This window comes from Ylistrum balloti, unplaced genomic scaffold (genome assembly GCF_031769215.1).
Source record: "Ylistrum balloti isolate Yb309-2 unplaced genomic scaffold, AGI_CSIRO_Ybal_v1 Utg371892, whole genome shotgun sequence".
Taxonomy (NCBI): Eukaryota; Metazoa; Mollusca; class Bivalvia; order Pectinida; family Pectinidae; genus Ylistrum; species Ylistrum balloti.
The window spans coordinates 25,202-97,290 of NW_026782933.1; the positions used below are offsets into that span (position 1 = coordinate 25,202).

Consider the following 72,089-nt stretch of genomic DNA (forward strand, 5'->3'; position numbering starts at 1 on the left):
TTCGTTGCTGCGTCAAGTTTATTGTGTGACTGTCAACGTAGTTGTAGTATTAAATAGCATTGAGGACGATAAGATTCCCTTCTAAAATCCGAAATTCATGTGTAGAAATTGTGATATGCCAAAGAAATATAACGACACTTTCCCAGTAGTTTTCTCATATCGTCTTCATGTATTCACCTTCTAGTATAAGCCGACACTCAATGAAATTGCATATTTCTATTTCAATTACAGTATGTTAATATATATCAAACGTACATCGCATTATAGTCAGCTAAGATCTACATTTCATTGTCATATGCCATTTAAACCGGAACATATAAAGGTAAGTTTTGAATATCAAGCAATAAACTTATTAAGTCTCTGTTCCGGTAATTTACGCATGCGCGACCCAAGGAATTGCGGGTGGTTTGACGGACGTGACAATGGGCCGTGTTCATTCCATTTTCAGAGCGTAAAACACAGATTACGCTTAATGGGCTGAAGACCAACAAGCAACGCTGACCGCCTGGCACACAGCTTAAAACTGAAGGTGTGATGAAGGTGATGGCAACAGTCTCTGAACATGCCGTTATGAAGAAGACATATACTTACCTGGTACAGTGATGGTGATTGACACCTACACTGGAGTTACAAATTCGTTTGATTAGTTGTTATCAAAATACATTAGCCTGAATGTGAATTATCCATAGTTCTGAGTTTCTTGTGAGGTTCTGTGTGATAATCGTATTTGGCGCCATAAACTACTTTACTGCCTGGATCGACAGGAGTTTTGTGTTGGAACTGTACGTGTGCCAGTTTACGGGGGAATAAGTGGGCATTGAATGTTCTAGTCCTTGCTACAAAGACTGTAGATTGATTTGTGCAGAGTATTGTGTAAAGGTATAGAAAATACGAATTTAATTGTAGATTTCTAGATATTTTCAGGGTATGAATCGTGGTAGTGGATGTAATTTGAGAGAGAGAGAGAGAGTGATAGCATTGTTTATGTAAAATGGTGTGAATGAATTGTATATATTGTAAGTAGTTGTTGGGTTCTGTATTGAAGAGTGTTTACAACGCCGATCGGTTCTCGTTACAATTCATACCAACCATGTTCATACTTTGATCATATAACCGTATTAGAAACTGTGAAATAAGTTGGAAATCATGATATCAAAACCTGACATACTGAATTTCTAATGGCATGATTCGTTTTTCTGTCTCTATTTGATCACTTATGTTTTACCATACCTCGTCCTTTACCCTCTTATTTGTGATTGGACGTCGCTTAACAGTAGAAGCAAACTCTGAAAAGTGGAATCTGAAACGTTTTATGGAATAGCCCAGCTTCTAATTATACTATAGCTATGAATATTTTTTATTTGCGCATACATATTATGATAACGGCAAATGTTTTCAATACACTATTATATGTGCATGTTGTTCGTAAGAGGCTGCTATATGTTCCTGAAAGCATCCTATCTATATTGTGAGACTGACTGAGGCATTACATCAACGACAATATATGCAATTAGGAGAAACCATACCACACCCCCCCCCCCCCCCCCCCCACCCTACCTGCAAGTGTTAACTCATATTTAAATATTATTTCAATATATATCGAGAATCGAAACATGTTTCAAGCTCCTTCAGTCTTTGGCCAGTAGGTACCTGGTGTCTGTTTGTTGAAAGTGTCTTCCAAATACATGGGAATCATTTACATATACACGGGAGTGCAAAAATGATGAGACTACTTATGGTTAAAAAAAAGACGTTAGATAATAGTATTTGACTGATCGGTTCAAAGACAAGCAAAAAATAATTACCAAAAAAAAATGGACTGCACTCATATATACTCAACAAAAAAAGAAAGGTTAACATGTTTCCTTGGCGAATACCTGTAAATTAGTGAAACCAGGCTTGTTGTGTTAAATGGCAATTTAACCGGCATTCGATATCGGGACGAAACTTTAAGACCAGTGGTTCTGCCATTCTTAAGACGCCATGGCGTTGGCGCTATTTTTCAACAGGATAACGCACCAGCGCACACCAGTCGCGTCAGCAGAACTTTCTTGCAGCAAAATAACGTACAGGTGTTAGATTGGCCATCTAAATCACCTGATTTGTCACCGATTGAGTTGTCTGGAATGTTCTTGGGCGACGCGTGAGAGAACGTCAAAATCAGCCGTCAAACTTGCAGGAGCTGGCCCAAGCCTTGATCGCTGAATAGAACAACATATATTCGCAAACAGTGGCCATACCCCCTACTAATGGTGTTACCTTTGAAATTGACCCCAAAGTTCTTTACAGTCGAATAAAATCAACTGAACGCAAAGTTTTATAATGAACCATGACTGCAGTTTTATCAGAATTGATCAATTACTTTATTCGTTCATGATTTGTAAGGATTTATGAAGGGGTTAATTAATTAATCACTGAATAAAGTAGTGTTACATTTCTTTTTTTGTTTAGTACACATAGCAGCAAGGGACTTAATTTTCATTCATAACATTTTAAGCGATTTATTCGTATTAATCATGGTGTTTTGATGTATAATTCATTATATAAAGTCCGACAAAAATTGTTTTCACACATACATTTGGCAATTAGGTTTACCAGGTGTAAAAACAATAACGAAGAATTATGAGTCTATTCCACACTGTATCTAAATTATGACATTTCTATACAAAACTTTGAATATTTCTCTGTTGCCTTCTAAGCTTTCACATTTAGACCTATATCACCATAAACGTCGTCTGAAGTTCCAGTTCAGTTGATGGTTTGGCCCAGATTTGTCTGACTCTAAATTTGCGGAGCATTGAAAAGATATGCAATGTATTCTAATTGATCACAATTATTCTTATCATGATTTTAAGCTAGATACATCCGGCATTTGATACACGATGTCTGCGAGGAAGTACTTTGACCACTGTTTAAGGGAACATATCAAATATTTTTGATCACTGTATGTTTCATAATCCTCATTTAATATGCCAATGTACCTTACAAATGATGAATGGTGTCGGTCATTTTAACATAACTCAAACTATCTCCCTTGGTACTATGCTTTGTCAAGGCATTTATGTATTTATCTATTAGTTTATCTTTAAATACTATTCGTTATCCATACAACTGACGAAATAACAACAACGGATATACCGAAATATCGATAACACCAAAATCCAGCATCTTAAGTAAAAACTAGGATATTGATACACTCGGCAGATTGGTCCAACCTCTATGTATGTCTTGTTTCCTTTAGTTTTAGTCTACAGTACTAATTACCCTCATTAAGTGTTTCCGGACGTTGTGTAAACGTAGGTTAAAATTCTGTTTGTCACATCATTCTTGAAAATATTTCTCACTAGTATTAAAGGAATGTTGAAGTAGTCCAGCGTAACCTTTTTTTAATTATTTCATTATATTTTGCTGTATTGTGATATTTCTGTATTTGTACACATTTCGCTAATATTGTCTTTTAATTTGGTGTGACGTGGTAAAAGATATGTCAGTTAAGTATTCTCAAATATGTTTTTTTGCAATTGATTCAAGTTTAATTTCCATTGAAATGATATCTGTTTTTATATATTTTTACAATTTTATTTCAGTTTCTGCCAATTACTAAATAGACCAATTCAATGATATCGAAGAAAATTTTACAACAAAAACATTTTTTGAGATTTGATTTAAATACATGTTCTTAAATTCAATCAGCTCTGTCCATCCATTATTCTTAACTTAATTACAGTAACAAGCCTAATGTGGTATTCATGTATGTGTAACCAATAGCGATACATTAAAATAAATTGCTTATTTCAGTTGAATGCCAAGTACTCCCTGTCTCTATATCTTACCTCTTGAAAACTTGAAAAACAGCGTTACAAGTCCCTTCCCTCGGACTAATGTTAGTATGTAGTGGTTAGATCGTTGCTTGAAATATAATCAACATAACATTTCTGGTTGTTCCATCTTGAATCATTTCTAGACATTCGACTGAATTACTTGACCGCTTATATCAATTGCATTTTGGTTATTAACTCCACACATATTGCGTATATCTACACACTATTCTAACTTTGTTAAATAGATATATATGTTAATATTCATGTTATCCTGTCAAAGAGTTTATAACTGTACTACAGGTAAAAATTGACTTTTACGCCATCGACCAATCCACGAAGCAATCAGTGTCACTCCATTTTTAGGTTATTAATCATCTTCTCAGGCTCGTGTGTTCTCACTTTACATTATGAACATCACCAAAAACGATACAATTAAAATTATATTATTAAGTTGTGTTCTGATTTATCGCAAACAACCGGAGAAATGTATCTAAAGAAATTATGTAAGTAGGGATCAAGGCTCTTGGAATTTGGTTACAGCTGTAGGATACTTTGAAATTTCTTCAAAACTCACATCTAGCACTGACCAAAGATCAAGGTTTTTGTGAAATGAAAACAATATGATTAAATTCACGTGGCAAGTGAACTGTTATAGTGTATTGTTATAACAAACGCTGAAAAGTCTTAGATTATACTTAAAAGTCAAAACATAATGATTGATCATTTAAAACTAATTACTAAATACTAGATGTTTCTAAATCCGTACGGTATCTTAAGATTTTTGATCAGAATGTGACGTTTAAAATGGATTATTAAAACGGTGTTATATCTTCATATTTTAGAATGTCAGATATTTTTTTAGATATTATAAGTTGTACATTAATACTCTCTCATATTGTTGAAGGTGCTAGTTGTAAATCAAGATGAAAGAGGTATAACACACTTTGGTTCTTTTATTTCTATTCAGAATCATTAAGGCATCAAATAAATGTCATACATAAAATATTTCATCTAGATAAACATGCGTCTGTTCTTTACAGAAATGTTAGTAAACAGTGCTACCAATATGTTTTGGTTGTCCCGTATCGAATCCTTTCTAGATATTCGACTGCATAATTTGGCCACATAACATATGCCAATTGCTTTCTGATAATCCATCCCACACATACTACATACATCTATTATCTGTTGTGACTTTGAATAATGCTTTATATAGTTATGAATGTTGTCAATTGTTACAAGTTATATCTATAATAAGTATAAAAGTATATATCCTGTCACCTTGATCAATCCAGTGAGCAATTCCATTGTAAGGTATTGATTCCCCTTCTCAGTCTTGTATGTTCAAATTGTACATAATGTATATCCCTTATACCTGAGCCACTCTAACACATATAAGTAAAACCCGGGAGCTTCAATAAGATCAATTATATGTTACCTTCATCAAATCACATATACTGAGCCCCATAAAAAGTACATTTTTAGTTATGATATATTGTATACTACTTTTAATATCAATGGTATATATTGTGAGTGCAAAAGATAAAATGACGTGCTTTTTGTTCACTCTCTACATTGTTCACATCGACACATGAGCAATGCTAAAAATCATGAATTCTGCTTGTGCAATCACGGTTGTTGCTAATACAGGTTGAGACATGGCCTTAATAAAGTAGCCCGTCCCAAACAATTGTTGGACGTTTGCTGGACGCTTCCAGTATACGGGTTTTGTTTTTGTTGACTGTATCAATGTTCAATGGCGGACATTGTTATTATTGTAATTTTCTTTTCATGGGGTACCTTCATTAAATAGACAATAGAGATTAATTTGTTTAAATGCAATTTTAACAACCTGTTGACTAAATCAATAAATAACCAAAAAAACGCATTTTAGGTCGGACCCATTATATGTTAAGACAATGAGAGATCCCAGAGGGATTTTGGCGCCAAGCATTGTCCTATCTTTATATCCTCTGTGTTTTTGCTCATAATGATTTGGAAATATAAATAAATGTTGAAAGTTCTATCAATGACTTGTCCACATTTCATTTCATTTTCTTATTGTGTTTGGTACTTAACAATTATTAACAAAAATACAATAAATCTCGAAGTTGTCACCTAAACATCAACAGTAAAATATGTGTAATGACAATAAAAAATTGTTCCCTTCGACTTTCCCTCATTTTACTGTCGTTATGTTACATTTGTGTTTGAAGCCCAATGCAGCTGTTCTATGTAGAAAGCACTAACACTAAAAACGACAGAAAAAAGACCCAACATTTGAATTGTATTACTGTATAATAAGAAATGCTCAGATGATTTGTATATAATTGAAAAAAAAAGGAATTAAAGAAATTTAGGCTATCATATTCAACATGCAGTTAATAACACATGTAGATTAAAAGATATTTTGAGAGTTACTAATAATGATTATAAAAAATGTAACTGGAATATATGATAACGATGAATATTTGAAATTCACTTTGTGTAAGGCTTGCATTCTTCGATCTTCGAAACTTCAATAGTTTGAAATCTTTACCTTCTGCATTCAATGATCGGGACTATTCAAGACTTACATTGAATTGCAGAACATTTAATTTCAATAATGGCATTATAAGCTTATGATTCCAGTTAATGATAATTAGTGGCGTTCCTTAACACCTTGATCAGATACATAATTGGAATTATTGACATCTTGGATCAACACGGTAATGCTTATCATTTATCTCACATTAGGTATACACTGAACTGGAGAACAATCATGCAATCGAGGAAACTGTTATTTTTTGGTAATTCCACGCATTTCCCGCTCATACAGGATGTAACTCTTACATTACAGAAACATCATAACCGTATGACAGTTAACTTTACTAATAAATGTTAATTCTTATCGCCCGGTGTCGGGCATGCAAGAAACGCAGCTGGATGTATCCGACGATCCTGCCGCGGTCCTCATGCGATCACGCCGTGATATTCAACTTACCTCTACTGTGGAAGAGTATGTCGTGATATTGGTATGTTTGTACGATGGACATTGCCATTACACGTCTCGTTATTTAAGGAAAAGATGCCACCAATTTATCTGAAACATGATTTGAGCAAAGGACACACTTCCCATATGTATCGTATAAATATGCAATTTAAATGATTACCGAAACATGATTATCTAATTTTTCTTCTTCTTTTGGAATGTTGCATACAGAAAATGTGTGTCTGTTTGTAGGGAAGTGTCAAGTTGATGATTAAGCTTACAGCCATAACAAACATACCTGTCACGCAAATCGTAAAGTGTAGATTTAAAATCAGTGTCGAGGAAAGTATACGTGTATTTTCTGTTCATTCATTTAACGAGACGTGTAATGGCAATGTCCATCGTACAAACACTCTGAAAGTGATAAAGGCATATATTTCAAAGTATCTTGAAATTCATATTCCAAATAACGGACGAGGTTTCACGATATTTAGGAACTTTTGTTTCCTAAACCCACAACTGCTATCTACATGCGAGCGTCTTTGAAATAGCCTTTATACTTCGAAAGGGATGGGTATCATGATGTTGAGTCAAAATTATGATAAGTTGAGGTGATAGCATTATAAAGGCATACGTTAGTGTACATGCTATCAGTGAACACCGTTTAAGAATGCCCTAAACTGAAGCGACGGCCTAAACCTAAACAATGTTCTTGATCAAATTGATACTCTTATATGTTATATCGTTAACTGCTCTACATTATTCTTCACAAAAGTGAAAGGAGAATGGACAGAGCAAGAAAACCATGTTTGCTTTTAAATACTGACATACATGATATGCAGTATATATATATATATTATATATATTACTTTTTAAACCGATGTGTGACTAGATATTCAATATAAAAACCTTGATTTTGATGAAAATATATATCCCAGGTTGCCAGTAAATGACAAATCTTTAACATTTTGAGGTAATGATTATTATTAATAATTTACTTGAAAATAACCGCTTTACACACTTTTGCCATCAATCCTACAATCTGCAGTCGGCATTTAGAATCTCCATGTCGTTTTTTTTAATAATCACTCTTAAATGCCTACAAACAAGGTTTGAAACTTTACACATGTCTTGTGAGTACACCTGAAACCATTGTGATGGCTTTCTGGTAATCGAAGCCGATCTAATTATAGTTAGGTATTGTTATGTTGTTGTGATTGATGTAGCGAACTAAATTACCTGTTAGCCTTATCAGTATTTATTTGTTTAGTAGGCTTTAGTAAATTGGCTAATCATTCGGGAATTGCGAAAAAAAGTTGTTTGTATTAGGTTTATTACATTCCAGGAATAGACATGTACATGGTTCATGGTTTCAGTTACATCACATTTTTTCATTATGCTAATAATGTTTGATTCTCCGTTGCCCTAATCTGATAATCAGGTCATTATGACTTATAACCATATCATTTGTTCAGTGGTTCTGATATGACTGTTCGTAGGTTGTTACCTATTAGAGCATTCCCCTATCAATGTTTCTTCTATTAGTATATTCATGATTGAACATATGTTCTAGAAATATATACAATGGATTTGGTCGCGATGCAGTGTTTTATTTAACATGATTGTTTGCTTTTTTCAAGGTATACTTACAGTTGTTGGTATATATACCAAGGTAATTTGGATGCACTGTATTCTGAATAAACACAGAGACTATAGAACAAGTGATTGTCGGCCTTTTGATGTTTCTGGTTCGTACCTGCTGTAAGGATGGACTCATCACAATATTTTTGTATCCAAGAGTCTTTGTGTTAAACAGTTAAATGTATTGTTATCAATTCAAAAGTGTAAGCTGGATGTTTTATCTGTCCATATAACTGGTATTAAACAGTTTTCTGATGAGTAAATGCTTCGGTCTACATTACTGAGTTACTGAGTGCCTGTAACCAATAGTATGGTGTTTGATATCAACCTTCAATGACCATTTACGTGATAAAACGTAGTCCACTCTTGTAAAATAACCTAAGATAGGTAGTCAAGTCTTATATATATGGAATATATCACATGTTTATACATATTACGGGTTTATTTATTATGGGACCAATGGTTCGTTCTAAAGAATGCAATTCCTGTAAATAGAAAACACAACAAAATAAAACCCGTGGTAGATATAAAGCGTTTAGTGTATCAATATTACACGATATTCACTTGTGTCTGTATTAATTTGACAACGTAATGCGACACCAATTGGTTGACATAAAACAAATCACAGCACAGTATCGGCAGTATGTTCGGCGGTACATAAGCATCGAACAAAGACTTATTCTTGTAGTAATTTGCTTCTTCATGCAAAAGTAACCGACCAGTTTCTTAATTATGCTATGTTATTTAACAATTATAAAATTCAAATTTTGCGCCTGTGATCTGTTATTTTTAGCCAGTGCGCGATGGTAAATACAAGAAATATGCTTACATTAACTAGATTGCCAGTGCGATCTCCGCCTTTTCCAACATTTCCGCTTTACAGCTAGGGAAATTGGGAAGGTCGGAGGGAAATACTTTTCAAATCGCTCTGCGTCAGTGGTCCGTTATATTGATATTTTCATAAGGAAGTATAGATTCTTAACTTGTATCTAATTAAAGGTAAGTTTCATTTGACAATTTCCTTTGCTACTTTTTCTTACACCGCCGACTTCATTGTCGCATTTAAATACACAATATAGTAGTGTATATCCTGAACTTTAACCATGTCAGTAACAGGTGTGTGATATGCAAGTGTTCGCAATTCAATTATGTTTTAGGAGTTCTTAAGTTTCATTGACTATGATAATACTATATTTACTTTATTGTTATACTATTATCTTAAATTGCTTTATGCTTGTACATATTCTAAACATGTAACACTGATTATATGAATTTCTTTTTACCAGAATTTAGATTTCAGCAATTTTTTTTTTTTTTTTTTTTTGCTTTATTAATGACTGATTGCTGATTTAGCCCACGCATTTAAAGATAAGTAGTCGTCAGTTGATGTACATTCAAATCAAAGGTTTAAGAGGAATGCATATGGATTGGTATGATAGGGTTTATGGCCGTCATAATAATTTCATTGCAAAGTAATCTATTTCCTTGCGTGATGAGAAAGTTGAAATAGTTTATGTCCGTTCGTATTCATGGATACAAACAATTGTGATATCGAAAATAGCGGTCGGTTGGCTGAAGTAGACCTGATATATGACCAATATTTTGTAAATATAGAGGGCGTATGGCAAAAAAGAATGAATCTAAATATTATTTTATTTGAAACTTGGGTTATATTTGGTTGCTAGGTTCAATTAATGTAAATGTGTTTCTGCGTATGTAGCAATATTGTAGGGAAATGGTGTGTAAAAATGGTGAAATCAAGCAATGACATTGCGTGATTCATTTTTTTCACTATGAAAATATGGCCGTTTTTTTAATCTCCTTATCCCGGGTTTAGCCCTTTATACAATTGAAACAATTGTTTATCAGCCAACTTTACTTTTCGGTGGACTGAAATTTTCTTGTGTTCCTGAAAGAAGAAAAGTGGATTTTGAAATGCAATGAAATGGCTAAAGAGGTGGAATTTTATGACACTTTCACTGCGTAGATTTTTTGGCTGTATAAACTCATGCCTGATGAGTGAAATATTTAGTCTTAGGTATGTTATTTACAAAAACAAACACTAATTTACAATCAATGTTGCAATAATCATATCGAGACTCAGTGCCATGCATAATTCTTCGTTGATGTATACAACTGCATAGATATTTTTACTTTAATGCATAAAGAAAGATACAAAAATATTCTATCTACACACGTCGACCTCATGATAACACTTCTTTTTTGTTCACTACAAATATAAGAATATGGTGAGCGTTTTCCTCAGGCTGGTTAATACAAAAAGTGGATACAACGGTGAAAATTTTATGACAAGCACAGATCACAAGCTAAATGGTGACGATTCATAGATACATGAATTCATTTTATACAAAGTGCTCTTTTAAAATGTCAAACGTTTAAACTACACTTTTTTTTTTTAAAAATCGTTTAATGTGTTATCTCATTTATTTTACTCAGACCTGAAAAATTCAATGTTAATTTTATTTGCCTAGAAAACCAGACATTCATGTATTTCTTCTGTCACCCGATCATAACTATTTATTGAAATAATTTGTATATTTTCTATGCCAAAACAACTCGTGTTGGTCCAATTTCAAATGCTCTCTATCAATAAAGCTCGGTATATTACATAATTACGTACATAAAAACACAACACTAAAGAAGTTCCTTTCTAGTCTAGAATATGAGTTGTCTCTTCAAACTGACAGATTTAGTAATATATTTAGCGTTGTACTCATCTTCCATCGTCATGATATATCTATATATATGATAGAACAAATAATTATTAAAGCCTTATGACGTTTAAATCCATACAGAATCAGAGACAAATAAAGATCAAACAAGTGTTACAAAATTCTAAAATGCTAAAAGAACAATTCTTGACATGATTGAGTGATTCCTTGTAAAATATAATTGATGTCATATTTTTAATTGTTTGTCTTGTGTGATGGCTAGTGAAATACATTGTAGAAGACATGACCTCAGGATTTGATAAAGATATAGAGCATTCTTAAATATCTAAGGATATTTCTCGAGGTGTTAATCTTGTATGAAGATATAAATGCTAGCTAGAAAATCAGTTTGAAAACATAAATCGATGTTTACTTGTATAACTTACTCAGAATTTGTGGTAGGCATTGTTTTCATATACATACTTAAATAGTGATCATATCAAGGTTTCCCAAAATTTAGACTGTTTAAACATACATTCGGAGGAGTTTACTTGGTTACTACAAACAACACACAATCGTCCTTTATTTATCTTCATTTTGAATGACAACATACAATTCACCTCTCTGTTTTTTGTTGTTTTTTTATTCATTTGAGTTACATTGTAGTAACCAACGCGAATTTCGTTTATCTTTGTTTATACAGATTATGCTTTCATTACATCTTTCTGATAGAAACTTTGTTTCAGAATTTTACAATTTTACTGTATTCGTTATACACAAATTCTGACAAACTTCAAAAATATGTTGAATTATAGAATATGTACCATCAGCAATGACATCATTTAAGAAGCAATATTTTTTTCACAATTCTTACTTAAACCGAAAAGCAACAAGTTGATAACGGACAATTTCCAATGCAGTTCTCTACGCTTTATATGTGCTGTAAATGAATTGCCGAATTGTGTCAAACACGGACGGAAAGATGTAGATTTTTCTTAAGACTGGTGAATCAACACCATAGATTAGAAAACGTAAGTTACACATACATTTTTAAGTTGTAAATGGTATGCATAGTTCCGTGTCAGTTATACATATATTATTTGTGACCAACGTTTGTATAATGTACATTAAACATTTTAAATAATGACTAACTCCCTACATGTCAAAAGGCTGTTGACATAATTTTCCAAATACCATCCGCAGATGTAAATAATTGCGCGCAGAATAGATAACGTTTAAGCATGACCAATGTCCAGGGATACATTTTGCCATCCATAATCAATCATCATCAAATGGTTTACTCGTCAAATGACCCTTCCTTCGTCGGCATTCGACCGTCCCTACCTTTTAAGATAATTATTGATACTGTTATTTTTTAGGAAGAAAATGAATGCTAATTTAATGCGCATATTCCATTTTATGTTTGATTGGAAAAAAAAACACTTTCATTTTGTTAACGAACGCTATTTTCAGGGATGTAATGGGTGGAAAATTCCTTTGTTTCATATGTAACTTCATATTCGACCCTAGTCGTTCCATTTTAAAACTGATTTGTAAAATGAAATGTTTTTATCTGTATTTCTGGTGTACGTTGGATACACTTATTGTCTAGTTATGCATTGTACCTTTTAAGATTGATTAAAACAACTGGCAAACAGCAATAGTTTTTTTTTCTGTAGACGTGATTGTTGGAATATTCTCAAATTCTCTATGTAGTTTGATCCTCTGTGTTACATTGTGACAGTTGTAGACCGATTCAGAACGATTAATGACTGAAAGGCGGACATCTTGAATTTGATACTAAACGATTGTTATCTGTACTTTTTCGAAAACTTCTGAAGAAAATCTATATCTAGTTTCATGCAAGCATTTACCTTGGTCCATAGTCATGCCATTTTGTTACTGGACATAAATGTGTGACAGAAGACCATCTTGGATTTGACAGTTAAACATGTCCGAAGAGGAATTTTCGAAAACCAGCAGAGGAGAAAAGAGGAGAGAAAAAGAAAAAAAGTCTTTAAAACATACTTTATATATGGATTATTTACGGAATAGTGTGAATGTGAATGATTATAAGTTATAGATGAAATATAATCAGACAAAATTATAGAAGTTGACATGTATGAGTTATCTTAACATTCTTTTATAAAGGCAAACGATGATAAGGCCATTTCGTTATATTACTTCAAGTAGGAATATGTCATGTTTTCGAAATTTTAACGGCAGACAACTCGGATATTGTACCTTCTGGAACAAAAATGATTTCCATGTACATGTACACTGTATATAAACATGCTTTTATAAAACTACAAAATACCGCCATTTTCAAATTATCTCAATCAAAACTCAGTAATGATGAAAAGGTGACGAAAATTGTGTAAAATGGAAACAGATATGCAGAATTCGTTTGCGATGGAGGGGAAGGCGTGATACTTATTATACGAATTATCTGTCACTGAATGTTGATAATATAGAATAAGATGAGTATAGAATCAATTGAACTTTTCAGTGATATAAAAATTTTAAAAGATGGATATCGTTTATAATACAATATTTTCTTCATATTGACAACAGATATACTACCAAGATTTGGGGTATATACAATCACAATCCATTATGAAACTGCTTTTGAAGAAAGGACTAAAACCCGAGGTGAGTACGCCAATCTACTTTCATTAATGTCTACGAATCTGTTTATGAAAATATCGCTGATTATGCTTCAGGAAAATGTAATGTTGTCCGGTATCATTACAGAATACATGCCTTAAGGGTATCGTGACTTACTGTTCTCTTGAAAACCCGTAATATACATTTCTAGGAACATCACAAATACGCCCATTGCACACTTACTTACCTTTCAGGGTTATTCGACCATTGTACACTTACTCATATGTCATGGTTCTACGTCAATTGTATACTTACTCACCTTCCATGGTTATACGACCATTATACACTGAATCACCTTTCATGGCTATCCGTCCATTGTACACTTACTAACCTTTCATGGATAAACATCCATTATACACTTAATCCCCTTTTGTAGACTATAGGACCATTGTACACTTACTCACCTTTCATGGTTATATGACCATTAAACTCTTATTAACCATTCATGGTTGTACGTCCATTGTACTCTCACTAACCGTTCATGATTATACGGCCCCTGTACATTTACTTTTGAAACGTAAAGTTACATTTATTTAATGTAGAATTAAACGTTTATGTTGATGTTTTTAAATCTTATACTTGTGGTATAATTCCAGTCTAGTAGAGGTTGTGGAGTTTTCTCCCCTCACCTAATATTTGTATTCATACACACTGGCAATGTTAATATGGTCAAATTCATGGGTAAATGAAACAGATCACATATAGTAGTTTCATTGAGTCTGATTTGTTTTATAGAAATTGAAATATAGTGGTAACAAACCTGTGGGAGATAATCAATCAGTTGCTGATGATTAAGTCAATAATACAAATGAAATTATGCCATATATTAGTTTTATTGAAGTCGACTTTGAAAATACATCAATGCCTCCAAGACACGCACAGGATATACCTAAGTTACTTGCGGGGTGAAAATGACCCCTACCTAAATATGGTGTCTTTATCATGAATTTTTGATAATTTCTTTTAGAATGTACATTTTACTCTAAACAAAACAAAATCACTATTTTTTCCTGCATGGATATTTTGTTCCTTCTCAAACACTTGGAATGTTTTGTCCAACTAACCAGACTTAATAATTTTCATTTTTTTTTTTTTTTTTTTTTCCTTTGTCATCTGGGAATATTATGTGATGATGTTATTTCTACATTTCTTCTGCTGATCTCTAGGCAGGAATCCACCAGTTACCAGAATCCTACAGGTAGACGTCAACGGTATGAGTCTGACAATGTGACTCTTTCGTTCTCTCATTTTGTATGCCTGGAAGTATGTAGTCATTCAGTGAATGATTGTTTGTAACTGCTTACTTATTACACCCTCGCAATCGTTTGAGTGTAACAAATACCTTCATTATGTAATACTCTGCACATCTATTACAAGTAAAAACCACTCAACCATGAGCATGGTCCGCTTTTTACAACGTAATGATTTTTATTCATAAAAAAACTTACCTTGCATTTCCGTTGTAAATCTGTAGTGTAACCGTAGCATTAGAGTATCATTACCGTAGCACCTACCATAAAATTATGAATTAGTTTTTATTTTCGCAATTGTGATCGATTTACCTGTTATTTCGATTTTATAGTGAAAGTAACACTTGGTGAAGATAAGCATGTTGATTGAAGGACAAAAATAACGATTGACGGATGCTTCCCTATGTAAAATATACATATAATACAACATTGACAAGTTTGTCTTTTACCAATTCTTGAAGTGATCATGTTTTGATTGAATGAGCTTGTGGTACTGATAAGAAGCGCAGTTCTTTCTAAGATATCCTGTTGCACAGGCATATTAATGCAAAATCCATAAGTTTCAAAACAATTACTTTATTTGGTTCGGGTCGCTTCAAATTGCGTATCCAATATACTCGACGAACACAAAACATCCTTCATAATAATCTTTAAATGTTTTTACAACGTGTATCATTTTATGATTTACTTTTATTTTTGAGTCGCAATTTCTATCAAAAGTAGAAAAATATCAATTACAATCGTTCTTTCGGTACTTGACATTCACTGAGAAATTGTCCCTGGGGAATTGGAACAAAGCTAAACCAGGATTCAATAAATCTTACAATGTCCGTTCTATGACAACACCAGAAAAAATGTGATGAGAAGTTGTAATAACTAGAATAATAATAAAAAAGCAAAAAGTGAACATGGATTGATTTTTAATCGATCGACCAATAAGAAATAATTTTCTCGGAAATGCGAATTGAAAGTCTGCTCTTAACAAAAACTGGTTAAATAATTACACTATTAGGAAAATTCTAATCATAAAAAAATACCTTCGTAATTCAATAGCTTGTTTGCGGACAAGACTCATGTTAACAAAAATCCATATGACCTTATTTTCCCCATCTCGTTTTATCGCCTGCCATAGATACTGCTTATATATCTTATAATGATATATTATATTCATATAAAACTTGACTTTTTAGTTTCTTCACGAAAATTTTTAAATGTAGTTACATGTATTATTGATGCCATCCATTTTGTAGAAAATCCTAATCTAATGAGGCAAGAAATCAGGTTTTGTATCACCTATATGTATATCAGAGTAATAACATTTTTTCATCAGTTAAGGGTCGATAAGACAACCAGGGAATTCACATGCTGTATCATTGGTTGATTAGGTTTATCTTAGGCTGTAAATTGCATCATTGCATGCTGTTTGTCATGAAGAATTGCGTCTTGAAATCACTAGTATTGAGTAAGGAAATCATTATGTGACAATGTATTACAAATATCCTAATTATATTTCAAAAATAAGAGCTAATAAATACATATGCGACTTTAAAATAGCATGTTTGGACTTTCCCCTTTATGTATGTCACTTAATAAATCATACTGTCATGCGTATTGTACCATCACCAGGGCAACCATGAATTATTTATAAACAATGCAGGTTTCATGTCATATACTATAGATTGAAGTATCCTAATTCAAACATTAATGTTATGTGGCGTTTTTATTTCGTACTTCTTTTTTATTATATTTTTTAACAACATTGATTCCTATGGAATGTCATGGTATTATGCATTTTGATACTTTACAGATGTTGCCAAAAAGACATAGAACATCACTACTTGCTGAAGTGGCTACGGAAGGTAATATTGAACCACAAGGACGCTTTAACTCGATTTTATATACTGATATTCTGCAATCTAAAACAAGTCACCAAGTTAAATGTAGACTGTTGCTGATCAAATTGAAGTTAAGTTTATAAAGAAAATCGTATAACTGGAAACATAATAGATATATGGCGTTAAAAGCTACACATGGAATATCATGTTACTACAGAATATATCTTAATTTCCATCACTGCTCTTTTCAACAAGTTTCAGTGTCCTGAAACAAACAATACCAACTTAAATTGATGTGTGTTTAGGTCATTTGGTGCGAAGGATTATTTAGCTCGCATCATGACTTTGTCTGCCTTTCGACCATTTTTTAAAATAAACTTCTGCTTCTAAACATCCAAGTTAGATATCCAAGAATATGCAAAATCGGAACTATTGGATAGTTGCTATTTGAAAACGCTGTAGTAAGATACGTTATGTAGAATGCTAATCAGTGTGATGGATATGTCACCACGTTTAGGAAGACAATCCACTAATAGAGATATGACGTTTCCTCAGATGTAAACAATAATTGCACCAGGAAATTTGAAAGGATGAAATAGTTGCTTACCGGTATTCGTTGTATAGAATTTAGCTTATGATTTCGTGGTGATGGCAGTACATGTATGTTGTTTTAATCAATATAGAAAAAACAATCATTTCAGAAAAAAGGGAGCAAGAACAATTTATAAAGGGACTGGAGGAACAAATGGAACGCCCATGCAATATAACACTGACAGTTGTTGGTCACCAAGGAGTCGGAAAGTCATGCTTGGTGAAACAACTTCAACGGGAAAGTATCCCAGCGGGCAGACCGGGCTCAACGGATACTGCTGAGTTTTATGCACACTACATGGGCTTCAACCCGAATACTGGATACAGGCAGAAATTGGACCAAAACGGTGAGATTGAATGTGGACGCCGGAGATTAAACAGGATCATTCATAGATATCAAAGGGGATTGGAAGATGGTGAAGCGCGAGGGATAGAAAGTAAACAAGACCGACATGATAATAAACAAACCACTGACCCTTCATCTACGGCCACGCCTGAGCCATCAGCTGCGTCGGCGTCTGTGCCTTCACCAGCGAAAATGTCAGGTAAATCACCATGTAACTCTCATTGCGAATGAAAAAGTTGTATTTTGAAACATATTGATAAATGTCTTGAATTTTTTTTTTTAATTAATGGGACAAGAACAAAATCCTGCATAAAGGTACGTGGAGTTATTTATGAAATAATGTAATATGACATAGATAATAATAATAGATTTTATTATTTAACTTCTTTTTTTTCCGTTTTGAAAGTCCTGTTGAAATTCTACGTGTTTTTACAGGCATGACACATAATGAAATGTCGAACAAGCAGGAAAATTGAATATGAAATATGCATAAACTTGTATATAACTGACGGCCTATCCAAATCGCCCTGCGTAATGAAACAAATAGATCAAGATCAATGCACAGTGGCTACAATCATTCACAAATGAAAATATTATTTTATAAATACTTATTCAGTTACAAGCAGTTGCAAGTGGTTGCAGTGATGTAATGATATACATTAACACTATACAGGTTGGGACGTTTTTACTTCGACTTTGTTACAGTTTGAACTCATGGTGTAAAGTTAATGAGCCTTACTTTCCTTTGATATTAAGATTACACAATAACGGAAGAATAACATTGTTACCACTTACTTTGGAAAAATACGATTTGCAAAATTAAACGTGTATTTATGTGACGTAGTATAAGAACAAAGTATCAAACAGCTGAAACTGGTCCGTAATATCTCTACCAAACCACTTCACTTTCAAAAACATTAGTTCGTATTTTTTTCATAGTGAGTCGTAACGTAGCAATTGCATGAACTATATCAAACAATCGAGCTTTTTACTCACACTATAGTAAATAACATATTCCAGTACACACATGAAACCCTTCTAAAATGACTTATAGTAATTTATATAGGAGTGAGTTATGTTTGATAAAATAATTGATGTTAAAAACCAGTATGTAATTTATAATACAGTCTATGATATCGCAGCGGCGTGTTTGCTTGATACAAAATGTTTTGATAATGTTAAAAAAGTGTATGGACACGATCATTTAAAGTTATCAACTTTCCTTCAAGTTTGATTAATATTGATCATAAAGCATTTTCCAAAAAATCAGACCAAAGCTATTTTAAACCACCTATATCTCCTTATTATTTACTTTAATTTTGTAAACGTTAAGAAGAAGACTATCCTTAGTTACTGACTGTGTTCATGAGCGTGTTATTATCTATATATTTGTGTAAGCATTAAAAAAAAGAATACATATAATTGTCAATACACATAGTACATGTCGACACCTGCCAACAATATTCATGATACTAACGAATAGGTAAGGGATTTTAAATTAAACCTGTTGCATTTATCAATAGAGTTATATCCCCTGATTAACCGACAACTGGTACCTTAAGTCATTAAGTGACTATACATCTACTCGGAATGTATTCAATCTGAGATAATGGATTCTTGAATACTGTTAAAAAAAAAAACAAAAAAACATAATTCTTGGACTGATGTCAGGTCAGTTAAATTTGAATGAAAATCATAACGTTTCAATGTATCCACTGAACCATCCAGTGGTTTATGTGTGTCAGTAGATGACAACGAAACTTATTTCGCGAAGCGCCAATTGCCGGAATAAGCAGATTGTTACTTATATGTATAAGACGCCTTCGAACCAAATACGATCAACTCAGTTTCTATGTGTACTTTATGAAATATTGATAAGAAAACAAAATATATGTGTCTCATCGGATGCTTATATATTTCTACATGCTACTGACTTGAAAATGCTGTGTTAATGCAGTGTTATCATAACGCCGATTAATCAGTACCATATATTTAGCTCCGTATCTATCTTGTAGAGTTTCAAACTCGGAATCCCAGTCTTTCTCTGGAACAGAAAGCGGTTATAGAGGAGGTAATGCGCCCAGAGGAAAAGGAAACAGGGGAAGTGAAGGGATTCGTCACCATATATGATTTCGGCGGTGAGAAGGTGTTCTACAACACCCACCATTGCTTTCTGTCAAGCAACATGGTTTTTATTTTGGTGTTTGACGTAGCCATGTGTTTGGACCCACACAAATCAAAAGAGGGTTACGGTAATTTCATATTACAAATATTTATTCTTTCCATTAAAAAATGCTTTCATCTTGTACACATTTCAATTACTTCAATATCATTTGAATATATACCGTTATAAAGGTGTGTCTACGGATTGGAAGGAATTTGCTTACCCCCACGAGTGTACACACTTACTTCAAATAGAAACCAATGGCAAGTCTGCTAATTCTACATCAGCTGTCCACGTCGATTATTTTTCTTTCTGCTAGGAAACTGTGATAGCCATCAGCCATTATGTATGATAAATGCTATGATTCCGGTTACCTGAACGTGGATTTACAATATATTGTAGACAACAACAGAACTTCCATTCTAAATGATTCTTACATTTCCCAGTTGATGCGGTAGTAAATGGTAGATTTTCAATATCAATATTTTCACCATTACTAGATAAACACGCAACACGGTGCTGTGAGAAATTACGCGGAAGATTTAATGTCATCATAATACTGATACTTTTTTCAACCGGAATAAAAATAAAAAATAAATAAGAAAAAAAAAAAATAAATAAAACTTCCTCGTGTGTATTTTAAAGATTGAATATCCATCCATCAAGAACGACATCGTTTTTCAGTTTTTGATAAAACTAAAATGTATTAACTTTCATTATTGTTACAAACAACTATTTCTTTATATTGTTCAACCAATTCATAATCGTGAATGTTGTGTTTTTTATTAACAGAAATAACCGAGTTTTGGCTGATGTCGATTGCTACGTATGCTGTTGACAAGGATTCGCGAGGAAACGGAACCCCACCCATCATCCTCGTGGGATCACACATGGACCGTGTTTCTGATGACGTAATGATTTTATATCGATCAGCTATCTTCTGATATGATATCACGAGTGTCACTGTATCAAAAAGGAGGATATGATAATTAAAAGACTAAAATAATTCAAATTCAAATTTAATTGGATCCTGAATATTTAGTTTTTTTTCCAGATATAAAAATATCTCATTTCATATAATAAAAACTCAAGTAAATGTACTAAATACCTTTTGCTATATACTATTATTTGTCTGCCAAACACACCTTTGGGTAGCCCACATATACAAAATCTATAACAACTTCATATTCAGTTACCCCTTGCCAACCTGATGACTTCCTCTTCATGTCATCCCTTGGCAGAAGTACGTATGTATAAAAATGTATTATTGGCTTATTTCCATGGAAATATGTTACACAAGTATGTCAGTTACCTGTGTACACCTAAGTAAAAAGGGAGTCGTGATGGTTTCCTTATTGAACCAAGATGTTAAATATGCAGAACAAATGGAATATCATGATTAATTCATATTTTCAGACAAAATCTACGAAATAATCTAGGGAAAAATATTTCAGTTTCCGATATAATTTAGCTTCTCGTATATTTCTTAGTACTGTAAATCAAATCAAATCAAATGTGGTACTGACGGTATTTTTTTATTTTTATTTTAAATGCCGAACTATCATAAGGAATGTACAATATCGCCATTTTGTCATGATGATAGATATATTTATCATCAACTGCAAGAAACAAAAACAAAAATCCTAACAAATAATCACGCAAAGCAGACATGGTCACATTTAGCATGAGTTTGACTTATGCTTATCATAGTAAGACATTGATAATCGAATTCTTTACACATAATATGTCGGTAATAGACGGGCCAATTTTAAGCGGTTTTCAACTCTTTTGATTTTCGGTCAAAGAATAGCAAATATCATTAGTTTCTTTTTTCTGCGTTACCTGTCTGGAAATAGTTTGGTGTTGCAATATGAATATTTGCTTTGTATGTAGGTTTTTTTTTTAATTTAACCATACTTAAAAACTAACGTATCATTTTATCATAGAAAGAAGAACAGAACAAAGCGTTTCTCACGGTGATAAACAAATTGAGAGGGAAGCCCGAAATCCGTCATATTATGGAAAAACATGTACAGGAAATGTTTCATATTGCAAACCTGAACGACGATTCTCAGAATAAAGAGATCTACGATCTGATTTGGAAAACGCTGATGAAAGTGGCACCACTGCAATCTCGTTGGGAATTACCGGTGCCGGCAAGATGGCTGGCACTCGAACATGCTTTGGTAAGGTGTAAGAAGGCAGGAAGTATAGTCCTGACATATGAGGAGTTGATGGATGTAAACAAGAACCTTGCAGTGCCAATACCAACACACGCTATCATGGACTTTTTGAAGTAGGTAGTCCATTTCAAAACTGTACAGGTTATTAATCGAAGGCGGCATTCATGGATTTCTATTAATTTCGGGAAAACCAGACGTTCTTCAATGTGATAATCCGACAGAGATCACATTATTTTCGTAGAGAACTGATTCGTTCACACGTTTTATAACGCGATTTGATTTTTCCCTGTCTTACTTTACATCCTTCTTTAATACGTGCAAGTATTTTTTTCTGGAAAAGCGACCCAATGGGAAAAGCAAATATCATTATGATAGCTCACGTTTAATCAGAGGCTGGTCAAAATTATGACCACTTCTCATTCTTCAGCAATTATCATACAGTTTAATTTGACTGCATAGTTTAGATAATAGTTAAACCAAATAATGCAAGGATACCAATGAGTATTTATATATTTTTTTTTTTTTGGGGGGGGGGGGGTAGATATTGTTCCCTCGCGTGCAATTCTGTTACACACATTGCATTCGTTATAATATATTTATGCAAAATAAATGGCTAGTTGCTTCAGTTATAATTAGTAAGGATAATCAGAATGCGGCAAGTCATTTCTACAAATCATTGGGTATATATCTGTAGACAATGTTGTTACTGCGAAGTAATCCTGTCATATTTATAGGCGATTCGAGTAAGCCGTGCTGTCTGTGCAATTTGACATTATTCTTGATTAGGTCCGATAAGGTTCGCATTAAATGTTCCTTCGCATGGGAATACAGTTCAAAAGCTGAACAAATACAAGAGCAGATTTACAATTAACCCTCGATGAACTTTTTCAATACAGTTTGCATTTTTTACGTATAACTTAAAAGTAAGGATGTATCTTTAAGTAATTCAGAGATAAAATCGAACAAATCAGTGCACGTTCTAAAATGCAAGTGCTTCCGTGACTTCTGGATATAGCAAATACATTATGGGTATATTCCTTAATTCTTCAATTTCAGTTAACGGAAACTTAAATTGCTTTAAAGGAACAGTAAATAAAAACGATATAAACTTTTATTGAGTAATACCAAAAGAATTTAGTTAATTTTAGACTGTGAAAGTGGTCCTGTGACTTCAGGTTCCGTAAAACCGTATGGATTTTAGAATGCAATCTGATTTAACTTGACATCAGATCCTAATTCTGAATAGTCAATCTAGAATACTATATATGCTTATTTATTACCATCTTTGATATATCTGTAATTAATATATACATTTATAAATTCAGCTTTCAAAGATAAACGTTTTTCCAGATATCTGAAACTTGACGGATGTTTCCTCTGCTTTGATCTCCATACCAAGAGACCATTCATTGTTCTCCAACCACAGTGGATAATCGACGCATTCAAAGCCATTATCACGGCCCCGACATTCGCAGCGAATCTACCGATCAGTATGAGACTTCAATGGGAGGACTATGAAAAATCTGGTCTTCTTAAATTGAGCTTCATCAAACAACTTTGGGCAGAGAAATTTCATGAAAACGAAGACAAACTCTACATCGCAATGGAAACTATTTGTCTTCTTGCCAAACCATTAACAGATGTCCCGAATGATGATGTTGACTACTTCATTGTACCTAGCATGCTCCAACCAGCCACTCCCGAGAAAATCATACCGGTTCTCGAAGAACCCAACACTGTCAGCACCGTCACTCTTTGTCTAAAATTTGACAATCAATTCATCCCTCCGGCAGTGTGGGATAAATTCCTTGCGGCTTGCATACACAGGTTTCAGCGACTGAATGAACCCGGTCACGCTGACTTAAACGTTTTACAGCGTGGGTTTGCCTGTTTGTCCATGAATTTCATGTGGAACATGGTCATCCACTGTCACAGAAACGCTATGAAAATCAAACTATTCAAGAGGGCTACAACTAATGTACAGCCAGCAGGAGCTGGTGTCATTATTGTAGGCATTCTAGAATATCTTCTCCAACAAGTCCTTGAATCCAGCCACCAAGATCACCTAAGATACCAATTTTACCTCCATGATAACCATCTTTTCACGCCTGATGACAAAATGGCCAGAGTAGAGGATCTTAGACTGACGACTCAGTTACCATGTTACGGTTCAAAAGGACATGGATTTATAGAAAGAGAGGATATCCTTGACTGGTTTAAACACTCAACTCTAGAGGTACGTGATTATTGTACAATTTGCAGTTCAATGTAATGACCCGTTCATTTATTACTTTTAATGTTTTACTTTAGTGTTTTGATGTATTTGACAAACCGTTCGTTCAAAACAATTACGATCAAATGACAAAAAGAAAATGCAAGAACAGTCCGGAGGGTCATTTTGTCTTCCGCAAGACAAGATGCCAAAAACACATGATCATACCTATGATATATGCCTCAATGTAAGTGCATTGCTTGCAGTAAATTATACATACATCGTATTTATTTATCTTTTTTAGCCGGAAAAACAGATTCCAAGTGGCAGTTGTGGTAAGTGTATATTCTTACACATGTTGCTACATTTTTAGCTTAAAATTAAAACTCTAATGTATTTTTCAACTCATTGTCTTAGATTTTAGCAATTTCATATTTCAAAAAGAGCAAGCAGTTTGCTTGATACAATATTTTCTGCGATGAAATGCTGTATTCCGAATGCTTTTTCCCTAATTTCCAAAGTTTACGAAAATGTTTTTTCAGTAAAGATAAATGACTTAGATGATAGGAAGCCGACCATCAAAGAAATTGGTAGAGTCTCTAAATACATTGGAAAATCCTACCAAACGTTCTTTGTCGGGCTTGGCTGTCCTATTGAGCTATTGGAGCAGGAGATGGAAGAGCATCGCCACCTCACGTTTAGATCTTGTCTGACGAAGATCTTCCTTCAACTACGCAACATGAAGGTAGACATTAGTTTCGGAAATTTAGCCGAGGCTATGTCAAAAAATGGAATGAATCCTTCACAGCTTCAACATGTCCTTGACGATAACAGAAATAAAGAGTTTAAAGGTATCAAAGATACGTCAACTATTATGTTGGGTTATTCCCATTATCCCGGTGTCAATATTGTTTATCCTTTTCGTTTCACTCAGAATATTTTGTAATAAAATAAATAATCTTTAAGTCCTCAAACGTTGATGTAAGTACATGTAATAAATCCCCAAGTGTTTATATAATTGCATGTAATTCATCATCAATGTTTTATATAATTACATGTAATATCTGCCTAAGTGAGGTATAATTGCATATGTGATATGTTGGCTTAACCATGTTGACCTTACAGGTTTTTTCCTTCCTGTAGCATGATGAATTTGCATATAACTACCTTTGGAAGCATTTTAAAATAAAATGTAACGGGAAGAAAACAAGACCAGGTTGCCGGAAAGGCTTAGAATCTTGCTCGATCGTCTTATGTCAATTTTGAAGTAAATTTGCGTTCCCATATTAGACCCAAGCTGTTAATAACAAACCAAACTAACTACTAAAGGGCATCAAACACGCCTATCTCCATAATGCAAAAGTAGACAGATTTTTCCTCATGCGATCAGTGTGAAGACCATACAATTTTTCCTTGACGGTAATAATACACTTGAATATCTTTTATCTAATTTCATTTTATTTTCAGATGAAACTTTGTCGAGGAGCTCCCTGCAAAAATCTCTGACAGGCACTGATGTTGATCTCATTGAAAATCATTCGAATTTCAAACCGTACTTTAACTTTTTTCTTGAAATGGGATTTTCTCCGAAGTCTATCGACGAGTTCGATTACCATTACAGAAACAAGAAACATCGTGAGAAGATCAAAGCCATGCTGATGGCTTTGATCGATGAAATCCAGCCCCGCCCGAATTGGAACACACTCCTTTTGGCGATGGAAGAATGCAATATGGACACAGAATCTCTGCTCGAAGCCTTGAAGTCAAAATAGGGTTGTTTCGGCTTCTCATCGAATGACAAATGTCTTTTCAATAGACTCAAATTAGTTTCGGTTGGACGTGGATGCTATTTAGCTTGTTTATTTTTCTCTTTCGACTAACCATCTCAAGATGACACTAAATACCTAGATATTTTATGACTGTACCTAGACAACCTACATTACTCCTGGATTCCATCTCCCTTTCACGGGTTTGAAAGTCTGCCCATTTGTCATGAATCCATTAGTAGGTGTTATATTCCAGGACAGTGCTTTTGCAGATCGAATGCGTTTTCAGTCTAATAATATAAAGAGGATGTTTACTGTTTCATAACAGTCATAAGGGTATTTGACAGGGCATGACAGGGATATTTACTGCATTATTTAGTGTTATTTATGATTATCTGTAACTAGTATGTCTAAAATCTTATAATATTGATGTATATAAGGATATTCTCCTAGGATGTTTACAGTGTCAAAACACTGATATATATAAGGATATTAACCTAGGATGTTAACAGTGTTAAAACACTTCTGTATATAAGGATATTCACCTAGGATATTTACAGTGTTAAAACGTTTATGTATATATGGATATTAACCTCGGATGTTTACAGTGTTAAAACACGTATGTATATAAGGATATTAACCTAGGATGTTTACAGTGTTAATACACTAATGTATATATGGGTATTTACTAGGATGTTAATAGTGTTATAACACTGATGTATATAAGGATATCTAACTAAGATTAACACAAAACATGTTTCAATTGATCTTAATGGCGTATAGGGGTCGGCATGGATAACTGTGCCAGTCGCGAAAAATCAACGTTGACAGGATTTCGGATGTAAGATGGGATAAATAAGATATCATTCATACTGGTAACGAATGACAGTCGGGAACAATCAACATTTAAGTAATGGATTACTAATCACATTCTGATTAATCAATATTAACAGGGTAACTACCTTAACTCGATTACTGGTGACAGTCCGGCTAAAACCACCTTAACTGGATTACTGATGAAAGTCAGAATAAAACCACCTTAACTCAATTACTGATGACTGGATATAACCGCCTTAACTCGATTACTGATGACAGAAAGGATAAAACCACCTTAACTGGATTACTGATGACAGTCAGGATAAAATGACTTTAACTCGATTACTGATGACAGTCAGGATATAACCGCTGGATTACTGATAACAGTCGGGCTAAAACTACCTTAACTCGATTACTGATGACAGTCAGGCTAAAACCACCTTAACTGGATTACTGATGACAGTCAGGCTAAAACTACCTTAACTCGATTACTGATGACAGTCAGGATAAAACCACCTTAACTGGATTACTGATGAAAGTCGGGCTAAAATGGCCTTAACTGGATTACCGATGATAGTGAGGCTAAAACTACGTTAACTGGATTACCGATGATAGTGAGGCTAAAACTACGTTAACTGGATTACCGATGATAGTGAGGCTAAAACTACCTTAACTGGATTACCGATGATAGTGAGGCTAAAACATCCTGAACTGGATTACTGATGACACTCAGGCTAAAATCACCTTAACTGGATTACTGGTGACAGTGAGAATAAATCAGCTTTTCTTATTGGGATTACCGAGGACATGAAGTTCAAATTAAGAAGATTTATAGAGTACAATTATGATGAATTAGTTTAAATTTAAATTAATTACTGATGACCGCCAAGATGCTTGGAATTCAGCAGAGTACTGGGGTACCACTGAATCAGTGAGTTTTAAATTGATTACTGATTAGAGTCAGGATAATTGGAATTCAACATGTAACTGTCAAAACACCGGTTCTGTTAGCTTACACTGAATTGCTGATGATAGTTAGGATACGTGAAATTCAACAGATTACGGAGAAAACGCTGAATTCGTGAATGAAAACGAGATCTCGGACCGGGTACATGATCTTAAACCAGATTACTGACGATAATCAAAATGCATGAAATTCAAAGACTTAATATAGAAACTCGGGATCATGGAACAGTTACAAGAGTACCGGTAACAGTCCGTCGACATAAGCATTACCTGCAATAAAGATCACATTCAGGGAATCGGAGCATTAACTGATATAATGATCATATTCAAGGGGCGTGGACTGGATTACTGGTGACAGACAGGATACATTGGTGTCAAGCAGACAATTGAGGAAACAACGTATACGTAAATGACATGACATTTAAACAGCATTCAAAGGAGACTCCGAATGTTAATGACAGTCCAGAGATATGTTCTTTAACTGGAATACTGATTACGGCCCGGGATTATAAACTTAAATTAAGAAACTGATGACCGTCCAGAGTATCGAATATTTCAATAAATAAATGATTGATGTTTGAAATGATAAACATCTAATTGAATCATTGATGACAGTCCGGATTAATGAGCATTCCAATTTAGAAATTATGACAGTCTGAATTAATGAAGGTTCCAATGGACCATTGATGACCGTTTAGATCAATGACGGATTACTGATGACAGTCCGGATAAATATCAGTTCAATTGATTACGGATGATAGTCAGGGTTAATAAACATTTCGATAGATCGCTGATGGCAGTCCGGATAAATATCAGTTCAATTGATTACTGATGACAGTCCGGATAAATATCAGTTCAATTGATTATTGATGACAGTCCGGATAAATAACAGTTCAATTGATTACGGATGACAGTCAGGGTTAATAAACATTTCGATAGATCGCTGATGGCAGTCCGGATAAACAAATACTTCAATACATTACTAATAACAGTCCGGATTTATAAACATTTTAATGAATCATTGATGGCAGTCAGAATTATTTAACATTTCACTGAATCACTGATGATCGAATTAGTTTAAATTTTAATTGATCACAGATGATATTTTGAATCAAGAAATATTTCAGTGGATTACTGAATGAAAACTTCGAATGATTACGGGTGACAGTCAGGGTTAATAACCATTTCAATAGATCACTGACGACAGTCCGGATAAACGAATACTTCAATGGATTACTGATGACGGTCCGGAGTAACAAACATTTTAATAAATCACTGATAACTGCCCGGATTAACTAACATTTCATTGAATCATTGATGACACGTCGAATTAGGGAATATTTCAATGATGGATTACTGATCACAGGCCGGTTTAATGAACATTTCAATAGATAACTGATGGCAATCCAAATAAATAAACAGTTCAATAGATCATTTACGACAATCCGAATGAAGAAATATTTCAATGGGTTACTGATGACAGTTCGGATTTATAAACACTTTGATGGATCACTGATGACTATCGGCATTAATGAACATTTCACTGGAATAATGATGTTAGTCCAAATCAATGATATAAACTGTATCATTGATAATAGTGTGGATGCTTGATATGTAACTTGGTTTACCAATGAGGGTCTCGATAAATGAAAATAATAATAATTACTGATGATTGTCAGGGTACATGACCTTGAAACACATAAGTAAGCGGAGATCGACGCAGTCCGGATAAATGAAGTTGATCAAAGTCAGAATACAACTGATTAAAATCCGATTCAATGAATATTAAACATATCACTAAAATAGATGACTGGAAATATAAAATTCAACTGTACTACTGATTACAGCACATTTAAATGAATTCTACTTGGAATACTGAAGACAGTCTGGAGATTTAACTATATCACTGATGATAGATTGAATATATGAACTTATTAAATCTAAATAGATCACTGAATACAATCTATATAAATAGACTCCAACCAAATTACGGATGACTGTCAAGATAAGTCCATTTGTAGTTATGGCAATCTGGGTCTATTGAGAAAAGTTCAGATACATAGATTTTTACTGGATTTGTGCGGGAATTCCGGATAGATGAACTGTTAATTGATGTCAATCTGGTTTGATAGAAGAGATTACAGTATTTATTGATGCGTTCTATTGGGTCAGTGTTATTGAGTTAATGTCAGTTCGTGCAAATGGATATGTAGATTAGTTGCTAATCAAAATCCGGACCAATGAACTTGTACCGTGTTACCGATGACCGTCTGTGTTAAAGAGTTTATATTGATAAGAGATGACAATCCGGACACATGAGCTGTATTTGTTTACCGATGATATTCTGTATATGCTTTATATTTACTGAAGATAGTTTACATTTAATTTCTGATGACGTAGAAGATATGGAGATTGTACTTACAGTCCCAATAAATGAGTTGGCGAATGGTCACTGATGACATTAAATTTTAATAATTTTAACATGGTTACTACTGAAAAATCCGGATTAATGAATTTGTGTTGAATGATTATTGATAGTCTGGGTTATTGAATTTGTTTGGTTGCAGGTGGCAGTCTATGTCCGTTCGTTGTAACTAATATTTATGGGAGCACGTATGCGTGAGTCGGTTGTGTTCTTGATGACAGGTAAATGAATCAATATTCAAACATTAGCAAAAAGGATCAATGAGTCACTGATGACAATCTGAATGTATATCGTTTTACTGTGTAGCAAAATACATTCTAATTATGCAATGCTTACCTTTGTTCGGATTACTGAGTTTGCACTTGGTCACCGCTGACATTCCGGACACATTGATTTATTCAATGTTAATGATGACAGTTCATTGTTTTGCAGGTGAATTTAGGATAATTGAGTTTGGTTTAGGTTAATGACTGCAGTACGGTTTAATTGTTTTGTAAGATGATAATGATGAAAGTCCAGATAGCGAGTTCTGTTTGATTACTTACCGTCCAAATAAAGTTGCCTTCTGATGGTATTCAGATTACAGTAGTGTTTTTGTACTGGGTTACTGGTCATGTTGCTCGATTAGTCGGTTTGAATTTGGCTACTGATGACAGTCCGGATAAACGAGCACGTTCTAGGATAACGATGACAGATTTAGTAGCCTGTACTAGATGGTAGGTTATTGAGGATTTTCCTGATAACAATTTGATCTCTGATGATTCACTAATTAAAGACAGAATAAATTAATGTCCGCTCCAGTTTGACCAGGTTAATGTTGACTTCTTCTGGATTAATGTGATTTTACAAGAAAACAGTTGACCGTCCAGTTTAATGAGATCGTACATGAAAACTGTTGACATTCCGGAAAATGTACCAGGTTACATATGACCGTCCGGATTAATTTTGTTGTGCTAGATAAATGAAGACAGTTAGGATTAATGAGCTTGTGTTACAAAACAGATGACTCTTCGGATTAACAAATATGTATTAGGTTTGAAGTGACAGTCTGGATTAAAGAGATTGTACTAGATAACTGAAGAACGTCCGGATTAAAGAACATGTATTAGATAACAGATGACAGTCCTGGTTAAGTAACATGAACTAGATAACAGATGACTGTCCGGATTAACTAGCATAGACTAGATAATAGATGACGGTCCGAATTAAGGAGCATTGACTAGATAACAGATGACTCTCCGGATTAATAGCATGGACTAGATAATAGATGACGGTCCGAATTAAGGAGCATTGATTGGATAACAGATAACTGTTCGGATTAAGGAGCATGGACTAGATAACAGCTGACAGTCCGGATTAACTAGCATGTACTAGATAACAGATGACAGTCCAATCAATGATAACCGTCCATGGCTATTGATAACATAATCAGTTAATTTATAGTGACTCACCGATGGCAGTTCAGATCAATGAGGGTGTAATGATTTATACCCAAGGAACCGATCATGTGTACTGAATTATTGAGGGTCAACCTGTTTTAATGGGTTAAAACTGATATCCTCAAGCCTATGATTACTTATTTCCGTCATATTAAATTATTTTTTCTGGGCTTCCTGATAATAGTTTGGATAAATGCGTTTTCGCCGAGTTATTGATGACAATCCGAAAACATGAGATATATGAATCTACGTATGATTTTTGGTGATAGTCTGAATCAATGGATTGGTACTGGGTTATTTATATCAGTCTAGACACACAATATTGTGTAACTGGTTGAAATCCGTATAAATGCATCCTTGCATGGTGTTTGGTGCATGTGTGAATACTTGAATCTGTACATTGTGTTTGTTGATAGTCGAGTTTTGACTGTTTAAGTATTAAGTCAGTATTTTGTGCTTTTTCACCGATAATAGTCCGGGTACATGAGTTTTAACATTGAACTCCGGATAAATTAATTTGTTTACAATGTTGGTTTGTACATTTCGTACAACTGAAATTTTAATCTGATTTTTTTTAAGTATTTTACATATACATAATATAAATCTGCACGATATATTTATATAACGACATTCTGCAGATGTTATATGTACAAATATCTAATTCGGAATTAGTTTGCCTTCTTAAACAAATAAATGTTCTGAACGAAATATAATGTTATTTTTGTATTTATTCACTGTTTTATGCATGCAGCTGTGTATGAACACATGTTTACAACTTCCATATCGAATGTACATCAAAACGTAGCATACAGATTGTGTAATACAAAGTGGAATCAACATTAACACAATTAGTGTAAACGTTATAATGTCTCAATTATTCTTTCTCAATCTTAATTTCGCCAGGTCCAATGCCAGGACAAAAAAAAAATTGAATATTTAAGAAAATGTGTTAAGGTAGTTTCATTATAAGACGCTATCAAATCTTAAGATTATTCAATATAATAGTAATTTCTGTGTAAATATAATTACAATTGTATATACCAAATCCTAGAAGTCTTCCACAATTACAACAAATACATCGACCTTCTTTTGCTGTGTTGTCTGTGGCCTTCACTATATAACAAAAGGTAATTGTAACGTTGAGGCAGTCTGTACAGAGGGGAGGTAACTCAAACACGACATTTGTAGTGCAATTGATATCTTTGTTATAACTTTGGATACACAACCTGATATCATACTGTATATAAAGATACCAAATCTAATTGTTCCAGACAGATTGTAGTTTATATGTACATATAAAATTGTATAGTATTGAACATTTGATATAAGTAGTTCAGTGAATCCATTTATGGACGAAATTTTACTTATTTCAATGGATATCCCGAAACTAACTAAGGGAGTTCGATTTCCTGTAACGTCGATGACTATGACATTCAAAAAGGCAATATCTTGTGAATGAAGTAACTGTATCCATTCTCTACTTACTCTCTATCCACATGAACATACTTGTTTTCTACTGCATAACAGATACCGATTCTTTATACAACTTTCCGAAGGGATAAACAGATTAGGTGATCTAGCATCGATAGAAATTCTATGTATGTGCTTGAACGATGAAGACCTGGCAAATGTCTTGATAACTGAAACAATAGCATACCGACATATCAGATAACTCAAGCTAAGAAATATAAAGGAAAAAAATAACAAAATGACGTCTTAGTACCGCACTAAGGTGGGAGTACTGCATGTCAGGACATTTCAGTACTGTATGTTAGAATATCCTAGTACCGCACTAAGCTATGATTACTGTATGCTTGAACATTTTAGTACCGCACCAAAGTATGATTACTGTAAGTTAGGACATTATAGTACCGCACTAAGGTATTAATACTGTAAGTTAGGACATTTTAGTACCGCACTAAGGTATTAATACTGTAAGTTAGGACATTTTAGTATCGCACTAAGGTATTAATACTGTAAGTTAGGACATTTTAGTACCGCACTAAGGTATTAATACTGTAAGTTAGGACATTTTAGTACCGCATTAAGGTATTAATACTGTAAGTTAGGACATTTTAGTACCGCATTAAGGTATTAATACTGTAAGTTAGGACATTTTAGTATCGCACTAAGGTATGATTACTATATGCTAGGACATTTTAGTACCGCACTAAGGTATTAATACTGTAAGTTAGGACATTTTAGTACCGCAGTAAGGTATTAATACTGTAAGTTAGGACATTTTAGTACCGCACTTAGGTATTAATACTGTAAGTTAGGACATTTTAGTACCGCACTAAGGTATTAATACTGTAAGTTAGGACAGTTTAGTACTGCACTAAGGTATTAGTACTGTATGTAAGGACATGTTAGTACCGCACTAAGGTATGAGTACTGTAAGTTAGAATATCTTAGTACCGAAATAAGGCGCATTAAGGTACTGTTTAGGTTTGTTAGGTATTTTGATATTGTATATTGGGACATCTTATGAATTTCTACTGTATGTTGGGACATTTAAGTACAGTATTATTTCAATATATTTCGACATCTGAGTACTGCACTAAGGCATTCGTTCTGTAGGTTGTGACATTTCAATACCATATCAATATATCGGTACTGTATGATGGGACATCTTAGTACCGCCTTAAGGTATTGGCTCTGTACCTTGGGACATCTTAGGTACAAAGGTATTCCTTCTGTATGCTGGGACTTCTTAGGCACTAAATTATTGGTACAGTATATTTGGACATCTGGGTACCGCACTTAGGTATTGGTTCTGTATCTTGGGGCATCTTAGTAGTAGATATTGTTATTGTATGTTGGGAAATCAAAAGTAGGATATTTTGATACTGTATTTTGGGACTGATTATTACCGCACTGAGATACTTGATAGTGTATTTGGGACTGATTATTACCGCACCTAGATATTTTGGTGCTGTATTTTGGGACTGATTATTTCCGCACCTAGATATTTTGGTACTGTATTTTGGGACTGATTATTACCGCACTGAGATATTTGATACTGTATTTTGGGACTGATTATTACCGCACCTAGATATTTTGGTACTGTATTTTGGGAATGATTATTTCCGCACCTAGATATTTTGGTACTGTATTTTGGGACTGATTATTACCGCACCTAGATATTTTGGTACTGTATTTTGGGACTGATTATTACCGCACTGAGATATTTTGGTACTGTATTTTGGGACTGATTATTACCGCACCTAGATATTTTGGTACTGTATTTTGGGACCGATTATTACCGCACTGAGATATTTGATACTGTATTTTGGGACTGATTATTTCCGCACCTAGATATTTTGGTACTGTATTTTGGGACTGATTATTACCGCACTGAGATATTTGATACTGTATTTTGTATTTACCGGGACTGATTATTACCGCACCTAGATATTTTGGTACTGTATTTTGGGACTGATTATTACCGCACTGAGATATTTGATACTGTATTTTGTACTGTACTGAGATATTTTACCGCACCTAGATATTTTGGTACTGTATTTTGGGACTGATTATTACCGCACCTAGATATTTTGGTACTGTATTTTGGGACTGATTATTACCGCACTGAGATATTTGATACTGTATTTTGGGACTGATTATTACCGCACCTAGATATTTTGGTACTGTATTTTGGGACCGATTATTACCGCACTGAGATATTTGCATATATCTCAAATATAAGACACATATTTCAATTACTAGGAAAACAAAACAATATAAAATCTATCAACATTGTACATACATATAAATGTTTAAACACAGGATCTATTGATCGATATGTTTCACTATTAAAACAATATGAATATTACTCCGTAGTATGTACTCTTTGTCTGTATGTCTTAAATTCTGAATAAAATTAACTTGAACTTGAAATTGAACTGTTCGCATTTCTTTAACCAGAAAAGAGATATTCTAACACCAGCTATAGTAAAATCAATTATCTCATTTCATTACATACCTCGTTGGAAATCTAGTGCAGTGACATTTCGTTAGAACCATGTCATCAATTATTGACCAATGAAATCATTCTTTACAACAGCGTTTGAGGAAGTAACAAAATGGCGGCAAGAGCTGATAGACATGTATGTAGTCTCGTTCAATCAGCCCCTTTTCTGTGCAAGCTACGCCAACAAAGATAAAGAATTGATCCAGCCACAAGTTCTTGTAGAACGCGACAAAATTAAACGTTTTAAAATATTTTCAATGGTTCTTAGAAAAATGTGAAAACATTTCTTTAATTTATATATAGATATAATTGTTAACCGTCTCTTTGATTATCTTTCCTTCACGATGAATTAAACTCATATTGTACGTTCCCCGTACAATGCATGTTTTAAACTGTGCATATTCAGAAGGCGTTGACAATTAACGTCGTCCTCATAGCTTCATTAGTAACGCCTTACGCTTAAAGAATTCAATCCTGGCCATAAAACCGACAGGGTATAGAGGAAGATTTCATTTTAGTGAACTTGTTTAAGTACCTTAAAATACGCGATAATACAGATACAAGTGCAACTGCAGATAGTAATCCCTTTGTAAACATCGAAGCCAAAACATTTCTTTTACAAATGAAAAATACTCGTTGTGAATTTTACAGCAGTTCAAAATTTGAGAATTTGAAATAGATAAAAAAAATATATATATATATTAAAATGATCACAATTGCAATCTCAACATTCTTCAATGGGAGGTAACTCTAAATAAAGAAACTCAATCCCATCGCGGTACTGTGAAGCCCAGCTTATCTAGTACTGTCTCACCAAAACCTAACACAACCATAAATTCTATATTTATAATCGTATCATTTGTACATTTTCCAATACGTATTTATAATCGTGTCATTGTGTACATTTTCCAATACGTATTTATAATCGTATCATTTTGTACATTTTCCTATACGTGTTTATAATCGTGTCATTTAGTACATTTTCCAATACGTATTTATAATCGTGTCATTGTGTACATTTTCCAATACGTATTTATAATCGTATCATGTAGTACATTTTCCAATGCGTATTTATAATCGTGTCATGTAGTACATTTTCCAATACGTGTTTATAATCGTGTCATTTAGTACATTTTCCAATACGTATTTATAATCGTATCATTTAGTACATTTTCCAATACGTATTTATAATCGTATCATTTAGTACATTTTCCAATACGTGTTTATAATCGTATCATTTTGTACATTTTCCTATACGTGTTTATAATCGTGTCATTTAGTACATTTTCCAATACGTATTTATAATCGTATCATGTAGTACATTTTCCAATACGTATTTATAATCGTCATTTAGTACATTTTATAATCGTGTCATTTAGTACATTTCCAATTCAATTTTCCAATACGTATTTATAATCGTGTCATGTAGTACATTTTCCAATACGTATTTATAATCGTATCATGTAGTACATTTTCCAATACGTATTTATAATCATTTAATACATTTTCCAATACGTATTTATAATGTCATTTAGTACATTTTCCAATACGTTTAGTACATTTTCCAATACGTATTTATAATCGTGTCATTTAGTACATTTTCCAATACGTATTTATAAACGTGTCATTTAGTACATTTTCCAATACGTATTTATAATCGTGTCATTTAGTACATTTTCCAATACGTATTTATAATCGTATCATTTTGTAAATTTTCCAATACGTATTTATAACCGTATCATGTAGTACATTTTCCAATACGTATTTATAATCGTATCATTTTGTACATTTTCCAATACGTATTTATAATCGTATCATGTAGTATTTTCCAATACGTATTTATAATCGTATCATGTAGTACATTTTCCAATACGTATTTATAATCGTATCATGTAGTACATTTTCCAATACGTATTTATAATCGTATCATGTAGTACATTTTCCAATACGTATTTATAATCGTGTCATTTAGTACCTTTTCCAATACGTATTTATAATCGTATCATGTAGTACATTTTCCAATACGTATTTATAATCGTATCATGTAGTACATTTTCCAATACGTGTTTATAATTGTGTCATTTAGTACATTTTCCAATACGTATTTATAATCGTGTCATTGTGTACATTTTCCAATACGTATTTATAATCGTATCATGTAGTACATTTTCCAATACGTATTTATTATCGTATCATGTAGTACATTTTCCAATACGTATTTATTATCGTATCATTGTGTACATTTTCCAATACGTATTTATAATCGTGTCATTTAGTACATTTTCCAATACGTATCTATAATCGTATCATGTAGTACATTTTCCAATACGTATTTATAATCGTATCATGTAGTACATTTTCCAATACGTATTTATAATCGTATCATTTAATACATTTTCCAATACGTATTTATAATCGTGTCATTTAGTACATTTTCCAATACGTATTTATAATCGTGTCATTTAGTACATTTTCCAATACGTATTTATAATCGTGTCATTTAGTACATTTTCCAATACGTATTTATAATCGTGTCATTTAGTACATTTTCCAATACGTATTTATAATCGTATCATTTTGTAAATTTTCCAATACGTATTTATAACCGTATCATGTAGTACATTTTCCAATACGTATTTATAATCGTATCATTTTGTACATTTTCCAATACGTATTTATAATCGTATCATGTAGTACATTTTCCAATACGTATTTATAATCGTGTCATTTAGTACCTTTTCCAATACGTATTTATAATCGTGTCATTATGTTATTGTTATGTTTCCAATGTTATGATATTGATCGAGGTATACGGCAAACATTAATCTGCAACTATGTTTATCTAAACAATGTTAATATATTTGCTTTAACGACGAAAACAATGTATGTATTTTGTCGCCGACGAAACAAAACATTTTTATGCGTTCAGTTGTGAATTTGTTTCCATTTTTCAATTTCCTTTAATATTTCTATAATCAAAACGAGCATTATTGATGTAATAATACAAACATATAAATATAAGGGAGGTAAATCTGTCTTACTTGACTCTCCATAGCCAACATCAGCTGAACAATAATATAGGATAGATTTTATCGTAGTTTTCTTCGTCTTTGTCAAACTTTATTGATAAACGTAAATAAAAAAAATAGCCATCATTATATTTTCATTTCATAATCACAGATTAAAAACAATTACATGTAAATATATGTATGCAAACACAAAAATTCCACACACTGAAATAAATTAATCAATCAATCGATCAGTAGTCAAAAAACGATCAATCGATCTATCGATCAACCAAATCAATCAATCGATCAAATCAATCAATTGGTCATTCAATCAATCAATAAGCAAAGAATCTAACAATCAATGATTCATGACACAGTTGGTAAAAACTTATATCAACAACATCGTAATTCAAACGAGGTCGAAGAGACTAGGACGAAATATGACGAATGAAAAATGTACACGAAAACTGTGAAAAAATAAGGAGGATAAGACCAGGTGTTTCAGAAGGGGTAAATTCATCTTGTACATATGTAATCTGCAAATCGCTAATGCATTCGCTGATATTGAAATTTGCATGATCATAACACAAACCCAAAATATGAACAAATGAAATATTTACTCAGAGACTCCTGGAAGGGTACAAGGAGAATAAAGCCATGTGTTGCGAAAGGGGAAACGTTTTCTGCTTCATCGACGACACCCGACATTGAATTGTTGTCAATTCGAGTATGTAATGCTTTGCAATGGGAACAATGTACAAAACAACGGAACCAACAGAAAATTAACGAGCATTAGACACATCCGTCATAGAGTGATCTCACTTCCTCTAATAACCTTTATGGAGCACCCCACAGAGGGACAGCCAGGCAGATAATGAAGAGGGGAGGATAGGATGGGACTCCATAAAGTTATTGTAAGCATTACCTCATGAAAATTGGTTTTATATGAAAAAAAACTTAAGTATGCGAATTCGTCTTACCGTAGTGGTGACTAAAAGCCAGGCAACCCATCCAGCACAGCCAAGCGCCTAACCGCCATGGCTGTATGCTTGGGTCTAAGACCCGAAGTCGACTCCTGGGACATGGACATCAACGAGTCCGCGCGGGAGGCGGAAGTTCTAAAGGTCCGGCAAACCTTCTTATGACCGGCCGACAAGGCCCCCGAAATAACAGAATGTTGGGGAGACTCCGAACTGCTTCACCGTCTCCTAGAGGGAGACCAACCCCCAGGGATTCCACGACGGAAAACCCATAGGGTACAACCCAAACCCCTGAGGGAATGGGAATAGTCCCGCGGGCTGGGAGTGACCCCAGAGCTGGCCAACATGGCCCGCCTGAGTTTGGGGCTTGCCACCCTGTCCAAAAGACACGGATGTACCACCACACCCACCAGGTGGACACCCAGACATGTACGGGCTAGGCCCGTAACTGCTGGGATACTTCTGGTAACCAGAACCATCCTCAGGCTGGCCTTTGCGACCCAAGGTTGAATGCCCGCAGCAACCCGTATACCCAGAGCCCGGGGGAAAGGGTGACCGGAAACCGGACGCCTGGCCTGTAAACCCAACCCCTTGGTGGAAACCTACTGGGTACCACTGCACAGGGATCTCTGGGCTGGACCGGTACTGACCAAAACCAGCAACCGGTGAGGGCGGGAAGACAGGCCCCGCACTGACCCTAGGATTAGTGAAATGCGAGCTCGACGGGACGAGAACACCTCCTGCAGGAACGCTTCCCGGTTTAGAACCGGAGGCGAAGGACTTGGAAAGCATACTTCCCTAGCGGAAGAAAAGGACGAATCCCTGTTCCGGCGAAAAGTTCGCCGGACAGGCATGCGAGCCTTGGCAGCAGACACTGTGTGCAAACAAAGTTCACACGGCGAAGTCTGGCTGCAAGGTCGACAAAGGGGACAGGCATCATGACGGTCCCGTTCTCCGTAGAAATGGGAGCACCCATGTGCTGATCCCCGACGTAACCCTGCACTATCCATCGTCGAAACAATAAAAAATCGTAACAATGGAAAAACAAGGCAACGAAGTTTTCTAACAATCAAAAAACTACAAACGAGAGTACAAAGCCTATCGTACGCAGCAAGACTGCAAAAGGAATGGTCGTACAAAACGGCCGACGAAGCAGCAAGATAACAAATTACAACATCACGAAAATCCGAAAAACGAGACACGTGTTCACGCACTCGAACACGTGGAGGAAAACATGGCCGGAAAAACGGTCAAAATAAACAAATGTCAATACCTATTTTAAAAAAATAAGTTGGGAAATGGGTTTACAAACTACTAAGGGAGTTACACTATACTCAGACAATTATAGCAGTACGACGGGAAGGAGTAAAGAAAGCATTCAGCTCAAAAACCCCCCGCACTCGTCGGCAGCCATAAAGGTAAAAGGAAGGGAGACCACTCTATGTCCCTGCCGTGATGGCTCATGGATCGTAGGGAGGGCGGGATTATTTGAATCTTTTGTTGTTGGGATACAAAGATGGGTGTAGGTACTGTATTTGCATACTAAAGTCATGGTACTTATTACTGAAATGAAAATCGAATCGACTGCGAAATGTAAGCGTCAGAGGTTGGGGATTTAAGAATATTACTATCCAGAAATGGAAAATCCATCAATAGGTAATTGAAATTATCAAACTTTTTACAAACCGCTGTTTAACTCGAAGTCTGTAAGTTACACTTAGATATATATGCCCTTGAGATAGATGTTGTAGTCTTGAGATAGATATTTAAGTCCGTTCGATACAATTAGACATCTAAGCCAGTGAGATAGGTGTCTATGTCCACCAGATACAATGAAGATACGTAGGTCCGTGAAATAGACATTCAAATCCGGAAGATAGATACCACAAAACGTGAAAAGGATATCAAAATCCGTGAAATAAATATCCATATCCGTGAACTAGATACCCAATCCCGTGAACTAGATACCAAAAACCCTGAATTAGACACCAAAGGCCGTGAACTAGATACCCAAGCCGTGAACTAGACACCAAAGTAAGTGAACTAGATACCCAAGCCCATGAAATAGATATCCAAGCCCTTGAAATAGTTATCCAAGCCCTTGAACTAGATATCCAAGCCCGTGAAATAGATATCAAATCCCTTGAACTAGATACTCAAGCCCGTGAACTTTATATCAAAATCCGGAACCTAGATACCAAAGCCCGTGAACTAGATACCGAAGCCCGTGAACTAAATACCCAAGCCCTTGAACTAGATATCCAAGCCCGTGAAATAGATATCCAAGCCGGTGAAATAGATATCCAAGCCCTTGAACTAAATACCCAAGCCCTTGAACTAGATATCCAAGCCCGTGAAATAGATATCCAAGCCCTTGAAATAGATATCCAAGCCCTTGAACTAGATAATCAAGCCCGTGAACTTTGTATCAAAATCCGGGAACTAGATACCAAAGCCCGTGAACTAGATACCGAAGCCCGTGAACTAAATACCCAAGCCCTTGAACTAGATATCCAAGCCCGTGAAATAGATATCCAAGCCGGTGAAATAGATATCCAAGCCCTTGAACTAAATACCCAAGCCCTTGAACTAGATATCCAAGCCCGTGAAATAGATATCCAAGCCCTTGAAATAGATATCCAAGCCCTTGAACTAGATACTCAAGCCCGTGAACTTTATATCAAAATCCGGGAACTAGATACCAAAGCCCGTGAACTAGATACCGAAGCCCGTGAACTTTATATCAAAATCCGGGAACTAGATACCAAAGTCCGTGAAATAGATACCGAAGCCCTTGAACTAGATATCAAAGCCCGTGAACTAGATACCGCGAGATATATATCAAATCCGTGAGAAAGATATCTAGGTCCTTGTAATAAATAGTTTATATGTGAGATAGATAGATAGATGACTACGTTAAATATATATCAAATTCGTGAGACAGATGTCTAAATCACTGAGATAGATACCCAAGTCTGTGTTGTCACTGTTTCCAAGGAACAAGGATTATTCTCTCTATTTTTATAATTTCGGTTACGTTATCACTGACAATATGTCGTGCTCCCTTCTATCCAACAGAAATTAACATACCCATATACACAGGGACTTGGCACAGCTACCATACATATATATGGGGTGGGAATTCGTGTCAAGACCCTGCGCATGTATACAAATAACGTAAAACGTCATATCATCTACGAAAGCTTTGCTTCAAATGAAAGAACATCAAAAGGGAAAGATATAAAAAATGCAAAGCCTTTTGGATTTTGGGGATGTTGATTTCGCTGTCAAATAAAATACATGTATTTTAAAATCATACTTACAATATCAGATTTAAGCTGCAAATTTGTGTTTATGTAAAAGAGTGACGAATAAAGCAAATCTTGCCATTTGCCGGCGTTCACTTTTCACGGTTACTCAAATAAAAAAGATACTCGCAGAAAAGTATTTTACTCAGTACCAAACCACTTGGGTTGTGAACGAAAAACACACCCAGCAGGGTCTTCATCCAGCAACATCAGACGTGAGTGATAGTCGTTATCAAAGGGAGCAAGGATAACAGACAGATAGTCAACTGGATACAGTGCTGATATCAAAGTTGGAAGTGATTCATCAAAGATTGCTGTGAGAGGGAGGGTCCTGTGAGCTCAATAAGAGAGGAGATTTTTACCTAAAACGAAATCATGACGTAGTAGATGACAATAATGGACACGTTACACGCTGTACATACAGCTCGGCTGTACTGAAAGAGGTAAGTCAAATCAGACACAGAAAAATATTCGTAAAGAAGACGAATTATACACATAAGTCTTTTCCCGTACAGTTTCCATTTTTGATAACAAAACAATTTCGATTTGCGATTAAATGAAACTTAATATAAGCTGGTATATAATCCTAGTTTCACTTTTCATACGCATTGCCTGGAGCTTTGAGAATTATTCATCTGGTATGTAATGATAGGAGTAGTGTTATTAATGACAAAGGAAGCGAAGAAAACGGAGCACTGTAACAATCCCCAGTATTAATCTGGGCACTTTGATAACCGATCCCAAATACAAGTCCAAGTGTTGTATTCTAAACTCCAATCTCCTATCATAGTCAATAGATGACTTACCTACACAAGTACCTGTGTTGTATCCTGAACATCTATCTCCTATAAGCTTTCAAGTATTGATGAAAAGCTAGTGTATGTTATATGGTATAGAATACATATAGTAAATTTTAAACTGTGTCATATACCCTCATGTTTACATTATTACTTCATCCTGAACTGCCAAGAATATACAAACATTTTCTGAATAATTGTGAAGAGATAGTATCAAGCACTTCTGAGCTTCCTTTGTTTTGGGACCAAACATTTCAGGTCAAAAAGGACTACTGATTGTTGTATACCGTGCAAATAATTCGCTGCCAATTTTTAGAGGTACAGGTGTACTTCAACCCACATTATTATGGCATTGTGACATATACACTATACATTATATAGACTCTCTGGTCTTATTAGTTCATTTTTCTCTACGAGATATTGCTTTTTTTTCTCTGTGAAGGACAGAGTTCTGGCCCCACTTGTATAAAATATCTCAATTTCAGATTTCCTCAAGCCCAGATTTTCCTCAGCTAATATCTCCTTGAAAATATCTTGTATGAAAATTCTGCAAGGAATTTCAGGACATCCTAGCTGATGCCTTCCTCCTGTTCCTTGAGAAAATTTTATACAAGCCGTTTTTGAGGAGATATCAGCTTAGGAAAATCTCGACTTGAGGAAATCTCAAGTTGAGATGTTTTATACAAGTGGGGCCAGATCTTCCTGAGTTTTGAGAAAGTTAACTTCTGAAAAATGGATGTTTTGGTCATGAAGAATTCCATTCAGTATATCCTGTTTATCATAATGCTAGTAGATACTAGCAACATGTACTATATACTGCTCAGCTACAGTAGGAACTTCTCTTAAGCATGGTGGGTTGAATGTAAGTTTTACAGTCACAGGTTCCAATCTGAGCAATACTCTGTTACAATTAGACACTTTTCACAATGTAACTAATGACTGGAGAACATGTTGAGTGACATTAAATCACAGCTGTAATGTGTAGATCACAGATATGATATGAAAAGTAGCATATAACCTTAACTCTTACACAGATCACAGGTATAATGTGTAAGGTAGCATATAACCTTTAGCATATAACCTTTAATCTTACACAGATCACAGGTATAATGTGTAAGGTAGCATATAACCTTAACTCTTACACAGATCACAGGTATAATGTGTAAGGTAGCATATAACCTTAACTCTTACACAGATCACAGGTATAATGTGTAAGGTAGCATATAACCTTAACTCTAACACAAATCACAGGTATAATGTGTAAGGTAGCATATAACCTTAACTCTTACACAGCTCACAGGTATATTGTGTAAGGTAGCATATAACCTTAACTCTTACACAGATCACAGGTATATTGTGTAAGGTACCATATAACCTTAACTCTTACACAGATCACAGGTATAATGTGTAAGGTAGCATATAACCTTAACTCTTACACAGCTCACAGGTATAATGTGTAAGGTACCATATAACCTTTAATCTTACACAAATCACAGCATATAACTTTAATCTTACACAGTCGCAGGTATAATGTGTAAGGTAGCATATAACCTTAACTCTAACACAGATCACAGGTATATTGTGTAAGGTAGCATATAACCTTAACTCTAACACAGATCACAGGTATAATGTGTAAGGTAGCATATAACCTTTAATCTTACACAAATCACAGGTATAATGTGTAAGGTAGCATATAACCTTAACTCTTACACAGATCACAGATATAATGTGTAAGGTAGCATATAACCTTAACTCTTACACAGGTCGCAGGTATATTGTGTAAGGTACCATATCACCTTAACTCTTACACAGATCACATGTATAATGTGTAAGGTAGCATATAACCTTAACTCTTACACAGGTCACAGGTATATTGTGTATGGTAGCATATAACCTTAACTTAGGGAGTATAACTACATGCACAGTGTGCATTTATGCATGGGTGCATCCATGATAACCTTAAGTAAAAGATATTTCATGAGCCTATGGACAAACATAATCTTAAACCCCTGGATTGATTTAGGTAGTCATTAGTTAAGGTTAAAGGTCAAAAGTCACTGTTAAAGATTTTTGAAATAATAAGCTTGTGTATGAGATTGTTTTATAAGCTTGTTAATATATTAACTCCTTAATAGATTTAATGCAGGCATGAGTGACAGGAGTGCCGTTCTTGGTCAAAATCTATCATGTTGTTGTTTTTATTTTAATCAAAATGCCTAGAGAGCTACCTTGACCACCATCTTCAAAACATATTTTAAATTTCTTCTCAAGTTCCATTGATGCTAGTAGGGGATATCTCATAAAGGAAAATGAAAAAAAATATTGTTACTTTTCTGTCCTTTGGTAAATTCATTATAGCAGCCATGGCGACCACTTTGTAACCCAAATGCACAATTATGGTTTCTCTGTAAAATACCTATTGTAAACTTCTTCCCTTAAGTTTCGCCAATGAAATAGAGCTGAAATGGTCTTCACCAAGTGTTGTCTTTTTTATTCCTGGTTGCCAACATTAACTGAAACATGGGCCAGGGGCAATTCAGCTGATTTTTATGGGGAATGTTGAGAAACTGAAATGAAGGAATCCTTATGGTCTTTATTACTCAATATACCAAAATATTTTGATAATTTAATAACAATTTTTACTGTACTATGGTATATTGGTCTTTATAGTCAGACGACCATTAAAGTCTGTGACTCTCTTTTTAAATATTACAAAATGAAGATACAGTATATGTAGAAAAAACCGTTTAGAATATAATGTCACCAGAAATAAAAATGGATGTCTTGTCAATTGTTATTTTGATTTTTTCAGAACTTGATCGGAACCATTCTATCTAGCTTTCAATCACTTTGACTATACTCTGATTAATAGTAATGTTGAAATAGCAATTTATTATCATGATTACTTGGATAGCTATAGACCATATAGTTATTATTACAACCTTTTCAAAATGACATCAAGCTGGCCACTAATTGGAATCCAGTAACAGAATCACACAAAAAATGGTCGGTAGGAGCATTCATCGGTGGGATTTATTCTGCAGTGGAAAGTCTGATCATTGTATGAAATATTGTGCATTATATTGTGATAGTCACTCAGACGCAGAAGTTTATTGATCATACATTAAATATTATATATATAAATATATATATATATAAAGTATATATATATATATATATATATATATACAAGCAGAAGAAAGACTTTTTGGGGGGTTTGCGCAATTGTGTATTTTCTTAACATTTTTTCTTTTCTATTTCTAGTTTTAAAATGTTTTTTTTTTTATTTATAATTTTATTTTTTAGGTTTTTTTCTTTATTTTGTTAGGGGATGTTAAGATAGTTGACTGTTCTTAGATTCTGAAGCATGTTTTTCATTCAAATCCATGGAAATTCCACAATGAAAGATCATTTTTAATGGAAAATATATTTTTCACAGAAATTCTATGGATATTATTATCAGGTTTAAATAAAGAATTTGATTGTAAATTATGGATGGAATTATGTTGTACAGTGCATATGGAACTGTCAGGAATGAAGAGATATGTTGTACTGTGTCTATGGAACTGTCAAGAATGAAGAGATATGTTATATAGTGTGTATGGAACTGTCAGGAATGAAGAGATATGTTGACCTGAGTCTATGGAACATCCAAGAATGAAGAGATATGTTGTACTGTGTCTATGGAACATACAAGAATGAAGAGATATGTTGTACTGTGTGTATGGAACTGTCAGGAATGAAGAGATATGTTGTACTGTGTGTATGGAACTGTCCAGAATGTAGAGATATGTTGTACTGTGTGTATGGAACTGTCAAGAATGAAGAGATATGTTGTACTGTGTGTCTGGAACTGTCAAGAATGAAGAGATATGTTGTACTGTGTGTATGGAACTGTCAAGAATGAAGAGATATGTTGTACTGTGTGTATGGAAATGTCAAGAATGAAGAGATATGTTGTACTGTGTGTATGGAACTGTGAAGAATGTAGAGATATGTTGTACTGTGTCTATGGAACTGTCAAGAATGAAGAGATATGTTGTACTGTGTGTATGGAACTGTCAAGAATGAAGAGATATGTTGTACTGTGTGTATGTGTCAGGAATGAAGAGATATGTTGTACTGTGTGTATGGAACTGTCAAGAATGAAGAGATATGTTGTACTGTGTGTATGGAACTGTCAAGAATGAAGAGATATGTTGTACTGTGTGTATGGAACTGTCAGGAATGAAGAGATATGTTGTACTGTGTGTATGGAACTGTCAGGAATGAAGAGATATGTTGTACTGTGTGTATGGAACTGTCAGGAATGAAGAGATATGTTGTACTGTGTGTATGGAGCTGTCAGGAATGAAGAGATATGTTGTACTGTGTGTATAGAAATGTCAAGAATATAGAGATATGTTGTACTGTGTCTATGGAACATCCAAGAATGAAGAGATATGTTGTACTGTGTGTGTGTATGAAGAATATGTTGAACTGTCAAGAATGAAGAGATATGTTGTACTGTGTGTATGGAACTGTCAAGAATGAAGAGATATGTTGTACTGTGTGTATGGAACTGTCACTGTGTGTATGGAACTGTCAAGAATGAAGAGATATGTTGTACTGTGTGTATGGAACTGTCAAGAATGTAGAGATATGTTGTACTGTGTGTATGGAACTGTCAAGAATGAAGAGATATGTTGTACTGTGTGTATGGAACTGTCAGGAATGAAGAGATATGTTGTACTGTGTGTATGGAACTGTCAAGAATGAAGAGATATGTTGTACTGTGTGTATGGAACTGTCAAGAATGAAGAGATATGTTGTACTGTGTGTCTGGAACTGTCCAGAATGTAGAGATATGTTGTACTGTGTGTATGGAACTGTCAGGAATGAAGAGATATGTTGTACTGTGTGTATGGAACTGTCAGGAATGAAGAGATATGTTGTACTGTGTGTATGGAACTGTCAAGAATGAAGAGATATGTTGTACTGTGTGTATGGAACTGTCAGGAATGAAGAGATATGTTGTACTGTGTCTATGGAACTGTCAAGAATGAAGAGATATGTTGTACTGTGTGTATGGAACTGTCAAGAATGAAGAGATATGTTGTACTGTGTGTATGGAACTGTCAAGAATGAAGAGATATGTTGTACTGTGTGTATGGAACTGTCAAGAATGAAGAGATATGTTGTACTGTGTGTCTGGAACTGTCCAGAATGTAGAGATATGTTGTACTGTGTGTATGGAACTGTCAAGAATGAAGAGATATGTTGTACTGTGTGTATGGAACTGTCAAGAATGAAGAGATATGCTGTACTGTGTCTATGGAACTGTCAAGAATGAAGAGATATGTTGTACTGTGTGTGTATGATATGTTGTTATGTGTGTATGGAACTGTCAGGAATGTAGAGATATGTTGTACTGTGTGTATGGAACTGTCCAGAATGTAGAGATATGTTGTACTGTGTGTATGGAACTGTCAGGAATGTAGAGATATGTTGTACTGTGTGTATGGAACATCCAAGAATGAAGAGATATGTTGTACTGTGTGTATGGAACTGTCAGGCGTGTAGAGATATGTTGTACTGTGTGTATGGAACTGTCAAGAATGAAGAGATATGTTGTACTGTGTGTCTGGAACTGTCCAGAATGTAGAGATATGTTGTACTGTGTGTATGGAACTGTCAGGAATGAAGAGATATGTTGTACTGTGTGTATGGAACTGTCAGGAATGAAGAGATATGTTGTACTGTGTCTATGGAACTGTCAAGAATGAAGAGATATGTTGTACTGTGTGTATGGAACTGTCAGGAATGAAGAGATATGTTGTACTGTGTGTATGGAACTGTCAAGAATGAAGAGATATGTTGTACTGTGTGTATGGAACTGTCAAGAATGAAGAGATATGTTGTACTGTGTGTATGGAACTGTGAATGAAGAGATATGTTGTACTGTGTGTATGGAACTGTCAGGAATGAAGAGATATGTTGTACTGTGTGTATGGAACTGTCAGGAATGAAGAGATATGTTGTACTGTGTGTATGGAACTGTCAAGAATGAAGAGATATGTTGTACTGTGTGTATGGAACTGTCAGGAATGAAGAGATATGTTGTACTGTGTCTTTGGAACTGTCAAAGAATGAAGAGATATGTTGTACTGTGTGTATGGAACTGTCAAGAATGTAGAGATATGTTGTACTGTGTGTATGGAACTGTCAAGAATGAAGAGATATGTTGTACTGTGTGTATGGAACTGTCAAGAATGAAGAGATATGTTGTACTGTGTGTATGGAACTGTCAAGAATGAAGAGATATGTTGTACTGTGTGTATGGAACAAGAATGAAGAGATATGTTGTACTGTGTGTATGGAACTGTCAGGAATGAAGAGATATGTTGTACTGTGTGTCTGGAACTGTCAAGAATGAAGAGATATGTTGACCTGTGTGTATGGAACTGTCAAGAATAAAGAGATGTGTTGTATAGTGTCTATGCAACTGTCAAGAATGAAGAGATATTTTGTACTGTGTGTATGGAACTGTCAAGAATGAAGAGATATGTTGTACTGTGTGTATGGAACTGTCAGGAATGAAGAGATATGTTGTACTGTGTGTATGGAACTGTCAGGAATGAAGAGATATGTTGTACTGTGTCTATGGAACTGTCAAGAATGTAGAGATATGTTGTACTGTGTGTATGGAACATCCAAGAATGAAGAGATATGTTGTACTGTGTGTATGGAACTGTCAAGAATGAAGAGATATGTTGTACTGTGTGTATGGAACTGTCAAGAATGAAGAGATATGTTGTACTGTGTCTATGGAACATACAAGAATGAAGAGATATGTTGTACTGTGTGTATGGAACTGTCAGGAATGAAGAGATATGTTGTACTGTGTGTATGGAACTGTCAGGAATGAAGAGATATGTTGTACTGTGTGTCTGGAACTGTCAAGAATGAAGAGATATGTTGTACTGTGTCTATGGAACATACAAGAATAAAGAGATATGTTGTACTGTGTTTATGTAACTGTCAAGAACGAAGAGATATGTTGTACTGTGTGTATGGAACTGTCAGGAATGAAGAGATAGCTGTACTGTGTGTATGGAACTGTCAGGAATGAAGAGATATGTTGTACTGTGTGTATGGAACTTTCAAGAATGAAGAGATATGTTGTACTGTGTGTATGGAACTGTCAGGAATGAAGAGATATGTTGTACTGTGTGTATGGAACTGTCAAGAATGAAGAGATATGTTGTACTGTGTGTATGGAACTGTCAAGAATGAAGAGATATGTTGTACTGTGTGTATGGAACTGTCAGGAATGAAGAGATATGTTGTACTGTGTGTATGGAACTGTCAAGAATGAAGAGATATGTTGTACTGTGTGTATGGAACTGTCAAGAATGAAGAGATATGTTGTACTGTGTGTATGGAACTGTCACGAATGAAGAGATATGTTGTACTGTGTGTATGGAACTGTCAAGAATGAAGAGATATGTTGTACTGTGTGTATGGAACTGTCAAGAATGAAGAGATATGTTGTACTGTGTGTATGGAACTGTCAAGAATGAAGAGATATGTTGACCTGTGTGTATGGAACTGTCAGGAATGAAGAGATATGTTGTACTGTGTGTATGGAACTGTCAAGAATGAAGAGATATGTTGTACTGTGTGTATGGAACTGTCAAGAATGAAGAGATATGTTATACTGTGTGTATGGAACTGTCAAGAATGAAGAGATATGTTGTACTGTGTGTATGGAACTGTCAAGAATGAAGAGATATGTTGTACTGTGTGTATGGAACTGTCAGGAATGAAGAGATATGTTGTACTGTGTCTATGGAACATCCAAGAATGAAGAGATATGTTGTACTGTGTGTATGGAACTGTCAAGAATGAAGAGATATGTTGTACTGTGTGTATGGAACTGTCAAGAATGAAGAGATATGTTGTACTGTGTGTATGGAACTGTCAAGAATGAAGAGATATGTTGTACTGTGTCTATGGAACATACAAGAATGAAGAGATATGTTGTACTGTGTGTATGGAACTGTCAGGAATGAAGAGATATGTTGTACTGTGTGTATGGAACTGTCAGGAATGAAGAGATATGTTGTACTGTGTGTATGGAACTGTCAAGAATGTAGAGATATGTTGTACTGTGTCTATGGAACTGTCAAGAATGAAGAGATATGGTGTACTGTGTGTATGGAACTGTCCAGAATGTAGAGATATGTTGTACTGTGTGTATGGAACTGTCAAGAATGAAGAGATATGTTGTACTGTGTGTATGGAACTGTCAAGAATGAAGAGATATGTTGTACTGTGTGTATGGAACTGTCAAGAATGAAGAGATATGTTGTACTGTGTGTATGGAACATCCAAGAATGAAGAGATATGTTGTACTGTGTGTATGGAACTGTCAAGAATGAAGAGATATGTTGTACTGTGTGTATGGAACTGTCAAGAATGAAGAGATATGTTGTACTGTGTGTATGGAACTGTCAAGAATGAAGAGATATGTTGTACTGTGTGTATGGAACTGTCAAGAATGAAGAGATATGTTGTACTGTGTGTATGGAACATCCAAGAATGAAGAGATATGTTGTACTGTGTGTATGGAACTGTCAAGAATGAAGAGATATGTTGTACTGTGTGTATGGAACTGTCAGGAATGAAGAGATATGTTGTACTGTGTGTATGGAACTGTCAGGAATGAAGAGATATGTTGTACTGTGTGTATGGAACTGTCAAGAATGAAGAGATATGTTGTACTGTGTGTATGGAACTGTCAAGAATGAAGAGATATGTTGTACTGTGTGTATGGAACTGTCAGGAATGAAGAGATATGTTGTACTGTGTGTATGGAACTGTCAAGAATGAAGAGATATGTTGTACTGTGTGTATGGAACAAGAATGAAGAGATATGTTGTACTGTGTGAATGAAGAGATATGTTGTACTGTGTGTATGGAATGAAGAGATATGTTGTACTGTGTGTATGGAACTGTCCAGAATGAAGAGATATGTTGTACTGTGTGTATGGAACTGTCAAGAATGAAGAGATATGTTGTACTGTGTGTATGGAACTGTCAGGAATGAAGAGATATGTTGTACTGTGTGTATGGAACTGTCAAGAATGAAGAGATATGTTGTACTGTGTGTATGGAACTGTCAAGAATGAAGAGATATGTTGTACTGTGTGTCTATGGAACATGTCAAGAATGAAGAGATATGTTGTACTGTGTGTATGGAACTGTCAGGAATGAAGAGATATGTTGTACTGTGTGTATGGAACTGTCAAGAATGATAGACTGTGATATGTTGTACTGTGTGTATGGAACTGTCAAGAATGAAGAGATATGTTGTACTGTGTGTATGGAACTGTCAAGAATGAAGAGATATGTTGTACTGTGTGTATGGAACTGTCAAGAATGAAGAGATATGTTGTACTGTGTGTATGGAACATCAAAGAATGAAGAGATATGTTGTACTGTGTGTATGGAACTGTCAAGAATGAAGAGATATGTTGTACTGTGTCTATGGAACTGTCAAGAATGAAGAGATATGTTGTACTGTGTGTATGGAACTGTCAAGAATGAAGAGATATGTTGTACTGTGTGTATGGAACTGTCAAGAATGAAGAGATATGTTGTACTGTGTGTATGGAACTGTCAAGAATGAAGAGATATGTTGTACTGTGTGTATGGAACTGTCAGGAATGAAGAGATATGTTGTACTGTGTGTATGGAACTGTCAGGAATGAAGAGATATGTTGTACTGTGTGTATGGAACATCCAAGAATGAAGAGATATGTTGTACTGTGTGTATGGAACTGTCAAGAATGAAGAGATATGTTGTACTGTGTGTATGGAACTGTCAAGAATGAAGAGATATGTTGTACTGTGTGTATGGAACTGTCAAGAATGAAGAGATATGTTATACTGTGTCTATGCAACTGTCAAGAATGAAGAGATATGTTATACTGTGTGTATGGAACAGTCAAGAATGAAGAGATATGTTGTACTGTGTGTATGGAACTGTCAGGAATGAAGAGATATGTTGTACTGTGTGTATGGAACTGTGTGAAGAGATATGTTGAATGAAAGAGATATGTTGTACTGTGTGTATGGAACTGTCAAGAATGAAGAGATATGTTGTACTGTGTGTATGGAACTGTCTGTGTCAGGAATGAAGAGATATGTGTACAAGAATGAAGAGATATGTTGTACTGTGTGTATGGAACTGTCCGGAAGGTCTAGATAATTTTAACTATGAAAATGGAACACTCACGAATGTAGGGATATGTTGTACTGTGTGTATGGAACTGTCAAGAATGAAGAGATATGTTGAACTGTGTGTCTGGAACTGTCAAGAATGAAGAGATATGTTGTACTGTGTGTATGGAACTGTCAAGAATGAAGAGATATGTTGTACTGTGTGTATGGAACTGTCCAGAATGTAGAGATATGTTGTACTGTGTGTATGGAACTGTCAGGAATGAAGAGATATGTTGTACTGTGTCTATGGAACTGTCAGGAATGAAGAGATATGTTGTACTGTGTCTATGGAACTGTCAAGAATGAAGAGATATGTTGTACTGTGTGTATGGAACTGTCCAGAATGTAGAGATATGTTGTACTGTGTGTATGGAACTGTCAAGAATGAAGAGATATGTTATATAGTGTGTATGGAACTGTCAGGAATGAAGAGATATGTTGACCTGAGTCTATGGAACATCCAAGAATGAAGAGATATGTTGTACTGTGTCTATGGAACTGTCAAGAATGAAGAGATATGTTGTACTGTGTGTATGGAACTGTCAAGAATGAAGAGATATGTTGTACTGTGTGTATGGAACTGTCAGGAATGAAGAGATATGTTGTACTGTGTGTATGGAACTGTCAAGAATGAAGAGATATGTTATACTGTGTGTATGGAACTGTCAAGAATGAAGAGATATGTTGTACTGTGTGTATGGAACTGTCAGGAATGAAGAGATATGTTGTACTGTGTGTATGGAACTGTCAAGAATGAAGAGATATGTTGTACTGTGTGTATGTCCAAGAATGAAGGATAACTGTGTGTATGGAAAGAATGAAGAGATATGTTGTACTGTGTGTATGGAACTGTCAGGAATGAAGAGATATGTTGTACTGTGTCTATGGAACATCCAAGAATGAAGAGATATGTTGTACTGTGTGTATGGAACATCCAAGAATGAAGAGATATGTTGTACTGTGTGTATGGAACTGTCAGGAATGAAGAGATATGTTGTACTGTGTGTATGGAACTGTCAGGAATGAAGAGATATGTTGTACTGTGTGTATGGAACTGTCAGGAATGAAGAGATATGTTGTACTGTGTGTATGGAACATCCAAGAATTAGAGATATGTTGTACTGTGAAATATATGGAAGTCCATAGATATTTGGCTCTTTTCTGCAGAAGTGTGATGTACTGTGTGTTTCGAACAAACTTGAAATCCTCTTGCGAGCTCGGCTTAAGTCACCAAATACCACATACCACCTTTCAGTTCATTCGAGTAAAGACACGGTTCAATAGATATCATATACTTTGTTCTAAACTTAACAGATATATGAAATATATTATATTTATGCAGTTATGGAGCTAGTGCACTGCCCATGAAGATGATGACTTTGTTTTGGATCACTCTGGATTTGCCCCAATCGCATCAGATGCTCCAATATTTCACAACCTATTCGGGGTATCTAAACTTTGGTTTCTTTTATTTTTCCAATTCGTTCTATTTTAACTTTAATTTCTAATACAGTTTTGTGTTTATTTGTTCAACAAATCATCAGATCGAGTTAACAATATCATGATATTGAAATTCGTGCATATTGATGCCTTCATCAGAGGTTATCTTATGTATCCCTTATTGATTAGTACAAATGATACACCTGATGTGGTTCTCAAAGTCGACGCATCCGGCGGATTCCGCACTGCGTGCACTAATTTTAAATGTCTACACTTTTTGTGTGTTTAACCGTTTTTGTAGCTGCATACGTTAGTGACATTTCAACTTTGGAAATAATTATAGCCGTGACCTCTGGACTCCCTAAGCCTATTCTCTTACATCCGGTTTGACACCGAGTCGTGATTGAAGTGAAGTGTGGTATTAAAAATAATATCGTAGCGTGAAGTACTAAGGTAGTTATTAGCCGAATTCTCTATTCATTATCTGATAAACTAATGCAGGCATTAACAAAACCAACCCTACACCAAAACAATGGGACTTGTAGCCACTTGTAAAAGTGTAGCTGGAACAGGAATATTTGTTGTATTGATAGACAACATCTGCGTTAACAACGCATGTATTTGTGGTAAAATTCGTAAAATTTAAAACATATTACATAGAGGTAGTATTTTTTCATCTACTTACCAGCCTCAATTTGTTCGCCATTGACTGTATATTTTGCAATTTTTCTTACATCCCGTTGCACTTTGCTCATACGCATTGATAAATCTTCTATTTTCCTGTTAAATCTTTCCTGGCCATCAACGTCTGCAAATACCACCATTAAACGCTTGTTTTGTAAGGAAATACAACCAGTAACGCGACTGATATCTGTATTCAATAAGATATTTAAAAATGTCTTTAACATTCATTCATTCATATCGTTATTTCCTCCATAACTGAGGAGTACAGAAACATAGTAAACAAGCAGTGATTGATAAAGTGAGTGTACAAAAAGAAATCAGGGTGAAAGTGTGACAGAAAAAAACACAAGAAAAATAAACATCAAAGAATATAGGAGTTGTTTACATGATAATGATCAATAGAGTGCACAGATAAAAAGAAACTTAAAGGTGACAGAAAGCCAAAATCAATCAAATAAGTGCCGATGCTGCCAGAGTGTTATAAACGTATCATAAAAAACCAAAACGTGCTATTTTAAACAAATTTAGCGAGTTTGGTAAGTAAATTGAGTTTTTAAAAAATGCTGTTCTTCGGTCGATCTTACGAAACACAAAGGCCTTGACTGAGTTATCGCCCTTATCCGTGACGTCATATGTGACAAACGCTCTCGTTGCAAAAAAAAAATCCGCGCTATCTGTCAAGCAGGAAAATTGTAAACAAACGCCAGATGTCAACATGGTACAATGTGCAGCCCTCAATTGTAACAACAGTAGCAATCGTGGACAGAAAGTAAGTTTATTCGCTTTTCCCCGAGATAAAAAGCTTCGGAATGCGTGGAAAATTAAGCTCAAGAGAGACAATTTTTCTCCAAGCGACCACACCAGATTGTGTGAGAGCCATTTTGCGGACGACTGCTTCACCCACGATCGACGTCTTTTGGAATCACTTGGTTTCACACCGGGTCGAAAATCGTTAAAACCAGGGTCAATTCCCACAATTTTTGATTATTCGCCGAAATCAAGGCCTACCACTCCCATCCAGACCGAAGACAGCGGTACCAGTCCTGCCAATGCCCGGAATGACCAACACTTTCCAGTCGGCACAACTCCGAGCAGAAGTCGGTCTAGGCCTAGCACAGCAGTCCAGAAAAGACGACGTCTCGAGGTAAATAAATGCATCAGTTGTATTAACAATGGTAGTATTACGTAATATTTTAAAATGATAAGGTACTGTACTTGCAAGCAACGTACAATGTAATTATAATATAAGCTAATTTACGCCTAACCACAGTGAACTGTACAAGCTCCCCCCCCCCTCTTCCCGCCTTTCTGATATTACTGGCACATACAATGTATTCCACTTGTTTGTTTAGTTGTTTATCCTTTTTCTTTTTTTTGTTTGTAGATTTTGGCAGACGTAACAAATGAACAGCAGATTAGTACAAATTACACGTCTGAACAAATCAAGTACCATCCAAATCAGGTGCACATGGAGACACAGACTTCTGATCACGGAAGTACTGTAGATAAATGTGTAGGACCGGATGATCCACTAGAGACATACAATGTTGGCTGTCAGACGTCATAAAACCTAACAGTATGTACATGTAATATATACTATTATGGTATTCTCTGAATGCTTTTTGTGTACACATATACCAGCCCCTACCCCCTATCCGGTATATATAATTTCACCCAGCATATTTATGAAGGCCATGCACTTACATATACCGGACATGTATTTCTAGATCTCCTCTTGAAAATGGATTGTGATGCAATAAAATTTATGATAAAATACAGAAAAGTACATTTATATTATAATTCTTGGTCATTATATGTTTTCAAATTATATGACCATCTCATAGTGTAAGTAGGTTCAATATGTATTGACCGTCAAAGACTACTGAAATAGAAGTGTTAATAACATCATTAACATATAAAATTAGTTTCATATGAATTACACGGCTATTCAAATAATAGATGTGAATCAATAGATTGGAATGTTCAGGCAATATAGATTATTTTAGAGTTCACAGCAATTGATTAATATTTCTTTTTTTCTCCAGAAACGTCGTCATGTTAGTCTACAGACAAAAAATATCAGAAATGAAGACTTCAGTTACATCTTGTGGGGTACAGGCCACATGCCAGACTGTGTCTACATCCATTCAATGCCACAGATACAACACCACCCAGAAAGATAGGGAAAATTATTCTGATGATGAGAGTGACATGGATATTTCTCTACCAGATCAGGACAATGATTCAGAATGGAGTCCATTAGAAGATCTGGAGGAGTATTCAGATTTGGAAGACAATGTCACAACAACACATGAATTGGACAGTGAGGACACAGATCCAGACAAAGCGCACAAGTATGTTGTGTTTGAACAATGTCTCTTTGAACTGCTAGACATATGTGCTGTCTGCAGCAAGAGAAACTTGCAACACATCAAAACAACAGTTGGTACTTGTGTTTGTGTAACAAGTAGATGTGTCTGTGGATTTATCAGAAAATGGCGGAGCCAGCCATTTTCAAATTCACTGCCCTGGGGAAATTTGGTGATCGCCTGTGGGATATTTTTTAGTGGGAACAGTCCTGTGAAAACATTTAACTTTATGAGCCATTCAGGAATTTTAGGTCTTAGCCTAACTGCATACAACAAACTGCAGAGGACCTACATTGTACCATCCACATTATCATGCTGGCAACATCAGCAATCAGTATATTTAAATGACATCAAAAACAGTGGCAGTTCCTTGAAACTAGGTGGTGATGCCAGATGCAGTTCCCCAGGACACACTGCAAAATACGGATCCTACACACTCATGGATGTAGAAACTGCCAAAGTGGTGGATATTCAGCTTGTCCAGGTAATTAAATGTAGACTTTTTATATGTATGCATTTATTAATCAATATTATGGAAAGGGAGAAAACTGTTTTAAATCTTTTTTCAGTTCATTAATACCCATGTTAATTACATTACAGTCAAATGAAGTGAAAAATTCATATGCAATGGAACTGGAAGGACTGAAGCGCTGCTTCCAATTCTTAAAAGATAAGGACATACCAATATCTGATTTGGTGACTGACAGACACTGCCAAGTCAAAAAGCTGATGAAAAGTGACCATCCAGACATAAACCATTGGTTTGATGTTTGGCATGTTGCAAAGGGTAAGCACTTACTTGGGTATGTTTCCATGCATTAATTGCTAGCTATATATAGGTGGGTTTTTTTTCATTTCACCTGAATTAGCAATACGCCCATGCTGGGTAATAAGCCCCCCCTCCCCCCCATCACCCCGCTCCGTACATTTTTAGTCAGTTACTATCCATGACTCTAGAATATATATAAAAATTAATAACTATTAAATTGCTAATGAATATTTTACAAAGGTGTCTACAAGAAATTAGAAGCTCTTGGAAAGTCCAAGAAGTACAAAATGGCTGGAGAATGGGCCAGATCCATAAGCAACCATGCTTATTGGTGTGCTGCTAGCAGTGGAGGGAATGCAGAACGACAAAAAAAAAAGTATCCTGAACCATGTCACTAATATTCACGAGGGGCATGGGGATCTTTTCCATTCATGTGAGCATGGGGACATCTCAAGAAAGTGGATCAAGCCAGGTAATTATAAGATACTAATTGAGATTATAGATAATAAGATTTTTATGGTAGGAGTCCAGCGTTAATAAGATATTTGCCATTGTCATATGAAGAATTTGTAATATTTTTCAAATAACATGCTTCTTTTCTAATTATACATATTACTCATTAAGTATTTTTACTTCTGCCCTTTTGTTTCAGGAAGCAAAGTATTCCGGGAAATGGAAAAGATTTTATGTGGGAAACTCTTGTTGAAAGATGTTGGAAAGTTGTCCCCAGCACATCAGACATCATGCTTGGAATCCTTCCACAATGTGGTGAACTTTTTTGCACCAAAGGCCAGCCATTTCTTTTACATTCAGATGAAAGCAAGGTGAGATATACTCATAAAAATCTGATGCAGTGCTGATAAAAATGAAACAGAAATACATCACTATGGTCCTGATATGATACTGTATTTATCCTGCAATAAGCCTAGGGGCCAGTGTCTAATATTTGATCAACAGATTGGGGGGGATTATTGCAGGGATATAGTTTGTATAGGACAGTGAATTTGAAATCTAAGAAAAAGACATGGATGGGCTTATTACTAGGCGTGGGCTTATTACCTGATAAATACAGTACCATAATTAATACATTCACAAGATATGGTACCTTATTGAATACTGTTCGTTTACAATTCTGCACAGACTGTACTACCATTTTTCAGACTTTGCCTGGCAGCTCTTCATTTCAACTCAAATAGTTGTAGACCACAAGCAACTCTGGAGGATGGGACTGCCAGATACAGAATTGCTTTCCCAAAAGGAAGAAAAGGGGATGCAGTCCCAAAGGAGATTAAAGTCAAACAGAACTTCAGTATGTTTATTTTATTTACCTGCATTGATATTTTAACAAAAAAATTAATGAGAGATTTTAAATATAAAAGTATATTAATATCATCCATTTTATTGACGTAAATCATTTTTCACCGTTTTATTTTAGATAAATCTAAACAATGTTTAGAGAAACTTACTGGTATTTTATAACATACCAACATAACTACCTGGTATAACAAATTAGATGGCAATAACAAGACACTTCATTATGACTGTGACCATTCAAGTTTTTATTGTTCTTGTTCTGCCTTAAACTGTTAATGTCAACTTGTCAACAGATTACATCAAAGAGTTGATGGAGGAGGTTGTAGTCAGAAGGCTACAATTCACAACCATCCAACAGGCTGAAGCAGCTCTTTTTGAGGAAATGGATGCTCCCCCTCCTTCCATTGCAAGTCAACTCCGCAGTGCCATGGGGAATTTTGACAGAGATGTTATCATCCATAACAATTGTCAGAGATTTACGAGCTATGTCAGAAACGAGGGTACTTGAAACCAGTATATTGTTGTGATGGAAATTATTTCCGTATGGCAGTCACAGCACATGATGGTATGACCTGTCGATTTTTCCCCCCAGAACTTTCCATGTCCACCTGATGAAGCGACGATATGCTACAAGCCGATACTTCCTGAAGTGACAAAAATTGTTATCAAATTTCTTAAGTTTGAAGACACTGGTACATGTAGGCATATATACAAGTATTTGCAGTGTAATTTAAGTGCTACAAAATGGACTGTGGTCAAAATTTATTGCTAATCCATTACTTATTAATGAAATATAGGAATTAATTATTTAGTTAGGTATGCAATGTAGGGGTTTAATTAGTAATAGAGGGTATCAATGTTGTATATAATCTGTGAGACAAAGATGTTCATTTAAATTGTCATTTACATTATATACCTGTGAATGTCTTCTTGTCTTCCTGGGCCGTGTGTTTCAGCATATTCATAATAGGATGTTTCCAGGACATGTGTGTTTAGACAATTCGCAATAAACCCTTCATGTTGGGTGATACAGCCTATGTCTGTCAACTTTTCTTCTAATATGCTCATGTCCTGACAGCATTTTCTTTCGTCCTCAGTGGACATATGGGAACACATGTTACAGGAACACCTGAAACGAAATGTATAGATTTATAGTGTAATATATTGTAAGATATCTTGAAAATGTTATTAAAGAACAAATTGTACATAAAGTAAAAAGTTATTATGCAGCCATCCATTGACTTTTTATTTATCATAATGCATTTGAGGTACTATAATGTTCTGATTAATAAATATAATCGTAAAATAATGAGCATGTGTCATGTTGTTTCTGCCGGAAAGTACATTGTTCACGTACTAAAATACTTGCAGGAAAGAGGTAAAATGTACAAACAGAAGAGTCAAAGTGAATGAAAATGTACACAACAGGAGAACGTAAACTGTTTGAAAAATTATATCAATACAAACTAATGAAGAAAAACAAATGATTTCATAAACATATTGATTTCATGACAATGTTAATGATCAGTAGACCTGTTGGTATATGAACAATAAACGGAAGAATGCCTTGTTTACCGGCGGATAAAGCGGTAAACAAATACGTATTTTTTCCGTTTTTGTTTTGACGATAGAAAATTTAAAAAAAAATTGAATACAGTTTATAGATGACATACAATTATCGAAATCTGAACAACAATATAGTCGTGTAGTTGCAATGAAAACTAACCATTCTCCGACAGGTTGATCGGAAGCCATGCTATCTTCGTCATCCTCGTCACCTCTTATATGCAGTTCCTCGGAACAATCTGACGAATCTGAGTCGATATGATCGTCATTGTTCGATGTCTCAGGTTCATACATATATGGATGGATACATAGCGTGAATGAAACCTCTGGGATATCGTCACTGTCGCTACAATCGGAGTTATATACGTGCGCCATAGTCAAGTTTCGTTGGATCGGCGATTGTCACTTATGACGTCACAGCGGTTTCGAATTCACGGACGATAACTCAGGCAAATTCTTTGATGCGATTTCAACCGAACATTTATTATTTCAACATTTCGAGATAAACGACACACATATAACCTTTGAAAGTTATAAATATATTAAATTTAATAACCAGGGAACGTCATAAATAAGGAAATTTACAAAAACAAAAGTGCATTTCGTTCACCTTTAAATAAAAAAGTATGGGAAAGTAAAGACACTGAGTAAATTGCAATGCATTATAACTGTAAACAGCGTAGCTGTATTAAAGCCTCATTGAAATGTTAATTCGGACACTTTTACAATAAACACAAAACATTTCAATCTAAATGATTGTAATTCTACAACATTAGAGAATAACAGTTGCAGTTCTATAGGAACGGCCCCTAGCAGGGTTGTAATAAAACGTTCACGTTCCTAATTGTCAACAAATATATGTACAGATACCGGGTAATCACTAACAATTTTGGTGAAAAATGTATCCCTTAGATCTACAATAATGGGATGGCGACAATCGATGCAGCAGTGTGCTAAAGATCTTCACACTAGCTAGCACATTTTAAACATAATAACTCACAGTCTGGATTAATTGTCCATAACTTTGCCATTTTCTGATATACCGTACCAAAACGAACATTAAGTGAGCGCCAGAAAACATAGAGTGGCTAAGTACAAGCATAGTTTGGAGAATTTTGAATCTACTGAAGTCTTTGGTAGCATTCAAACGAGATTGCCAATCGCTCCCTTCTTTTCTCAAAGCTGTCGTTTAAACTATTTGTTTCCAATATATACCCGATTATATAAAGTCATATATATAATTTTGTAGATCGTACTTATGTAAAATAAACCATATATTTGGGATAACACCATCGGTGCTTTTGTACATTTGTTAATGCATATGCAATAAACGTAGTACAACTATTTGCTGAACACCACAATGTGAAGTCAAATTACATAGCGACCACATAAAAAAGTTTTCATTGATCACCCCTAGCAGATATGGAAGGGAAACCTAACATTCCTAAGCATATGTCAGATCTAGTACGTAACGGAAAGCACTGAATTAATTTGACACAGAGATTTATAATCTTTTCTAATCGACTCCAATCTGAATTAGAGAGAAGAAACCATAGTTCACAGCTGTAAAGTCCACGTGCTAAAATGATAGATTTATACAGCCTTAAACCAATTAAAGGGTTGATACTATCTCCTATAAGGATGGATCCGAGAAAACCAGAACATGAACTTCGGAACTTATGAACTACAACGTATATATTAGGACGTCCTAATCTATATTTATAAAGATAGACATCAACATGTATGGTATTTTCAAGTATATATTCATGGAGAGACAATACTTCCTTGCCTCGCTCCCTGATCGATGGAAAACCAATTAGATTGAAAACCTTGATACAAAACGCAACTTTGCATATCTTCAAACATTGAAGCTAATACTTTTATATGTTTAACAGGGAACCCAATTTGGTTCATTTTGAAGTAAAGACCGTTGTGCCAAACACAGTCGAACGCTTTAGAAGTATCCAAGAAACAAGTGAAAAGATTGTTATCCCAATCTTTGAAATAAATACTAGCTTCATGCAAAAGGAACGAAGTCATGGCACTACTAACTTGCTTTTGGAAACAATTTTGTAGAGGACTAACTTTAAAGATGTTTTCAGACTGTAATCTTTCTAGAAACAATTTTTCAAAAATTTGCAGAATAACAGGCAACAATGAGATGGCACGATAGCTATTTGGATAATTTTTTGACTTATTGTGTCCTTTATATAAGACACAGATAACGCCTCTTTTAATAGACAAAGTATGTAGTTGTTTACTAAAAATGAATTGAAAAGCTTTGATAAACAGTGAAAAAGTGACACATGAGCAAATTAAAAATTTTCATAAACAAGGAAATCAAGACCAGGAGCTTTACCCAAAAGCAAGTTTTCAATCTCATGAAATGAAAATTCTTCACATTTTGAACGAAATATCTCGGTCACACTGCGATTTACATAAGTTTTAAAGTTGTTATCAAAATCAGGAGTGCAAGATTCTTTGTATGATTTACAATGAAATGAGGACCAGTTGTCTGACAAATCCGATTTCTTATTTAACACCATCGAAATTTATTTCCGTCCCAGCACAAACGAGATTTGTCTTCTGACGAGATTTAACCAGCTGCCAAAAAGAAGGTTGGTCAACTTCAGCAGTTCCAGCGATATCATTATTGAGTTTTTGAAGATATTCTTCAGATATACGTCTATGAGCTTTCCGAAAGTCACATTTCGCGTCCTTGTATTTCCTAAACACTTCAGAGTCGGGGGATCTTGGCCTTCCATGGGGCGTCCAAACAGAACGATATCTCCACATCACCTTATAATGATGTTTTAGAGTTCCTTTCCAATAGGATTTTAAAAATGAACGAAATTTTTCTTAAGTGGTAAAGACGCCTTAGTTGCTTCTTGAACACTTTTCACAAGTTCTTCTGTGTAAAGATCAATATCAGACTTCGACACGAGCAAACGATTCTCCAGCTTACGATCACTGATAATGCTTTCCACATTGTCGCAGTATCTTCGTATATTACTTATCTCGCCAGATGTTATCCACTTGTAAGATATTCTCTCCACAGATTGAAGGCAATTAGAAAGTCATGGTGGAGGTACATGTGTCTCTAATATAATTGGCCTATGGTTAGTAACATCAAGATAGGAATCGTCATCCAAGATTTCACAGCGAAGTACAAGATGGAGTTTGCTTGGTAAGAGACACAAGGTTAATTTGTATCATAACGTTTTGTAAATCACGACCCGGTCTATTGGCAGCAATTTGACAGCGAGGCCCACAGAGCCAATAAAAATCACTTCTCCTCCAACTGACATGTTGCAGTAAAGCTCATCAAGTTTAACAATGTAGTCCCTATCGAGGTTTACACCGTGCTGTGCTATTGGCAAATAGACCTGAACAATGAATAACACCATAGTGTCAAGCGCTACTCTAATAATAGCGATACGATCATCGTTAGAGTCTATAATAGTAACGCAACTTGAGATGTTCTTGTGCCACATCAGAGCAACTCCTCCTTTACGAACTCTGTTATTCAATAGAGGATGGAGAGAAAAATCGGATATTACGAAGGATCATATGACTCGTGGATACTACGAAATAAATGTTGATTTCCCTCGAACAACCAATGTTCTGATACACCACATATATCGACTTGTTCCTTAGTTAAAACATCATGTAAATGAGACACCGCTGACATAATACCGGTGACGTTCCAAGACATGATCCGGAGAGAGTTCATGACAATGACAAGTAGTACACAGCAGAGCGATAAACTATTTGCATGCTAAGACACTTCCTTTTCATGATCAGATTCCTCTCTTTCGAAGGCGTTATCCCCAGTAAACTTGTTCTTACTCAGCCACTTCCGGCATCTGACACCTTTTGGCCCAAACCCAGGATTCTTCGTTTTAAAGATGTCAGACGAAAGGTTATTAACACGAGCAGAGACGGTACCCCATCTACGGCTTTTAAGTAAACGAACAAACGTAGCAACGACACCTTTCTTTCCTACGTAGGATTTAATATCTTCTGTAGTGCATGTTTCTGACATGCCACTCGGGAATAAGCGGGTTGTTCTCCTCCTAGACATCCCGACAAAGCCACCAGTATCGATGTCATCATCCCTCGTTAAATTAACTGACTGAACTGGACGGTCTGCCTTTTGCTCTGCGGTAAGTGAAACGCAAGCAGCATAGGGTTTCTTTCTCACGCTATCTTTTGCAGACTGAGGATGTTCCAACCCGGCACTTTCACTGGAATTCCTTTTCTTTATAGAAGCAAAAAAATTCGAAATAGAAGCTGTTTTTGCTGGATGGTTTTGAAGACCGATGGTAGGTCGAGCAGCTTCGGTTGTCTCAATCTGTTTACTATCGCCATACTGAGACGTTTTCTGGAGCCCGGAAACTACCAGAGATACTCCACGTTCGCTTGGATGATTATATGAGCCTTGTAGGTTTCCACAGACATCCTTACAACGCGAGGAGGAAGTCGATGTCTCGGCGTTAGGATAACAAGCACCTGTACGGTTTGAGGAGACATCTTTGTTATGACTGTCGACTACATTCAAAACATCTTATTTCATTACTGAAAGTTGTTGACCAATGCCCTCCGTAAGAACCCTGACAGCGATATCAGTCCTGGCTTGCGATTCGTGAACACCATCTTGTACCGCAGCCTCTGTTTTCCGGACACGGGACTTTAAAGAAGAGATGCTGTCTAGGGCAGAGTTCAGTTTTGACGTATGGGATTGAAAGTCCTTACCAAACACTGTTATTTTGTCTCTAACCTCACGAACCTCAGAGCGAGTTTCGTTCACTTTAATGAAACGTTCATCATTAATACGTGAACGACTCAAGCTGTTATTCTCGACTGAGTGAGAAATTGAGGAATGTTCAGTGGATACTCTTTGCCTATGGCGTTTTAGTGAAACAACTTTCGAGGTTATCAAATGAATCCTGTCAGAAAAGAGAGGAACGCAGTTTTCTATATGATCAGAAAAAAAATTTTCAACAGTGTCATCTGCTTGTCTCAATTCCGATTTAATAGACTTTAATTCAGCTTTTAGATCCTTCACAACAGCTTTTACGGACGTTATGCGTTTATTGCAATGCTCTCTCAACTCATACAGATCTTTCCGTACGAGGACCATATCACTGAATATAGTTTCTAACTCACTTTTTCTAACGAAATTTTCACGAGGAGAATACGGAGATTTCGAACTTTGATCCTTCTGAGAAGCGATAGTACTTCGATGTGAAGTGAAAACATCGTTGACCTCGCCGTCATTGTCACCGTTCAAAACATTTTGCAAGAGAAAGCAGTCGCGTGCATATTTCATCGGAGCAAATTGAACGGTACCATTGCAGTTTATTTTCAGAATTCTTTGACAATTCTAATAACTTTGACACACGTTGTTCTTTCGGTAAGAGAATCAACTGATTATTAAATAGATACACTCGTCTGTATCCATATCCGTTGAAGTAACCGGTAAAAGTTCAGTAAACGTTTTCTCTATCTTAGGTACTACCAACGAAGCCATTTTTAACAGTTACACTTTCATTCCCGTGGTTGTTATATTCGTGAATACAGGATATTCAATTTGTTGTACATGTAAAGTTCAACTATTCCTCTGTCCAATTCATGGCACGAATACACATTAATGAATAGCAATGCCTAGAAGTAGAGAGCGATTGACCTAGCTCGGCAAATAAGACGACTTTTCCATATAAGTTTTAAACAACCCAATTGAAAAAACGCCACACTATTACAGAGCGTGAGTATCTGTACACTGGTAAGGCAGAAGTCTCATTGATCCTTACCAGAACTGTCCGTCACGGTTACATGCACACGCTTTGTACAAACAAAGCCGACATTCGATTATGAAAAAGTCACATTTTCATTCAAAAATTAACACAGATGGAGAAGTCAATGTATCATTGCGTAACCAAAGATACACCTTATCAAAATTGATCGCAGTAAAACACCTAGATCCATCATAATATTGCAGAATTATAAGAAGTATGAATCACCGCTATACATTCACACCTGCTTCGCAAATAAATCAATAAGATATTTAAATATGTCATTACCATGAAGTAATTATTTATTTAAAAGAATTGTCTTTAACAAGCAGTATTTAATTAGGTATTTAAAACATAAGATATTTCAAGAAAGTGTCTTCAACATGTAGCAATTAATTTGATTTTTATATAAAAACAAGTATGCAGTATTTTATTCGATATTGAAAACAAATGTCTTCAACACGTGAAACTGTATTTATTTTACAACATTTGTGAAACAAGTTATTTCAACTTCTACTTTGCACTCCTATTTGTACGGATGTATTCGCCTGAATGACCTTACCATTGGAGGAACCTGAATACCCCAGGAAAACCCACGTGGTCGGGTATGTGACTTCCTACCTTTTCCAGTACAGTCCTGGAATCGAACCCCCGACGGCTAGGTTAAAGATGTGTGCGTTATCGCTGCGCCTTTCGGCAGCCACCCATTTCCATTTACGAACAGATACCTACACGTATCTATAACGTGTTATTCAATTATCAACAATGGTGAAACCAATTAATGATTGAAAAGTGGATAAAAAATTGAATAGATAAATATTGCAAGGAATCAAATTTACCCAAATATCCAGCTGATACGCAAAAGTACTCGAGATAGAAAACAACATTTTTCAAAACTTCAGTGTTAGAGAATATATCTTGACAGTTGTCAAAAGTCCGGGTTCGATTCACGGAACTGACCACGTGGGTTTTTTTCCCGGGTATTCCGCTTTCTCTCCACTCACACGCTTACAGACTGGTGTACAGAAAAGTTTACAGTAAGATGGAAAATTTTGTTTAGCAATTGTTGTAAAACTTATATGATAAAGTTGATTTACATACAAACCTGATCCAAAATACTTTGTCAAGACTCTCTCTGCATTTGTGTATGACCCATCCACGAGTCCATTGTCAGTCAGAAAATTAGCTGCCATTTTCAGGACTCCATCCCGCGTTATTTGCACGTGACTGTATGTATCAGGTGGTGTGGAAGTGGTGAGAGTTGGTAAAAAGCCCGAAACATGTACAATATGTACCACACTGGTAAGAAGCATCACTGTTTGTGTCCATTTCCATTTAGATGCCATTCTGAAAGGCTAAACGAGATATGTTTTTTATTCGTATATGAAGTTATATGATATCTATCATTGGAAAATGCAAATTTGTGCTTCAAGCTGCGATCATCTGAACCACTCAAAATCAACACTTTGTCATCCATAGACATATAATTCTATGGTGGAACTATGAGAGAACGTTGCAGGTTTTCAATGTCATGCATATACTACTAGAATTCAGCGGAGACAGAAAAGTAAAGTAATACATGACTCTATTCACAATCATAACTCTTACACAACTAATTATGTACTTATTGTTTCTCACCTAATGTTATTCAATGTACGCTGAAGATACAAAAAATTGTTTCATGAAGTACTTTTTTCATAACATATCACAATGTCTCCTTTGCTTGTAGAAATCGTTTTATTACTTGATGAGCCAAATTGAACAGAATGTAATACCTCTTTCAAATTGTCATGAAATCTAGTTCTGAATGTGATATAATTCACATTTCACAATTTATGAAATTTCGAGCAGCGACCAATAACATTCAAAAGGCCTTCTATTCATCTGATATCAAATATATTTCTCACTGTTATCTGTATACCATAAACTGGAGCTTGTGTTTCCTTTGCAGATCTGAAACACGGTCTATCTTGAACTGGTAACAGTACATTATCGTGAGATAAACAGAACACGTGCAAAGTGTAGAAAGCAAGTTGTATTTTTTTAAATTCCAATGCTTCCCATTGACACGCCCTCTCCTTCCTTTCATTATGTGTGTTTAGAAACAATCGCCTAATTGTGCATTTTATCATAAGGTATACGGAAGCAAGCTGTGGTAACACCAAATTATCTTGCGTCTATTCCGGTCAGATAAAGGTAACGAATTTTCCTTGCACTTTCCCAAGTATCATCATATTTTTTGCTTTTTGTTTTGTTTTGAAATGTGCGATATTGATTTACAAATACAACGCTAGAAATATCGGCTTCAACAAAAATTAAAAAAAAATCTCAACATGATGAAACGATGATAGAACACAAACACAAATAAATAAGAAAATAAAACGTCAACGTAATCAAAATCCAAACTCAAATTCAACAAGACGAGGGAAAACATGAAAAAATATCTACACAAAAACCCATTGATAAGCACATGTTTAATGAAAATAAGACCTGAAGTTTCGCAAGAGAAAGCGTAACCTGGTCGCCGACGAAACAAGCAATATAAATCTTGGTCAAACCAAGAAAGTAATGTCACGTTTTTAAAATAAGAATAAAGTGTACAGGAACAAGTAAGCTAACAAGTGTACATTATTTCTCAATGAGATCACTATGACGACCGTAAATCTTCCCCATGATTTTCATCAACCTACACCTTTTTGAAATCCTGTTTACGAGTTTGTCCGTCAGTTAACGACTTCTCGAACGAAAATCGTGATAATGGGAACATCGATCAACTGCGACACGGAAACACTACAGCTTGGAGATATAGGCACGTGACCGTCGGGAAATTCGAATTTCTCAAAGAGGGAAAGATGTGCATGTTGGAGTCAGTGTAGAAAAAGATCGAGATAAGCGACTGTTGCTGAAGAATCTGTTGTAGATAGTCGAGGACTAGCCTAGAGTAATATGTTCGTCTGTTATGAAAGATGCCCTGTATAACGCTTCCGGAGCTGCATTTTAGCTTTGATTTTGATATCAACCATCGCACAACTTACATTTTGTGACAGAAATCTGTCTGTTTTTTATTATCTGATGGCCATTGGACAGTACTACATACTACACATATACAATAAACACAGATATCAGCTAGATCAATAAGCCTAAGACTATTACTTCCCTTTTTCCCGGCTTAAATTATTATCATTACTACACTCTTAACGGCCCGTCAACGCAAAAAAGGTCATTAGGGCCATCAACCGGCGAAACACCCAAAGTTAAAAGACAAATGCTAAAAATCTTAAATGGTAATATTATCAAATCAGATCAAAATGGTAAGTCTTAGTTTATAATATAGACCACCATCTTCCACATCTTTTATAAAATACGTGTGGATATTGTTTTGGTTCTTGCATCGATAAATTTAACGTTGGAATGGTAAATACAAATTGATATTAAGGATAAGATAACATTTATTCTCATTCTCTTTAAAACGTAAGCTCGTTTTTCTGCCAATCGAATTTTATTAACTTCCATCAGAAAACAAGTTTCATCTGATGTATATACATATATAAATACATTTCTGCTACACAATACAGAATTAGTCAGATAAATACATTGAGTCATGCGGGTGTGGTGTTAGCTATGATAAATACTTTCTAACAGTGATTGTAATATGCATCATTAAACATCAGAATAAAATATACTTACCTCTGTCAGTACTTCCATACCGTCTCTTAATGATGAAAATACTATTCAAACACAGAAAGGCCCGTTCACACCGACACGACCTTTTTATATTGCCGAATAACACTTCACAGCCGACACATGTTGTGGTATCTTAAAAAAGCAGAAACACACGCTGTGCAGAAACTCGTTTCAGACAAACACGCTCTTCTGTAATCTAGAGGTTCACAGTACACAAAAGACGAGCGACAGTGGGGAAATCAGTTAACGCAAGTACACAGACATGCATTTTGCTGCACTTTGTCATTACTGTAGTATATAAGTAACTTGCAAAGATTACTTATGTACCATTAATTTGGGACAGCCGGTTTCTAAATAAAGAAAAAATT

The 72,089-nt window shown here is 35.1% G+C and overlaps 4 protein-coding genes and 1 pseudogene across 4 annotated transcripts in view; 2 read left to right on the forward strand and 3 right to left on the reverse strand.

Annotated features, from left to right (window-relative positions):
• Window positions 1-6,727: 6,727 nt before the first annotated feature.
• Window positions 6,728-26,125, forward strand: LOC132563880 (uncharacterized). Its single transcript, XM_060228641.1, has 10 exons — window positions 6,728-6,835; window positions 16,830-16,881; window positions 17,559-17,993; window positions 19,810-20,046; window positions 20,751-20,869; window positions 21,905-22,254; window positions 23,492-24,377; window positions 24,658-24,688; window positions 24,896-25,204; window positions 25,821-26,125. Exons 1-10 carry the CDS (start codon window positions 6,728-6,730, stop codon window positions 26,123-26,125), a joined length of 2,832 nt encoding a protein of 943 aa, XP_060084624.1.
• A 13,829-nt stretch (window positions 26,126-39,954) lies between these two features.
• Window positions 39,955-40,518, reverse strand: LOC132563881 (uncharacterized). Its single transcript, XM_060228642.1, has one exon. It carries the CDS (start codon window positions 40,516-40,518, stop codon window positions 39,955-39,957), a length of 564 nt encoding a protein of 187 aa, XP_060084625.1.
• A 15,684-nt stretch (window positions 40,519-56,202) lies between these two features.
• LOC132563882 (uncharacterized) overlaps window positions 56,203-72,089 on the reverse strand; it is a 16,080-nt gene continuing 193 nt past the window's right edge. Inside the window, exons 1-3 of the mRNA XM_060228643.1 lie at window positions 71,725-72,089; window positions 69,143-69,392; window positions 56,203-56,348 (exon numbers count right to left, since the gene is read on the reverse strand). The exon at window positions 71,725-72,089 is cut by the window's right edge and continues 193 nt beyond it. Coding sequence (XP_060084626.1) covers window positions 56,218-56,348; window positions 69,143-69,392; window positions 71,725-71,742 — 399 coding nt within the window. The 5' untranslated portion in view covers window positions 71,743-72,089 and the 3' untranslated portion in view covers window positions 56,203-56,217. The remainder of the gene's footprint in view (window positions 56,349-69,142; window positions 69,393-71,724) is intronic.
• LOC132563879 (uncharacterized) lies at window positions 59,033-61,184 on the forward strand (annotated as a pseudogene).
• LOC132563884 (uncharacterized) lies at window positions 61,227-62,632 on the reverse strand. Its single transcript, XM_060228644.1, has 3 exons — window positions 62,403-62,632; window positions 61,593-61,805; window positions 61,227-61,320 (listed from the first exon to the last, which is right to left on the reverse strand). Exons 1-3 carry the CDS (start codon window positions 62,615-62,617, stop codon window positions 61,227-61,229), a joined length of 522 nt encoding a protein of 173 aa, XP_060084627.1. The 5' UTR covers window positions 62,618-62,632.

Bases quoted from the DNA above. Each gene is read 5' to 3' on its own strand.
- LOC132563880 (XM_060228641.1), top strand. From the start codon at position 6,728: ATGCAAGAAACGCAGCTGGATGTATCCGACGATCCTGCCGCGGTCCTC. The intron at 17,994-19,809 runs GTAAATCACCAT...TCTATCTTGTAG, and splicing joins TTCACCAGCGAAAATGTCAG to AGTTTCAAACTCGGAATCCC. The intron at 20,870-21,904 runs GTAATGATTTTA...ATTTTATCATAG, and splicing joins TGGACCGTGTTTCTGATGAC to AAAGAAGAACAGAACAAAGC.
- LOC132563881 (XM_060228642.1), bottom strand. From the start codon at position 40,518: ATGCTTTCCAAGTCCTTCGCCTCCGGTTCTAAACCGGGAAGCGTTCCT.
- LOC132563884 (XM_060228644.1), bottom strand. From the start codon at position 62,617: ATGGCGCACGTATATAACTCCGATTGTAGCGACAGTGACGATATCCCA. The intron at 61,806-62,402 runs GTTAGTTTTCAT...ATTTCGTTTCAG, and splicing joins GATCAACCTGTCGGAGAATG to GTGTTCCTGTAACATGTGTT. The intron at 61,321-61,592 runs GTATATAATGTA...TTGTCACTTCAG, and splicing joins AGACAAGAAGACATTCACAG to GAAGTATCGGCTTGTAGCAT.